The 72,089-nt window shown below is 45.0% G+C and overlaps 1 pseudogene; it reads left to right on the top strand.

Moving 5' to 3' along the window:
• Window positions 1–16,517: 16,517 nt before the first annotated feature.
• Window positions 16,518–46,666, top strand: LOC115318856 (annotated as a pseudogene).
• The last annotated feature ends 25,423 nt before the right edge of the window (window positions 46,667–72,089 follow it).

Genomic DNA, 72,089 nt, shown 5'->3' on the forward strand with positions numbered 1-72,089 from the left:
TCAAGCTCATTATTATATGCAGTCCCTCTTAAAACAAATCCCGTCAGTATGAATCATATATCATAATGCCACATGAAAGAACTCTGTGAGATATGTTATGAATATTAAAGAGTGGGAATGTTTTCTTTTACCTCCTTCGCCCCACCAAACGTTTGCCCATCCGTCCGTCCGTCCGCCCATGCACTGCCCGCTAAACTTAGCGGCGAAATAGAAGTCACAAAATCTGTACATGAATTCAGTTTCTCAGCTGAATTTTGAGGGAAAATATATATCACCTGTTCGGATGTTACGAGACATACAGACCAATTAAACTTCTCTCTTAACTTTTTCAGAAAACTGACGCCACGTGAACTATGTCCCAATCCGATTTCCTCGCTAAATTTGGCGGGAAAATTTATGTCAGTTCACCTGACGCCACGTGATCTTATATTTATTTGTTTTCATCTCTGAATTTGGTGGGAAAATTGATGCCACGTGACCCGAAGTCACGTGAACCCTACGGAAATTGAGATCAGACTTGGTTGGAAAATTGACGTCAAGAGCGACGACGTCAACTGATCTCTCTCTCTCTTTCTTTTTCTCTCTGTATTTCTCTATATATTGTAAGGCTCTGGATGGATAGATGGGTTTAATACAAATTAAGTTGGTGCGTCCACGGTGACCGTTCGATGCAGATCCGAGAGAGCTCAGCGCGCGCACTGCCGTCTGAGCCCCGCTTCCTCTTTCTTCCTGATAGTATAAGTCCCTCGGAAAAAAGGCTGGTCCACCGGCCACAGATGTTATGAGACTTGACGGTAGTGGGGTTTGAGTCTCGCGATGTGGATGATATCGGTTGATTTAGAGTGGTGGTGGTGCAGTGGATGCACAGGTGTGACATCGTAGTTCGTAGAGGACAGCTTACGAGAGATTCGAAATGGTCCCTTCAAGCGTTTGTCAAGTTTTCGCACCTTCCAGTCTGACGAGAAGGTGTCCAGACAAGAACCTTGTCGCGAAGATTGTAGGAGACGGGAGGGTAGTGCTCGCCGTGACGAATGATCTGTTCTTGTTCAGATTGCAGGGTGCGAATGCGTGAGAGCTGTCGAACTTCTTCAGCATGGGAAAGGATACCTTGGAGGTATGTGTCAAGAGAAGTGTCATCAATGTACGGTAACAGCGTGTCAATGGTGGACATCGGTTCCCGCGCATATAAAGGACAGTAGGGCGAAAATCCTGCAGTAGCCTACCAGCTGGTGTTATAGGCATATGTTACGTATGGCAGAATAGTTTCCCAATTATCCAGGTCATCTGTAAGATTAATCGAAATCATGTTGAATGGAACGTGATAGAATCGTTCTGGCACTCCATTTGTTTGTGGATGGTATGCAGTGGTTATATGATGAATCGTGCTTGCGAGGCGGCAGACTTCTTGAAGAAGGGTCGCCATGAAGTGTGTTCCTCGGTTTGTGATAATGGATTGAGGAGCGCCGTGTCTTAGAAGAATTTTGTAGAGAAAGAAATCTGCTGCATAAAGGGTTGTGGCTGCCGGGAGCGCCCTTGTTTCGGCGTATCCTGTTAGGTAGTCAACTGCTAAAATTAACCACCGATTTGAAAGGAACTCCACATGATTCATGGAGAAACAAGGCATTTTAACATTTTCAATTTAATCTTTGAGCGTTAGATGAGTAGAGGAATTTTTTTTTAGGATTAGTCATGTTGTTTCAGATTCAATAAATTATCTTTAGCGCAAGATTTAGAATATATCTCCTAGAACATGGTAATATTTTCCTTTCCACAATTCAAATCAATTAATGGCGGACATTGCTTGAACAACTAGTGATTTACATTATCTACCCCACAAACAAAAACTCAGCCACGTTGTACGCTCTCAATGTTGTGTCCTAGGAGCCTACTACAAGCTAAAATGTATGTTGTTCACTTTTCTGTAAAGCATCGAGCATGCCAATCAGTAAGAAGAATACAAGAGTTCTAAACAATGACGATGCTCAGAAAACAAATATGCTAATCGCTTAATGTTCATTGGAAATATGGCATTGCTCGTGTACAGAGGACATTCTCCAAATATAATCATGCTTTAGCTTTGCCATTAGCTGAGAAACTTTATGGGTAGCCGTGATTGACTATGTTCGCATTCTGTCGAACAGTGAGCTCACAATGGTTCTGAATATAAGCTACCAGTGGGTTCAATTGGTTTGGGACCAAAGTTGAACTGCACCAGGCGTCCAGCCCACGTTTTTCCCTTTTGTGATTGTATTCTAGCTGTATAATTGTAAGCAGAAAACTCCTCAGCGGTACATATGCGGTTTTCTTCCTCATCTGACACCGAAAATGTATTTGTCAATTTCAGTGTGATCTTATTAGAAACGCACCATGTGCACAATTGTGATTATATTTTACACTTTTCATTGATGTATTTGAGGATCTGTGTCCGGTTTCAATGTTTTTTTTGAAAATATTGTCAATAGAATTCGGTGTCTTCTGACAGAGGGAGCATGAATTACAAAATTGACTAGCTCCTACAAGTATCAATGCTCTCCTTTTGTTTTGCTTGTGTTATTTTTTTATCCATGGTGTAAAGTAGTGACCTACCGTTTTTTGAACAGCTGGCCTAACAGTACGACCAATCTTGAAGACTGGCACACCTTCTCTGGATCTTGGCAACGCCATAATATATTGGTCTACTAGCACATTCAAGTGGTTTGAGATTTTAACTTAAATTTTATTTTAAAGGAGCGAGAACTGGCATTTCGTCCACACATTTGTTTACTCTACTTGTAAAATAACACTCGCAAGTTTCTACCCTGAGGGATCTGATGGTGTTTTTTTTAAGTTTTCTATACCCCATGGACATTATTTTGAGTATGCCGGCCTCCAAAATGACACGCCGTCCAACATTTCAGAAGAGACCCTTGTTTTGAAAAGCCGCTCCAGATGTTTGGAGGCAAGCATGGTTGCGAGCCATTTTACTTTTTCAACTAGAAAGCAAAGACAAGTATGGCCCACCAAAAGGGCGAAATATTTATACAAAAGAGACGTAAATTAACTCGTCTTTTTATTTTGTCGTTTAAAGTGTTAAAATTAGTACCCAAGGAGACGAACGGTTCTTCATTTTAAATTTCCACTTCATCCTAACAGGTGTCAAACTTGATCCTCAAATTGACGAACGCTAGTCTCCAATTTAAAAAGTTACCTTCCAATATGAACTCTATGTGTACCAACATAGGGTAAAGTTAGCGCCTAATTGGTAGAACGACGGCATTAAAGAAAACGGAATTGATCCCATAACGAAGTAAATTTTGTCCCTGAGGCTCTGCGGTTGGGAGCAAAAAGGATTATTTTTAGACATCAAAAATCAACCTAAACGGGTTCGATTCAAAGGAACGAAAAATGAAGCGTCTGAAATAAACTTTTTCGTTCTTGAAGACCGCTGTGTGACATCGCTTTGATCCCGCAAACGACGAAGTACTGCTCCTTTTTTGAAGACTGTAGCGCAAAAGTAGCATCTGCTAATATACTCGAATGATATACCAGAAGTTTAGCTTCGAACAGCATGAACGAACTGATCATACAGTGCATTAGTATTGGGTACCACAGCTATGACGAATGATAATAAAATAATATTTTTTTTGCAAACCGGATATTCACATGCTTGATCACTTTCAGGGTAACTTGCGAGACTTGCGTAGGTACCATTTCTTTAAAAAATGAGGTATGCGGATTATGCTATAATACATTACTTTAAATCACTTCAGCTGATAGAACAAAGACAAGCCATACCTAAACTCAAAGACTTTTAGCAAAGACCTGTCACTAAGAATAAAAATACCCGGAGAAAACCTAAAGCCACAAAGAATTATGGCAAGAAACAATTTGATCAACAAGTTTTTTTTTCTTAAATGAAATTGAAGCCGAAGTAAACTTTCAATGTTCGCTTTAAATGTTCAAGAGAAATGATAACGTACACATAAAAGCAAGTGTCATCGTTTATGTAGGACGATGAAAATAATAGGGAGTCATTTTAGACGTAACTAGCATTATTTTCAATCGTGTTTAATCTCGTACAACTATTTCTAGACCCTTGCATAACCCCGAATCATTTGCGGATATCCCCTTTAAACCGGCGGATCCAGATACAAAATTATCAGATTTTCTGGATAGCGGATCGCAAGGGGATGTCAGGTGCTGCGGATCCGAATCCGATGCGGATATCTGCGGGTCCGTATCCGCTTCTTCCGAGGCTGCCCATAAACGTGTGGGCCAGTAGAGTGTAGTAAAGAAGAGTGTTATACTATGAAGTGCATCATCGAGTGTACTTTGGGGGCCAACTACTCTCTTAGATAAAAGATGCCAATCGGGGAGAAATCTGTCCTGTACGTCAAAAGGAATTGATTCTCAATAAGGATCGCTTTAGAAAGTTCTACGTCGCCAAGAATACCGTCACTATAAGATGTGAAATACGCCGAACTATAAATTGTCCCGGGAATCGTGTACTTGTTTAGCATGGAAAGAGCGAAAAACGTTCTTTGGGCAAAGAAAACCTAAAAGGTACAAGCCTGCAAGTTGCATCTTCGACTTAAGTATATATTGAGGATTCTGATTGCGATCATCTGGACTGGTAGAATTTGCGCCAGCACAAGTTTAAGGACCCCATTCTTTTTGCACAAATGTGGGCATACCAACCCAGCATAAAGTGGACCAATGGAAAGAGACTTCTCATTAACGGGTATTGATATGAGAGGCGGACCAGTCTGAAGGCATCCGAGTTGACGCTATTTCGTTTGTTCTACAGAACTACCTCGACAAGTGAAACCTTGCATGCGTGTGTCTGTGTTTTCTTGTTTCTCAACAGTTGGCACTGTTTGGTTTATTCTTATATGCTTCCGAACATGCAGTTGAGGGTCTGTGTTTAGAACTCTAGCCGATAGGAGGTGTTGCCAATATCGAAGATGGCCGCGCGCAGGTTCACGGGCTTGTGTAACATTCTTGTTTATTCTTGCTCGAACGTATACCTTCTATTGTTTATCCTTGCTTTTGTTGTTCTAGAAAGAGCGTGTTTATTCTCGCCCCAAGAGCGCTACGCTTGAACCTTTACCGCCGAATCTTCGAGATAGTGACTCACTCTAGAGAAGAGGCCACCCGCAACCTTGTCGAGTCAGTGTCGAACCAGCGCTCGATCCTGTGGTTTGGCCAACATCGACGCCCGCGACGCTCTCCTCCTTTCTCCTCTCTCCTGTTTCCTTTTTCTTGTATTAAGTTACAAAATGCTATGTGATGCTACGTACACTCGGCACGGAATGAAACGCGAACAGTGGGTGCATGGTTTTAGCTAGATGCTGCACCACCGGAACCAGGTGGGGGCTGCAAGAAGATGGCTCCTCCTTCGATGTGTTAGACTCTTGCTCAGTGCATCCAAACCTTCGGTGTTGCGTCTCTAGGTGACTCAGCGTGGGTCGAAAACCATGCGCTCCTCGTTCGCGTTTCATTCCGTGCCGACTGTACATGGCATCACTTAAGTTTCCAAATCATCCATTACGGCAAATATCCAAATTGACTAGCAAAACTATTGCATACGATATGCGCAGCGCCGGAACCTTGAGAGTACCACGCCCAGCACTATTTATGGTCTTCAGATGATTCAGCTCACACTTCCAACAGTATTGAATTTTTTCAAACAAAAAGGAGTCTGCATTGAAAACGTTAACAAGAATAGGTTGCGTGAAATATTATCCTCCTAGAAACATATTTTTCGCTGTGGTGCATAAATGTTCTTTTTTTTTTGTTTGTTTTAAATGATGTAATTGTATCCCGCTGACCGATGTGCCTGTAGGGGGCAGGAGCTTCGTCATGCTGCATTTCTGCAGCTTAATTTTTGTTTGCCTCCATCGTCCATTTTGTGTTATGGGAGTAAATAAAATGAATTGAATTGAATTAAACTTGGGCACAAGTTCGCCCCATTAAATGTTTAATTTACTTCAGTTTTCGTCGCCTCATCACTTGTTATTCGCGACATTTTGGTGGAGGTGCGGGGTAATAGCGTCCTATGCCCCTGGACCGCACCCCTCCGAAAACATGCCGGCCAAGTGACGTACTCAACCCCGGGTGGCTACCCTTCGCAGAAGACCAGACCAAGGCCCGGTCAAGTCGCCGTAATTAAGGCTTACCGCCGGAACTCGGACCCCTGCCGCAGAAATCAAGGAAGAAGACCGCGACGATGACCGCTCCGCCCGTCGTTCTCCTGCCCGTCGCCCCCGATCGCCGACACCTTTCCATGGCGAAATCTATGAAGACGTCGAGGACTGGATTTTTCACTATGAGCGCGTGGCCCGCCACAACGGATGGAACGCCAAGCAACGCCTCCAGAACTTCTAATTCTCGCTGGATGGCACAGCGAGGCACTGGTTCGAAAACCACGAGGCTTTGCTCACTTCGTGGGATATCTGCGCCACCGAGTTGATGCGAACGTTCTCGAACCAACACCGGCGACAGAATGCGAAAGACCTGCTCCAAACACGGACACAAGCCCCCGACGAGAGCGTGACAAGCTACGTTGAAGAAGTGCTACGACTCTGTACCCGCGCCGACCCGCAAGCCACCGAGAAGAAGTTGCGCTTCCTCATGAGGGGCGTCAAGAGCGAAATCTTCGGTGGCCGTGTCCGGAGCCCCCCGACGACGGTAGACGGCTTCGTGGCCGAGGCGACCAACATCGAGCAAGCGCTATCGGGCTGTGCACTATCAGTGTCTCGCCTGTGTCAACGGTTCCGGCTGCCTCGCCACCTCGCTCCAATGTCGATGGTGTCGGCATCGAACACCTGCGGCAGATCATCTGCGATGTCGTCCGGGATGTGCTCAGGAAGGTACTGCCGGCTCACAACCGCCCGGCTTCGCTCTCGATTGCCGAGGTGGTTCGAGAGGAAGTACAGCGAGCTTCCTAGCCGGACACTTCCATCATCGTTCCAGCTCCCGAAGAACCGACGTTAAGCTACGCCGCAATAGTCCGCCGAGCACCATCAGCACCGCGTCCGTACATGGCGCCTCCCCGACGTGTGCCTCCAGAGCCGCAGCATTCCCGACGCCAGGAAGATCGGGCGCACGTTCGTCCAGAACAAGTTGTGCCAAGGAAGACCGACGTGTAGAGGACGGCTGATCGACGCCCGTTGTGGTACCCCTCCGGGGAAGCCGACCATATCTACCGACGATGCCCCTACCGCCCTCTGGGCCCACGGGAGTTCGCGCCCAACGACCTTCGACCACGTCTTGGAGAGCGACCTCAGGACATCGAGGACTACCTCCGCCGCTCTTCATCTCCTGAGTCGTCTCCCCGCCGAGTATTCCGTTCACCACCTCCCCGACGTTTGCCATCGCCCTTACGCCGGTCTCGCCGAGACAGCCTGTCACCCATTGCGTCCCGTCGGGAAAACTAGGCGCGGCAATGCCGGGAGGTGGTGTTGCCAAAGACGAACGATGCCGAGATCCTCCAATATCGCCGGAGCTCTCCCACTCTAACGCCGCAACGCCCCGAAACGACGTTTCTTTAACAGTGTTGAATAACCTCAACGTTATCATCGACGACCACGACGCGACGGTACTCGTCGACACCGGAGCAGATTACTCCGTTTTGAGTGAGCGACTCTGACGTCGCCTTCGAAAAGTTACGACGTCGTGGGATGGACCACCAATACGAGCCGCCGGAGGACACCTCATCACGCCTGTCGGCAGGTGCACTGCTCGCGTTGAGATCCACGGTGAAACCTGCCCTGTCAAGTTCGTCGATCTGCAAGACTGTTCGAGAGACGTCCTTCTCGGAATGGACTTTTTGTGTGAATTTGGCGCCATCATCGACCTTGGGGAGAACAAGCTGACGCTTCGGAAACCTGTTCCCTCGGCGGAAGTTCCCGAAGCGACGTTAGCTGCAGTGCGAGTTCTTACCAGCCACGTAAACCTGCCGCCGCTGTCCAGTGTTTTTGTCCCCGTCGGGACCGACGAAGCCACCTGTGGGATAGCACTGTTGGAAGGAAGCGTTCAACTTCTCCTTGGACGAGGGATTGGCATTGCAAGAGACGTAACCGAGCTCCAGGACGGGCGTACCGTAGCGCTTGTAACCAACTTCCGGCAAGAGTTGCAGCACCTTACAAAGGGTACAGCTGTGGGCTACGTCAAGGAAATTCACGACTCGGCCGCGATCACCGTGATCTAAAAGACGCCTCTTCGACGCAGCACAAGGGAACCACGCCCTCAGAGCGCGACATCGACCCATCCCTCCCAGCCCCACAATGACGACAGCTAACTGACGTTCTCGCTGAGTTCAGTGAGTGCTTCTCTACATCGTCAAGGATACGCCAAAAAGCGGTTGCGAAGCATCGAATTGTTACTGACGATGACGTGCCCCCAATTCATCAGTCGCCGTACGGAGTTTCGTGAAGGAGAGGGAAGACCGTCCAGAAACAAGTTCAAGAAATGCTTGACGAGGATATTATCCAGCCTTCAAGCAGTCCGTGGACCTCTCCAGTCGTGCTGGTGAAGAAGAAGGACGGAACCCTTAGGTTTTGCGTGGACTACAGGCGGCTGAACGCTGTTACAAAGAACGATGTCTATCCGCTTCCCCGCATAGATGACACCCTCGACCGTTTACGCCACACCCGATACTTTTCGTCGATGAACTTGAAGAATGGCTACTGGCAGATTAAGGTCGACGAACGGGACCGCGAGAAGACTGCCTTTATCACGCCCGATGGACTTTATGACTTCAAGGTGATGCCCTTTGGACTCTGTACGGCGCCGGCGACTTTCCAACGTGGCATGGATACCGTACTAACGGGACTGAAGTGGCAGAGCTGCCTCGTTTACCTGGATGACGTCGTCGTTTTTTCGCACGACTTCGACGAGCACTTAAAACGGCTTAGGGACGTGCTCCAAGTCATCAAGACCGCAGCGCTCACACTCAAGTCAACGAAGTGCCGCTTCGCCTACGGCGAACTTAGATTCCTTGGTCATGTCGTTAGTAGCGAAGGAGTACGCCCTGACCCCGCGAAGCCATCTGCCGTAGCCGACTTCTCTTGACCATCGGACAAGAAGGCCATCCGCAGATTCCTGGGGCTCTGTGCGTACTACAGGCGCTTCGTTCAAGATTGCGCAAAAATTTTGGCGCCCCTCACACATCTTACGAAAGACGCCGTGAAGTTTCACTGGGCAAAAGAACAAGAACGGGCCGCGCGCAGGGTCACGGACTTGTATAAGATTCTTGTTTATTCTTGCTGTGGACACACCTTCTATCGTTTATCCCTGCGTTTGTTGTTCTAGAAAGTGCGTGTTCATTCTCACCCCGAGCGCGCTACGCTCGAACCTTTTCCGCCGAATCTTCGAGATAGTGACTCACTCTAGATGAGAGGCCACCCGCAACTTTGTCGAGTCAGTCTCGCCCCAGCGCTCGATCATGCGGTTTCGCCGACATCGACGCCCGCAACGCTCTCCTGCTTTCTCCTGTTTCCTTTTTCTTTTAATATTTTTGGCACAAGTTCGCCCCATTAAACGTTTAGTTTCTTCAGTTTTTATTGCCTCATCACTTGGTGTTCGTGACATTTTGGTGATATGTTTCCAGGGGTGTTATCGCACCTTATTATGCATAAAGAACAAGTTTACTGCTGCGAGTGAGCGCCTTTCCTCTCGCACTTTGTTACTGTTTGACCAAAATTAAATGACACAATGTTACTAGTCTGTGCTTCCACAGTTTTCATGTTTATAAAATATGTATCTGCTCAAAACAAATTTTACATTGTAAAAAAGTGTCCTTCCTTTTGGGCGCATACACTAGACAGAGTGTCAGTGTCACGGACTGCCAAGACGATCTAATAACTGCGATCATATTCCGAGCGACGCGGAGTCTCTGAAAAGATTATCGTCTATTTTATAAATACTACAAAACAGAATATGATAAAATTACTTTCTACGTATTCTTACATAAAGAGTGTGGTTTAAAGGTAGGAAGACGGCTTATACGATACACTATAAATGTATTTTTGTTTTTTGTATGTTTATTTATGATAGATTTTAATATGTAATAGGAATGAGCGGATTTAGGATTGGATGCGGTTCCGAATTTCGTGGATACGGTTTGGATAAGGATACAAAGTCTACAGATGCGGATATGATGCGCATGATCAAACTGTTATCCGCGCAGGGCTATAAGCATTTCGATATATTTTATTTTCAGCATGCGCACTTGCAGATGTTTTGTTTTGCACTGTACAGTAATGGGAGGTATAGGGCTGGTGAAGTTGAAAAGACAGCTTTTCTATATCTCCTTGTTTTTATTTTCGGAGGAAATGAACTATTAAAAGTATTGATAGGTTAGTTACTTAATCATATTCCGCGTAAAACTCGATGTAGTTCTTTGTGTAAGTGCTTGTACTTTGCGATTTTTATGTTGAATTTTGTTCAAACAGATGTGGCTAAGGGGTTTCCTTGGCTGAACACATATTTAAAGGCAGAGGATACTTAGCTTTGTTACTTTCATTAGGTTCATGGTGATTTACCAAAAAAAGATATACGCAGATAAACTTTTCACGCGCAAATAATAATGTGGAATAAAGGCAATACCAGGCGAACCCGGAATTTAGAAAAAATGAAATTAGTCTTTTGTAGGAATCGCTATGTCCTTAAGTTGAACATTTGTTTCAACTTAAGGAACAAAGTTTGCTTGAGCATGTAGAGTTTTTGAAGCCCCAAGAAGTTAAGGTATGACAAAGCTTATTCTTTTTTCGCCAGAGGTTTGGTATCTTGATCTTACTTCTGCCAAAAAAGTGCAAAATCTAGCCTTGACTGCTAGTGGTTTCTCTGTCATATAGCATCTTTCGGCCTAAATTTCCAAACTGCCAGATTCAGGCTTCACTGCTGGTTCTTCGGTTTATACGTGGAATTTTCGACCGAGCAAGGTCATTTTGGCAATTTCTTGGTTAGCCCAAAATAGTCAAATAAACACCAAAGCAAAGTAACCTGGTAATAAAAAACGCCTTGGAGCATAGCAGTATAAGAACAAGATATGCTCCTAGGATTTCCAATCTTGTTTTATGTTAGGTGTGTCTCTTGAGTGCTACCCTGTGAGTGGTTTTTGATATGATAGCCGTTTTTGTTTTCAGAATTCGTTGCTTTATTTGTCGCAGACAAATAAAGCAAAGTGATGGCGTTCCAATTATCTACCATCTGAATTTCAACAGCCTCTAATCTCATGAGTGTCAATGAGTGTCTGATCTCAAAACACTATTGTTTGCTGGTGGAGACGAACAAAATGCGGCTGGAGACATAGTAGGGTTACCTCTTGTACGCTGCTTAAAGAAGAAAGTAAAAAGGCAAAATTGGGAAGGCTCGCCACGTGTTCTTTAGTCATTTTGATTGTGGCTGCGAGTTTTCAGCTGTATTATTGTGCACTTTTGTACAATACGACAGCTGACACGTCCCGTAATGTCACAGACGTTCACGCAATGGCGCAAACCTGTCTGTTTATTCAGTTTTTCCTGAGACTGGCGTCCACGTCAACCACCGGGGTAAACTTCTTCGTCGTCCCACGTTCGCATGTCACCGCCGTTCACGCAATGAAGCAAACCAATTTGTTTATTCAGTTGCTCCTGGGACTGGCGTCCACGCCAACCATCGGGGAAACCTTGTTCGTCGTCAGCAGGTACGAGAACGAGACCAGTTTTCCGAAGAATGACTCGGCAACCGTGCCGACACCATCGCCTCTCCTGGAAATGGGAGAAACCGGCTAGTTGACCTGGCAACCTGGAACGCGCCGCGAGTGGTGTCTATAAAGGCGCCGTCCGTCGACGAGGCACTTGGGGCCCGTCACCGCAGTTCAAGCAGTGACGCAAATCCGTCTGTTTATTCAGTTGCTCCTGGGACTGGCGTGCACGTCAACCACCGGGACAAGCTTGTTCGTCGTGCGCAGCTACGAGAAGGGGGCCAGTATTTCGAAGAATGAGTGGCACTCATGGCGACACCGTCGCCTCTGTTGGAACTGGACGCACCCGCCTGCTTAACCTGGCAACCTGGAACGCGGCTTGATCTGTGTCTACAAAAGCGCCGTTCGTCGTCGAGTCAGTTGCGGCACGTCACCCCTGTTCACGCAATGACGCAAACCCGTCTGTCTATCCAGGTTCGTTACTTCACCAATGTTCAGTATATTTGCAGTACTTAGCGACCTCGGTTTGTAACGGTGTGGTGCACCAACGACGAAGTGTGCTCTTGCTTGAGGTGGCTGTGTTACCGTGCTTTCAAGTTTTACTATGTTGCGTACATCTCACAACAACTTTTGGAAGTGTCGGGTGACGTTGAATCGAGCCCTGGCCCCCTCACCTACAACCAACAGATAACCAACATTCTAGCCATTGTTAAAAAAGATTGAGGCATCGCAGAGTAGCATTCATGTAGCATGAAAGTGAAAAAAAGATCACGAATGCATCAGTGGGCAACTCTCCGCAAAAATTAACCGCCGTTGAGACAGAGTTGACTGCCTCACACGTCGATTTAGTCTCATCTCAATAAACAGAATGTCTATTCAGTTGGCTAACGTCTGTAAACAATGTGAAAACCAGCAAAATAGACTTCGACAGTCTAACCTGTTGTTCTCTGGCGGTTCTGATTCCCTTTCCGGAAGCTGGAGTAAGCCCAACAAATTAGAACTTCTCGTGAATCCGACTAATTTTGAAAGATGGCATCGACTTGGGAGATTTTAAGATGGCAGGAACAGTCCAATCTTTGTGAAATTCTCTTATCATAAGGACCAGGAAAGCGCAATGGCCTGCAGAGTTAAGTTCGAATGTATCGTTTTTTTATCCGAGAGAACTTCTTCGTTTCGGTAAGGCTGGCGCGAAGCAGACTCTTTGAGTATGGGAAAGCCCTAAACGCTCCCTTCAGAATAGGCTTTGATAAATTGTTTGTTGCTAACAAACGCTACTGTTTTTTTTTTGTTTTTTTTTAACGAAGAATCTCAATCTGTCGACGAGCTTTATGCCCTCATACAAGATTCGTGGGCAAAAAAACGGGTCTTTCATTTTTTGTCAATTCGAAGATCGCTACAAAGACAAGATCCAACCAGTCGTGTTCAACAAAATACGAAGCGTCATCGCGAAACACGACGAACTTCATGGTTTCATAGAAGACAGCTCATTGAATCGCTTTATTTTAACGGAACTTGCTTAATTCTGGTTCGGATGATACCGACATTTTTGCCTGTTATGCTTATTGGGATATTATTCGTCATGACAGAGATGCGCGAAGGGGGTGGTGTACTCATCGCCATAAATAACAACATTCCCTGCATTGATGTCTAACTCGTAGATAGTAGCATTCAAAATTTCCATAGTATGTGTTTCTACCCCTTCGAACAAGATTTTTCTTGTATGCTTGCACAGACCACCTGACTGTGATGAACCGTTTCCTGGAAACCTGTCCTCCATTTTGGTTTACTTCAAAACTCGCTTTCCCAAAGCTGATTTATTACGATTTGGTGATTTCCATTTCCTCCAGAGTTAGCGGGCAGGTATTTGATTTGAAGGGCCTTGCACATCTGCAGCTTTTCTCGATGTGTTTCACGCTTAACCTGATGTAGGTTGTTAACGAGTCCACAGGCCTGTTCAACGTCCTTGATGTCATTTTAACTCCACCATATGACCTCGTAAAGGCAGTCCTACTCTATGAAGATTTGAGGGACCGCAGAATGCTGCACGTTATTTTTTTCATATCCTGCTGTTCTGAAGGTTCCTGTTTTCAAAACTATTCAGGACTACAATAAAGCCAACTGTGAAGCAAAAAGTAACGAATTAGCAACTTATTACACATTCTAATCCGAGTTTTTGCTAAGAACTATCAAAGAATATTAAAAAAAGTTGTTAGCTGGGCGCAAAAATATCTTCCCACTATACGAAATCGCACTAACTCATCTAACCCATCGCATAGTAAAACATCATAGACTTTACACAAAAAGAAAAAAAAACGACTCTTCATGAAAGTTAAGCGAACTAAGCTATCCTGCGCTTGGGACTCTTACCGCACGGCTCTCAGGAACTACACGAAAATCCTCAGTGCATCAAAAACAACTTTTTTCTCAAGATTTATCGACAATCTTGCACAATAATCCGACAAGATTTTGGAAGCTTATGTTACCAAAAGGCAGTCCCAGGACCATATGTTTGAACAACCGCAACGAAGAACCAGTCAAAGGGAGTGACTGTCCCGAAGTGTTAAATGACTACTTTGCTTCAATATTTACAAATGAACTTGCATTAAATATTCCAACCCTAGCTATGACTGTTATAATCTTATGTCACCGGTAACTGTTAACACAACCGGAATAATTAAACTCGTTGACAAACTTAAACTTTCGTCCTGAGCAGGCCCTGAAAACATTAATGCAAAAAACCTCAAAAATACAACTGCCATTTCTAGCATCAATTTTTTTATTTTCATCTTCCACCAGTCACTCTCCGAAAACTGCCTACCCTTGACTGGAAGACCGGTAAGACTCTCCAAATCGTCAAATAGGCACTTCACTCTTTAGACTACCGTCCTATCTATTTAACCTGCATATCGTCGAAACTTCTGGAGCATATCTTGTATTAACATATCGTGACTCATTTGTCCTCCAACAATTTTCTCTTCAGACATCAGCATGGCTTCCGGAGGGGTTCCTCTTACGAGACTCAGCAATGCGAATTCGTTCATCATTTACACACTAACCTTGAAAGTCATATAAAAACTGACGCCATCTTCTGGGCTTCTCAAAAGCCCTCGATGGTGTCCCTCATCTGTGTCTTCTTTCCCAGCTTTCATCACTGCAATTAGAAAACTTAGTACTTAGTTTGATTAGTCTTTTTCTCGCACCTCACTTTCAATACACAGTCATCAACGATCACGAATCAGGACTAACAAGACTAACAGTTAAGTTTTGGCTTTCTGCTTTTTTTAATCATAATTAACGACTTTTCATGCACCATACCCTAAAAATGTCCCCTTTTCCAGATGATTGTGTAACATATATAACAAGATTTTATCACTAACAGACAACTACCAACTTCAAAAACATGCAGAAAAATTGGCCACCTGTCAGAAAATGGTTGATGTCGCTCAATAAATCCAAGTGCAAATGAATTCACTTAACCAGAAACCAGTCCCTGTTAGCATATCAGTATACTATAAACAACAAAGTTATTGAACCCGTTTTTCGGTACAAATATCTTGGCGCTAGATTTACTGATAACCTGCATTTGAAAACCCATGTTGAAACCATTTTTGCAGAAGCATCCAAGACTTTTAGGCTGATCGGACAGAACTTGCAAAAGGCCCATCCTCACGTTCGTCAAAAGCTTATAAAACGTACATTTGACCTAAACTAGAGTACGCAGCAACAATTTAGAACCTCCATCTACCATAGCTTGTAGATAACTTAGAAGCAGTGCAAAATCGGGCGACTCGTTTCATCTTATCATCATACTATCGATTCACCGGTGTTTCTATGTTAAAAATAAAGTCGGACTAACCCTTTACACTTCCGAAGGAATCTCTCTCGACTCTGCCTCCTCCATAAAATATATTATCACTGCGTACACAGACCTCAAGGACGTATTGCTATTCGCCCCAGAAAGAATATAATCTCGCATCAATGACTCCTGTGCTATCCAACAAATTTTCTTTATGACCAGTGCTTTTAATGAATTCCTTCTTCTCGCCTATCCGAAGGGAGCCGGTTGCAACCATTTGTATTTACCATCAACGACTCTACTGCGTTCCTAAATGCCCTTGAAACACATCTTTTGTGAGTGCTAATTTGCTGTTTTATGCTTTGCATAACAATTTCGACAGTTGTTTTCTTTGTATTATTCTCAATTCGTGTATTTAATTGTCGTTTTATGGGATTAAACTGCCCCTTCTTATGTAATGCCCTCACTAGGCCTTTAAGGTCAAATAAATGAATGAATGACCAAATATAGCTGTAAGGTTTTATGCGAACTCCTGACACGCTCATGGTAAGAATACTTAAGTTATAAAGAAAAAAGCAGTATATAAAAAAGGTAATAGAATAACACTCCGTCAACATCCCTCGCTATCGCGAGTACCTTGGCCATTTTTACTGGTCATCATACTTACAACGTGTTCACTCACTGGCGGAACAATTAACTTGGTTGACTAGCTGAACTGATTACAGGCTTGTGATGAAAGACCTTGACGTTATGTGGAAATGACAGGTGTTTAAAATTTGCGAAAGATTGCCGCAAAAACTATACCAGCACAAAATGTATTGGGAAAGCTGCAACTGTGTGTAGCATTACATATAACTAGTGTTCCGGTGATCGGTCGCGCTCCAGTGCCTACGACGGCTTGACGGTGTTTGAAAAAAAACGGATACTTTCCAGTCTAGGAAGAGAGTTATTAATTACGCTTAATCCACTGTTTTGGCAGCGCGGTGGCAACTGAATTAAAAAGAAAGAAACATAATTTGAAATTTAAATTTTTTTGCGCCTAATATTTGGTCCATGCAGGCTCAGGAACAAGTTGCACCCAACACCAACGCAGACATGGCGCAAAATGTATGCAGATTTCTCTGGTAAGCATATTGCTATTTTTTTCTCTGAATGCTTTTAATTGGTGTCATGATTTAAATATCGGATATCAATGTTAATAAAACGCTTAAACGTTTAATATAACAGACAACGCCTGAGCAGTTCATTCTTAATTTGAACATAAAAATAAATAACGAGTACTTCTTTTGTACACAGATATTCCTGGCCATCTAAGATGGTTACAATTGCGCTTATTTCAAACTCAACGTCCAAACAATTAAAATATAATACTTTGACAAAAAAAACATTTTTAAATATTGGCTTTTAAAAAGCATTATACCGGTATCTCTAAAAAATTATGATGCGGTCACCGACAAAATAGTGCCTCTTTTAAGTTTTCTTTTTAGAATGTGTGGTCCGTGCCTTATAAAGCACGTGCTCTTTTTCATGTGTTACTGGCATATCCAAGTATACGTCTTGTAAACTCTAGCCGGAAGTATGAACCCAGGTAGCACACCAGAGGGTTGCGCAGCGACGCTCCTAACTTGGGCCTAATACGGTTGTCTCTTAGGCATTAGCACCAGAGTACTTTTCCTTCATCTTTCGTTAGCTTTCGTCTGACTCACCGCATAAATCACAAAGTTTCAGACTTAAGCCATTCCTGTTAGTATAAACTGAGAACCATAACTGAAGCCTAAATCTGGTACTTGTTCGCGAGTGTATGCCCAAAGTTGCCAGATGCAAACAAAACAAGCAGATATGAGGCCTGACTTTTGGTACTTGTTTGAAACTTTCTGCCCTAATATGCAAGATGACAGTCCCAATAAAGCGGATTAGTTCATAATACTTACGAAGCTAAGCATAATTCATAGACCTTTGGTAATTCGGCCTTATGTTGATGTAGAAAAACAAAGCTAAACTGTGAGCAAATACAATATATTTTTTCCTGCTGTTCAAAACATTGCGTGCAAGGGGAAAACTATCGGCGTCAAGTCCTTATTTTAAACTATATATATATAGATACGGAAGAAAACGCACTTGAGACGGTTGTTGGAGTTTTTAAAACATATTGGTAAAGTTGGTCGATGTTTCGGCCTGACCCAGACCTTTTTCGAGATTTGAAAAAGGTCTGGCTCAGGCCGAAACGTCGACCAACTTTACCAATAATATGTTTTAAAAACTCCAACAACCGTCTCAAGTGCGTTTTCTTCCGTATATACTTTTCGTCATTCTGCGCTTCGTTTTTCCCCTCTCTCTCTCTCTTTTTCTCTCTCTCTCTCTCTCTCTTTATATATACATATATATATATACTCAACAAAATATTAGCCCTTAAAGGAGTTAGCCGAGGAGGTTGCCAAAAAAGTGAGATTGATGAAACGTTTCGCGCTTGGTAGGCTCTTCGTCAGTCAAGTGAGAACACTTGACTGTTCTCAGTGAAGTGTTCGGGTGTTCATTTTTAATTAGAACAGATTTATTTTTAAAAAAATCCGTAAAAGATGGACTAATACGGTTCGCGCAAATGCGTTATACCGCCGGGGGGACATATTATATGGGGCTAATCATAACGATCAGGTGTCTAATTAATTAAAATTCGTTAATTAACTTTTTAATTAATGAAAATAGAGATATTGTTCCAATTAGAAACTTGCACAGCGTCACCGAAAACCACTAAATCAGTCATTTTCAGAAAGACCTTGAGCGCGTTAGAAGCGTAGTAGTGCACTAAAGTTACGGCTCGTTGAGCAAGTACAAGGCTGGGGCTAGATAAGAGACGGAAAAATCGCGCGGGCGCCTTAGCGCAACCGCTAGCTTTGTACCTGCTCCATGAGTGGTAAGTTTAGTGCACTACTACGCTTCTCACGCGCTCAAAGTATTTCTGAAAATGACTGATTTAGTGCTTTTCGATGACGCTGAGCAAGTTTCTAATTGGAACCATATCTGTATTTTCATTAATTAAAAATTATTCATCGAATTTTAGTTAATTACCCAACTGATCGTTACGATTAGCCCCCTATAATATGTACCCCTGGCTGTATAACTCACCTCTACAAAAAGCATTAGTGTAAATTTCACGGCTTTTTTTAAAAAAAAATCTGTTTGAATTAGAAATGAACACCCGGTATATATATACACACACATATATTATATATATATATATATATATATATATATATATATATATATATTGTGGTATTCTCGCTCACCGCTTGTCCGGAGGAAGGGGCCAAGTCATGATGGAGACATGTTTATTCTTCGAGCTTGGTGTTCGGTGGCTTGCGCCGCCATGGCTAAACTGTCCTGTCTCCCCGTCACGCGCCTCGCGCCTCATGCTTTGGCCCCGCGCTCGTTTCTCGCGCGCCGTCCGCATCGTCGCCGAAGTTCTATGTCCAAAATCCCCACAATATATGTATATATATATATATATATATATATTGTTTCAAGGTCCACACGCAAAAAGCAGAGCGCAAAATCCTTGTACGAACCTGATCTCACCCCACCGCCATGTGCTTCCGCGCAAATATATCCGATTGACGTAATCACTTTTCATGGCAAAGAAATGTCGGCTGAATGCGCGGGTAATTCAAACGCAGGGTCTGAAGTGAGTAACCCCTGACGTCAATTTCGAAATACCATATATTAAAGTTAACGTCATGACGCTCGTCGAATCCGGGCGTGCCGGTGCATGACCGACGCTGAAAACGGAAAACGGACGTCTCCTGAACACTTGCCGGTTTCCACGAGGCTTGGTGCAAATTCGAGCCATTCATTATGATTTATACTCTCCGGGTTGGGCAAAGCGAAGCAAGGGTGAACCGTGCATAGCGAGGTTTGTTGAGAAGCTTAGCTTGAGATGCCCATATACCACTGCTCATTATATCACCAATACTCATTTTATCACCAATACTCATTATCGAGTCGGCGTCGTCGGCGGTGTGACAAATCTACTATAGCAATTTTTTATTCCTCTGCCTTCCAATTCACTACTCAATACACTCTCGGAAGTGCATAAACCTAGATATAGCTCTTTCGCACATCCTAACTGCATACATTTTAATTATTGCGACGTGTGTCTTAGCTTCTTCGTCTCCCCTCTCAATATAGCTTACCGCCGACATAACCTGCAGGAAGGGTGTATCATGGTGTATACACGAAACATCCGCACTGAGGCAGCTGGTTTAATTATACATGGCGTTTTTTTGAAGTTTTTTTTTAGGATTTCTTAATTTATTAAAAAAACGCGAAATATATAAATGCGATATGCGCATGTGAGTTAAAAAGCGAGGGGCACGTGATATACAAAATATTATATACAATAATTCGTCTAGTGAGCGAAATAAGTAAATTACCTTTTTAATTAGTGAATACATTCACAAGGGCTTAATAATAAACTTCCTTAGACTTATCAAAATCCACTAAAGGCACGTTCACACTCTTGCAACCGAGTACAACCCAAAGAGACGGGACTTGCTAAACCTCTTAAAATTTCTTAGGACAGGGGAAAACACACTGGCACCCTGGCGCCATCTATGCGGTTGCCCTGGAACTGCATTCACAAGAGCGAACGTTTTGAGGGATTTCCGAGGTCAAATGGCCAACATACCTATAAGAAAGGCTCGGTTATTACGTTGACTAAAGTTTTTCGAGCCAAGAAAGAAAGGATAATGCGCGAGAAAAATAGAAAATATGCCAAACCTCCAAGTTTACACTGTAACCCAATAGATGGCGCCAGTGTGTCCTCTCGTTGTAAGAGGTTTTAAGGAACCCAGTTCTAAGAGGTCGCAAGAGTGCGAACGTGCCTTTAGTTACCCGATTTTAGGATGATTTGCAGCGCGTTGGAAGCATGGTTAAGCGTTAATTTACAACTTGTGCTGCGGGAATAATGGTTCTTTCACACTTGCGAATTTACGGGGCGTATGCGCGTTGGCGACTAGCATATTTTGGAGCCGGGTGGCGAATCCGCTCGTTGCTGCCGAAACATTTGGATCGGTCGAATACCCATTTTTCACGCTAAGCGAGGCGTTCCTTCAGACGCGAGCCAATCTGCGTTTGCCGGAAGTTGCGTTGCACTGTGAGTTCTTCCGGCCCTTACTGGTTTATAATTTTGTTTTTGTAGCAATGGCGTCGCTCACTGCTGGAAAAAATTGTCACCTGCCAGGACAAGGAGAGCGTGCACGCTTCGTTTTTTCTCGGCATGGTCGAATCACAACTATCAACGGCACCGCCGCGTTTTCGGTTTGCGCGGCTTCTCCTGCCAGACAGCGAAGAGTGCGCACGGGAAATGAATGGTCCTGAACTTTGAAGTGTTCGGCGTGACCGCGCAGACGACATGGCTGTATCAGTTTACGTTTCGATCCTCGTCGCTTCTTCGAGATAAAATCTACTCAAGTAACGAAGCATATTTATCTTACGACAATAGGTGATCCTTGTTGCGTTTATTTATTGTTTTAGTTTTATACAAAAGATAACAGTACGCTTTTTGCCGAGTGACTGCGTGCCATACGCCGTACTTCGAACCATCCAAACCATGACCGGCTGAAAGAAAACATATTATTCAAATACCACAGCCCTCTTCTACACAAGAAAAAGCACTGGAACAACGAAAGAACGAAAGGAAACCAGCGAATCCCCTAACCGAAATCAGCTATTCATACGGAATGAGTTGACTTGAAACAGGGGGTCGTGCGTTCATTCGCGGTGCGGGGCGAAGCGTCGCCGACGACCGCGGACTGCCGCATCGGTTTGCGCTGCATGTCCTGCTACATACCACGTAGGAATCACCTAACCTTCCTTGTCTCGTTTTCTTAATAGTAGAACTTTAACATCGCGCGGCTCTTCCCGTGTGGCGAAATGATCGCGGCGTACACGATCCAGTGTCAAGAACGTTAAGCCTACCCGTGCCAGGAGTACTCCGTGTGACTCCAAGTGCTTGCCGAGAGCAGCAGACGACGAGAAATCTCGCACCATCTCGTCGCAGCGGCGATGTTCGGAGAGCAAGCGAGAAATCCGCCGTCGGTGTGCGAAATAGATGTCGACACATCGGTGACGCTGCTGCCGAGTCCGCTTTGGTGGCAACGATTTAATTGGAAGTATAAACGTACGAAAAATCTGCCGCTGTGATAACGCGGCCGCGCGGCTTTTCCATCTCTTTTCATACGAGTTTTCTCACCACCAGCCTTCTGTCTGTTTCACGATTGGGAACTTTACCGCACTGCATTGCGCTTCACCGCGACTCAATATCTTTCAATCTACTGCATTAATTGTTTTTGATGACCCTCTACAAGTTTCTAATTAAAACCATCTATTTATTTAACGGTTCATTAACAAACCATATATTTATAGACAGTTCATTGAGAAATTTAAGTTAAATATTTTATTTAAAGTGACCATTATTTCTTTACATTATGTACCACTGGCCATATCACTAAGCTGCACACACCTAACTGATGTCTCTTTCAAGACATTAAATATAAATTTAAATTACAGAAGGAATGACCCATATATACCAACACAAAGCTCTAAAGTCACTTCGCTGCCGTGGAGCTGCATTTGGCGCGGCGCATTGGCAAACCTATCACAAATGGTGTTTTTGCGCTTCCGAAGTACTGACGCCTGGTATGGGCAAATAGGGACATGTAGGCGCACTGTGTTGACATACGTATATGGTGCCTCATTTTCAGACAAACTCATGCATGCAACTAATGACATTTTCTAGGAGCTCTGTTTCATGAGTTTTTACATGACAACAGTTTAGAAGGATACTGCTCTTTAAATTCAGAAATCGCCGGTTGCACTGTATGGCGCCAGTCATATTAATGCTAAGTGAGCTCAAGTATCATTGAATACCTAGGTGCAATAATTAGTTCGTTCGCAAATTATAAGTTGAGAACTGCGTAGTGGCTCACCTAGCAACGAAATGAAACATAAACTGCAGTCATCCTTCCGGATCACCCTAAGTACAATCAAAATGAATTTTCTGTAGGGGACACCCCACGTCTAGAGGTTCTTAAAGTCCTTAACTAATGTATATGGTTAATGGAAATTAGAAAGAAGAGAAGGCTATTCTGACCAACCATGCGTAGCATAGAGCAAGCGCTGGATATATACTTGTCAGTTCATGAAAATGAAAGGAGTGCAAGCCTTTGCTGACATCTGGCAAGCATCTGTACTGGCAAATAAGTTCGTTTCTAAGGGCGCACAATAAAGGACAGCTCTGTTATCCGGCTTGTTAATTCATGCAAAGTTTTCGCTTTTGATTAACATTCTCGCGGCTGTTATACGTGCGCACAATTACACATCGTGGGAGTCGTAAGCTGGTGTTTGCGAACTAATATTTTACAAGTTTCATGAATGTGTGGCGCTGAAGGAAAATAATGTAATGAGGACACGTATAAGGGATGTGTTCGCAAAAAAAAAAAAAAGAAAAGACAGCTCGGATCATTATTTACTTTCCAACTAAATAACTGATGTTATGGCAGCATTTACTGCCGTAGCCAAAGATGTTCGCGCATCAGTAGGAACACGGTACTGGGGGCCTTCTTTGAGTAGACCGAAAAATTAATCCGCTTTAAAAATGCCACTCTGAGCTGTAACCGTTCGATGTATGTTCTCTGGAGTACATCATCAGGTCATACGCAAACTTGGTACACTGTTCACTGAAGCAGTGTATCAAATACGGAATTGGGCACTCACAACTTGTCAATTAGAGGGGAAGCCGCTGCACTGACATGGTCATTTTGGCGGAAGAACGATGAGCGGACTCCTCCATTCAGATGCTGGTATACAAGAGAGCTCGTTCATGCAGTCTCGTCAGCACGAAGAGATGCTCTCTGCTGCCAGTCCACCGGTGTGCAGCATTGTTGATGTTTATGTAGAGCTCCCAGGCTTTATAATCATTCACTTATAAGACAACGTCGAGTACCGAACGGCCGTGGTGCACTCAAAAAAAAAGTTGTATTCTTACACACTTTGTGCCCTATAGGACACCTCAAGACTTCATATTGACGTACAGTGAACGGACGTCGATCTGAGGGTACAAACTTTCACAAGAGGCTAGTGATACAACTTATTAAATTAGTCAATGTACATTTTACCGACTACAAAAAAAATATAATGATCGGTGATATTCGGCTTTACTGCAAAACCTGTGTTTTCTTTCTGTGGTCTTTGATACGTACCTAAGCTCTTTAATAAGTGATATCGCACCGTTATCATGCCCTTGAAAAAATATGGGGCCGCCTGTTCGACAATAATGCGCTGCACGTCGAACATTAGTTTTGGGGTGCATTATATGGGACAAAAGATTGTAAGGTGATACCCATTTTTTAGAGTGTGAAGGTATGCAGTTGTGGCCGGCGTAATGCTGCCACAATTCCAGCCGTTTTATACAAAATACCCTATGCACTAAGCTGTGCGTTTTACGAGACCACATTGTGCTGCCGCACTGAACAGCTGCAGCGCTCAACTGATGTCATCGTCGTTTTCGTCTTCCGTCTGCGCTACACAGGCTTCCCCTTCCTACAAGTCCATCATTGGCTGCCACAACCAACTACTGACTCGCTGTGGACAAGGGGCACATCTAATTACCTGACACAATTTAACCTCGTTCGTTTGCTTGCCTGGAAAGCGTGTCCTACCCAGGAACATTTTAATTGGTTGGGGACGCTGCTTCCTTCCTAACAAGAAACAGTGTATGCGAGGCACTCACATCAAATATACAAGATGTAGCCCCAAAAATTATTACTATTTAAGGCGCTCCTCCTGCTCGTAGACTGCATCTCTCGGAAATTTTCTTGTAAAAGAATATGAAAGGAATTTACTTCAATCCTTGAATGCCACAAATAAAAAAAGTGCCAGCGACGATGTTACTAACAAGAGCCACAGATACCAAGGAAAGATTAAGGAATATTCCGTAGATAACCCTCTTGATTTCACACGCTTAACAATTCCTGCTGCTTTGCTCACAAGTACAGTAATAAATTTATCGCTTCATTTACATCATTAGCTTGGCATGTGTTGTTTACGTACGAGCTTGATCAAACAAAACACATATGCAAAAATTATTATGGCTGGTGACTACTTTCAGGCCGATCAAGTATGTATCAAATTTTTAGGAAACACAACATGTTTCAAACCTAGTCGAGAGATCGCTCGGGCAATGCCGCATAGCTTACAGTTCACATAGCTCATATTGTCGCTAGCCACCAACGGCCCGTAGTATGCAATAAGGAACTGTATAAAAACCCGTACCTGCTTTGTGCACCGCGTCAATTCGTCGCCCTTTTATTTGTGTATCACGAGGTTGTTATAAGCGCTTTTTTCACTGTTATAATCTCGGTGGAAGGTCCCATGACGATCCCATTATTTGCCGTCGAGGCCTGTTCAAGCCACGCGGTACTCGGGCACTAATTTGAATACATCTTTATGCATCCTGACACCCAATAACTATATGTTTCTCATCTGAGGTAAATTGTAGTTAAAGGGGCGGTGCAACGAAATTCAATTGGAATGTTTTTCACTTTACACGAGCTTACTGGCACTAGTGGGACACAAGGATACTCGCACGCAACGCCACTGACCAAGAAACTCCTTTGTTGCGCTGTAATTTCGAGGACAAAACCGAGCATTTACATTCAATCTCTCCTTCGCAAAACCTGATGACGTAGCTGGGTGGTAGCAGTACCGCCCAGTGACGATATTTGAATGCGGCTCATAGATTGGAGCCGAGCATTGCGTGGGCACTCGATTTGGGCTCGTGATAATCTATAGCTCGAGAAGCATTCGGGTAGTGTCCTGTGTCCAATCGCTGCAATGAGGACAACAGCCGAGCCATAACAATGTCCGGAATGCAGCGCGTGTCCTGTGCCTTGCCAACCCCAGCGCATGGCTATGATCAACATTGACGACATATAATTGGGTCCATATCACGTGGCCGCTTGTTCTGGCTGCGAGTTGAGAGGGTGAACTCTGCTCGTTTTCCTTTATTTTTTTCTGCGACTTCGATTGCGTGTGGTGAAAAACGAACGGGCATTTCACAGGTCATTAACGTCAGGGATCCGTTCTAAGCGGTATTTGCGCAAAATACAAAAATCGTTGCATGGCCCCTTTAAGGCATCTACGCTCTTTCATGTTGAAGTAGACTTCTAAGATCCTGTGGCGTAAAAAGGGGCCGGAAGTGATTGACGCAGTCGATCGGAACGAAAACAAACGGGCGCATGAGCCATCACTGAAAAGGGCCAAAGTTCCAGAAGTGTACATGACGTGTACCATATTACTTTCTAAACCCTGCGCATAAGTATCTTTAACTATTTGCAAACGCTTTGTGTACGAAAATTCAAGATACTTTTTTTCTTGACAGCGAACTTGTTTACAGCTAGGGTTCCGTAAATATTTCTTGTACGCCAACGAAAACTTAATTTTCCCCTCTAAAATTAGCGGGAACAATTTTCCGGTAAATTTAGCGGGGTAACTTCCCCGTTAAACTTGGCGGCAAAATGTTTCCGCTGAATTGATCGTGGAGAATGGCGTCACGTGACCTCAACCCCAAATCAACTTCCCCACTATATTTAGCGGGGAAAATGACGTCCCGACTCCGTGTGACGTGACGTCAATGTTCCCGCTAATTTAGCGGAACAGTTTCCCGCTAAATGTAGCGGGGAAATCGAGGTTCATGACCATATCACCAATTCAGTTTCCCCGCTAAATTTAGCGCGACAAATGATGTCACTTCTTCGTTCCACGTCACCCATCAACAAATTCAGCGGCAGGAGGAGAGGAGCAGGAAAGGAGGAGGAGGGAAGCGCACCGCGCTCTCTTTGTTATCGTTTTAAGTACTTGCATGCCTAGTTTCCTTTCCTTCCGCCGGGTGGAATTCCCGTCACGCCTGTCTAGTTTCCTCCGGCTCCTCAAACCGGTGACTGTCATCGACATGTCTGTGCGTGCCTTCCGTTACGGGGACCACCGGTTAATACAATAAATGTGCTCGTACCTTTTTTCAGAATTCGGTGTCACGTCCGGGTTGTGGGATAAACAGCTTCGCTGGTCATTCACCTTCACAGGGTGGAATAGCTCATCATAGTTTTTAAGTGTTATAGTTGTCTTACGATTAAAAATATTGCACGCTAATCTCACTTTGAGGGGGCCCTATTGAAAATCGCTCTGATGGGACTTCAGGATTTTTTTAAAGGGTGTGAAAAGAACTTCAGGAACCTCTGAGATGTTTGAAGGGGGCACCGATATTTCCTGGTGGGTTCGCTGGCCCCGTCAGAGGCTCTCCTGAAATGTCTGAAGTGCCCTTTACAATGCCTTGAAATGTCGGAAAAGCCTGTCAAGAACTTTTCGGTTGGGATCGGGAAAGCCTTCAAGAATCTTGAGATGTCTGTAGGCAATGGCTTAGGTAGAGAAAACACATTTCGCAGAATTAGAACATAGCTGCTTATTGTATGCTAAGGGAAAAAAAAGTATTTTGAGAATGCCGATCGTATATGTGTACGGTCAGCTTTTATTACTGCTCTTCTATCAAATACGAGTGGGCTCCTGGACCCGTCTGTGACTGCCCGGGTGTTTGGTCGCCGAGGAGGCCACTGAAGGCGACCGCACCATGTGGAGAATAAAGGAGCGCGGGACGAGTGGTCCCTGGTGTTGCCGAGCCGAAACACCTTCATCTAGAGTCCTGGTTTATCCAAATAACGAGCAAGAACGTGAACCGGTCCAAGGGCACTGTCCCGAGCGCGTACGTGTCTGGACTTCACGCCCTCTGGGGTACGCCTTAGCAAGGCCAAACGCCCGGGCAACGTTCCACACCGCGCCCCCCTTCCCCGCGCCCTCTGGGTTAAGCCTTAGCAAGGCCAACCGCCTAGACAACCTTCCCCACCGCGTCCCCACCTACAGTCACCCGTGACCAAGGGACCGAGCGGGTCCCGAAACGTCGGGTTTATGTGTTTTTAATAAATCTGTGGTTAGAGTCCGCAAAAACTATGACATTTCATTCTGTCTCACTAAACATTATGATACATTCCAGTTGTCGTAGTTTCCCATTCCAAAATTGCATGATATAAGAGAACATTGAATAAGTACAGGGTGTCACAAAAGAAAATTTACACGCTCTTTTTTACCGCAAAAATAAACTAGACATCGCCTAACGCTCATTCTCCGCCCAAAGGTAGAGCTAGAGGTCACAACCAGATGCCAAAGTTTCAGCCCGGTCCGATAACTTAATCAAAAGTTATAAGCGATTTCCTGAAAATTTCAATGGGAAAATGGCGGCCGACAGAGCTTTCAAACACATGGGGCTCTATGGCACCAGAAACCGAAAACGGGCAAAAATGGGCTCCATTTTCCCATTGAAATTTTCAGAAAATCACTTATACCTTTTGATTAAGTTATCGGATTGGGCTGAAACTTTGGCATATGGTTGTGACCTCGAGCTCTACCTTTGGGCGGAGGATGAGCGTTCGGCGATGTCTAGTTTATTTTTGCGGTAAAAAAGACCGTGTAAATTTTCTTTTGTGACACCCTGTATATCACCTGAAAAAGCATATCGCTATTAGGTTTCTTCGATTCATGCAGTCAAAAGCACTTCATAGTTGAATTTTAAATAAAAAATGGGTGTATTCCAATTCTTCTCTTTGTCGAAGCAGGCACTACAAGTGTTTGTTCCTATTTATTTTATGTTATTGATACATTGAATATTGATTTATGAATTTTTATGTTTGTTCACTGGCCTAAATAAAATTCTCTAAATATAATTAGCATTCCAATAAACAATCCGGTATACGAAAGGAACATGACAGTTGAATGGAGCGTTGAATTTGAATCAACCAAGAATTTAAAAGAAATTACACATATAAAAAAACTTGTCGAGCAAAGCCAATTACCGGCAAATACACTCACAGAGCCTGGTGGCCTAACTGCACTGCGCTCCAACCCAACAAATCGAAAATTGTCTAATAACGACTAGTGATCGTGTTTGCGGTATTCGACTTTTCATATGCTGTGACGACTTTACCGACAGCACAGATCTCCCGCCGAAAAGACAGGAATATTTTAACAGGAAAAAAGAAATATAAATAATTTCGAACACAAAAATACCCATCAGATTTTCTCTCACGGTCTATTAGAATAAGTAGAACTCGCACACAGCGCTGTACACCCCCTTTCGTGCCGATCGCGTTAGATTACACGCTGGACTGCTCGGAGATTCCTAGCCCAGAGGTTACATGGTCCAAACTCATCAGATCTTGACAAAACGTAGATTGCGTACCAAGAAGAACTGTCTCCGATGGCCCAAGAGGTCCTCTCTTCATCACTCACATGGAAAAGAAGGCGATCCGTTGTGTCTTTGTTCCGTCGAAGCTAGTGGTAACCTGTATGCCCACAACAAAGAAAGATCACCGATGTGTAGGGGCTGTCGAAAGTATATTCATGGTCTTAACGATCCACTTATTGAAGATCGCACTTGGCATTTATTCGAAATGCGGTGCTAGTGATGGGAGCTCTAGAACCAGTTTTGCCGGTTCCAGTACGGGTAGTGTGGATGGATGAGATGCCGGGCCGCTTCGCCCAATAGAAACAATCCGCTAAGCAATATAACGCAATCAAACACACTCAAAAACTGACGCCACAGCTTCCTGAGATGTGCATGTTGATCTTGCCATTATTTTGCCTTGGTGAAACAAGCTGATTCTAAAGAAAAGTCCATAAATAGCGAAGCGCATCTCACCGTTTTCGGTTCGCGGTTGCGCTACCCTCCCAAACGTCTGCCTACCTTGTCACGTGGCCTTGGTTCACGCGGTCCTGCCTTCTCTGCGTGTGTGTCTGTGTGCGATATTTTTCGGGGACTGAACTTAGTCACCCCTACGCTGAGTGTGCAGTGGAAGCTAAGGTGTTAAGTGAACAGATCGTATCTCTAACTTTAATCACGTGCTCCTGCTTCCTTCGGTAACCACGAGCAGAGGGAAGGGCAGGTGATGAAAAGGAGGTGATTTACTGGTCTAGTTTGCGCCCCGGCCCTGACAGTTTAGAAATGAACGGAGTCCTCCTCGCTCTAGGACGCCAAGGGCTTGCTCAAGAAGAAGAGGTTTGGAGGGATGCTGCATGGGGAAAGCACCCCTCTCTCGCCCTTTCCGAGGAGAAATAGGGTTCTTCCGCCACGAGTTCGGCCGAGCGGCCTTCGTAAGCAACCCATTCAGGGGCCGTCAGTCCGACCCTTTCTTGTACACATTCCTCTCTCCAATTCCTCCCCCTGTGTTTTCTCGTATTTGCTATCAGGGTGTCCAAAACCCAATTTCGTAGACATTGCATAGAGATGTTAAATCTAGAGCGAGCAAACAAAAAGGGACGAACAGACACAAAGCTCTGAACTCAGTTTCAAGCCTGATGTCAAAAATTAAAAAAAGATCAGATTATAAATTAAGTGTCCCCCGACGAAAAAAAAACAACACAGAATGAAAGAAATGACGTTATAAATTAAAAAATAAAAAAAAACTGTTGGCCGCATTGTCGTTCCCTTTGGAGCACCATTGAAGCTAACTTCCTTGCGCATCGAAATAAACAAGAATAGGAGTGCACGCGCACAAAAAATCATGCGCACAAATATGTATAATCCGCCACATCACTAGCTTAAAATGGGAAACGGAACGAATGCTCCCGGAACAAAAGGTTTCGAAACTAACGGTTCCAACGTGAAGGTAGGAAAAATGGTTCCACAAAAATATCGCTCCAGTAAAATCCCCAGAACGAAGCTCGTGCCAATTGTTTCACGAGGATTTTCTAGAGTCCGATAACGAAATAACAGGGGTAAAGGGGGGGAGGGGGGGGGGGGCGGGGACGCTTTCTTATTTCGTTTGAGAGAGAAGCGACAACACAGGCATTCACGATTGACCGTCTGATTCGGCTTCAGTTAACAAATGATGCGTGAAAGTGCCACATTTTCTCCCGCTCACCCATTTATTTATTTATTTATTAAACCTCGAACGCCCCAAATCAGCGGTATTACATAAGAGTAGTACGAAACATCAAAACATTTCTTCGATGAATGCCTTGAAATGGGCAGGGTTGGAGTGGAGCACGGCGTCGGTGGGCAGATCGTCCCAATCCTTTGCTGCTGGCAAAAATTGAAAAAAAAGATGCACAGTGCAGAGGGCATCGGGCGATAGACAGCTTCCTGATGACTGGTGCGGTAACAGAGCTGCCAAGTGATGAGTGATAAAACTTGTAAAAAAAGGCAGAGCCTAGAAATTTTTCGCCGTGATTCGAGGTTAAGAAGATTAGCTTGGAATTTAAGTACGGTGACACGGCTATAATAAGAGTGTTTTGAGTAGATGAATCTTGCAGCACGAATTTGCACAGTTTCGAGCGTTTTAGTAAGATTAGATTGATGTGGGTCCCAAACAGCAGATGCATATTCTAGTTTGGGTCGGACCAGTGAGAGGAAAGATAGCAGCTCTACTGATGGAGGGGCTAAACGTAGGTTGCGAGGTAGAACGCTAAGGACGCGCTTTGCGTCATTAGCTATGTTCGTTATGTGAAATGACCAAGTTAAATCGTTTGAAAAGGTAATGCCTAGGTATTTATATGAAGGTACAGGAGATATGAGTGAACCACGAACGACGTAGTTAGGAGATGAGTAAAATTGCCTACGATGAAAAGAAACAAGGGATCTTTTGTTAGCATTCAAAGACATAAGCCATCTAGCACACCAGGCCTCGATATGGTGAAGATCAGACTGCATGGCGTGAACGTCAGTGCTGTCATTTATAGAACGATAAACAACGCAGCCGTCTGTGAATAAGCGTATGTTAGATGAGATATAAGAAGGTAGGTCATTTATGTAAATTTAAAAGAAAACATGTAGGGGACCGAGAACAGTACCCTGGGGCCCTCCAGAAGCAACCGGGGATCGGGGCGAAAAGTGGCTATTAGCATGAACGAATTGTTTTCGGTTTGACAAGAAGTCATGAATCGAGGTAAAGACTTGAGGGTCGAGGTTTAAACGCGAAAGTTTTAATAAGAGACGTTGGTGTGGAGCTTTATTGAAAGTTTTTTCCGAAATCTAGAAAGAGGGTAATCACAGGTAAGTTACGATCAGCACTTGAACTTGGATCGTTAGTAAAAAGAACAAGCAGCGTTTCCCAAGAAAATTCTTTTAGGAAACCATGTTGTCTCGGATGGAAAAAAAATTAACAAATACAAAAAAATTTATAACATGCGAGTAAATTCTATGCTCCATTAATTTTGATGAAACACTTGTGATAGAAATGGGACGATAACTGCTGCTTGAGTTTGGTGGAACTTTATTGAAAGTTTTTTTTCGAAATCTAGAAAGAGGGTAATCACAGGTAAGTTACGATCAGCACTTGAACTTAGATCGTTAATAAAAAGAACAAGCAGCGTTTCGCTACAAAATTTTTTTAGAAAACCACGTTGTCTCGGATGAAACAAAAATTAACAAATACAAAAAAATTTATAACATGCGAGTAAATTCTATGCTCCATTAATTTTGATGAAACCCTTGTGATAGAAATGGGACGATAACTGCTGCTTGAGGTTGGTGGACCTTTTTTGGTATGGGAACGATCTTGCCCACCTTCCATTCCAGTGGTACGACTCCAGATGAGAGAGATTGCCTAAAAATTGTGTGATAAAAGGACCTTTGTGGCACTTTTTGTGTTTTTGAGTATCTTTGAATTGATGCCGTCAACACCTGTGGATGATGTTAGTACAAAGCTTCGATTCCTTTTAGGACTACATTAGAATTAAGACTATGAGCGGCATAGCCGGGTGATCTGAACAAGGAAATTCAGGGAGATCGCCGGCTAGTTTTTGCGTTAAAACAGACTAGAAGGAGGAGTTCAATGTTCGGGGAATGTCATGTTTGGAAATGGGCGAGTTGTTTCTGATCATACAATGATATGGGCCTTTTATGGGCGGGGTTCATCATTTTCAGAATTTCTAGGGATTGCTATGCAACATCGCGGGCAAAGTAGAAGAAAAAAACGTGCGTTTGGCTTGAGCAACAAGAGTGTCAAACGTTTTTTCGGTAGCATTGTATTTATCTCATGCCCGCGTGCTGCTAAACAGTTTAGCTGATCTAAACTGTCGCTTTTTTGTCGCTGATACGTTTCAGCACGCTATGGAACCACAGAGTTAGAAACCAGCTGTAGAAAGCGTCTAGTTGTTCGTTCATGCTTTTGTAGTCAACTTCACCATGCAGTGTTAACGTTTCCTTCGCTTTTTTTGGGGTCCGGAAGTTGACAATGAAATGTGGCGTGTATCGTTACGTGATCATTGAAACCGGGTAAATATGTAATTGACGACATGTTTTCTGGGTGCGAAGCAAGCAAAACGTAAAGGATATTAGAAGAATGATCATTTTGCGTGGTTGGAGAAGGAAGAAGTTGCGATAAACCAAATGTGAGGCACGTGTTAACGCAAGTCGCTTTCTGTGTTGTGTTTTCATGTAGTAAGTTCCATTTCGGCCCAGGTTATCGCAGGAAAGTTAAAGTCACCGAGCAGAAGAATGGGAGCGTGCTGATATGACGTAGTTATCCATGAAAGGGCTTCAGAAAATTCAGCAATAAAAAAGGAATCGGCATCTGGTGGGCGGTAACAAGCACCAATAATAACGAGTGCGTAGGAAGCATTACAGTATATAAACATGATTTCTGAAGGGGAGGGGGTCGTTATAGCAACGCATTGCAGGTTGCGATGAGCAGCCACCGAAACGCCTCCGCCGCGGTTGTTCGCACGATCGTGACGAAAGATACCGAAGTTAGGAAAAGAAGATAACAATTCTGTATCACAAATAGATGAATTTAACCACTTTTCGGTAAGCACGACAATATTACGTTCAGTGGTATCACTGAGACTGCAAGTGATTCTCGTTTGAGCAGAATACTTCTCATGCTCGCATAAATCAGAGATAAGCAGCTGTTGTTTGAACTCGCAGAAAAGTTTGTTGATAGCTATGAGGAACGTGGAATAACATTTTATGTAGTGTGATCGAGTACGTAAGTGGTGTGTTAATTATAAGTTTATCATGACGGAGCCTGGAGAGACTTTTTTGTTTTTTCCCAAAATCAAGCAAATGCTTTCGAGCAGTGCGTGTATTTGGCGAGTAGTCTTCGGAGATACTGAGCTGGTACCTTTAAGCTGCTTAGCAAATGAAAGAACTTGCTCTCTGATTTCGCAATGTGCAAATTTTATATTATTATGCCTATTCTTGTTAGGCTAGAAGGTTCCAATCCTGTGGGCTCGCTCTGTATCTGTTGGTTGGATAGGCGCGTTGAGCACCGGCGCTGCAATGCTCAATTATTAGTCTTTCTGACTGGGCCCATGTTTCACGTTGATTATCTGTGTGTCCGAAAAAAATAAGATTTGTTCGACGAGCCCTGTTTTCAGAGTCGTCAAATCTGGCTGTCAAGTGAGCAATTTTTGTGGCGCTGTCCTTGGCGAGAGTCTGAACGCTTTCGACTTGTGACTTAATTGTAAATATAGACGAGCAGTCCTCTTCTATATTCATAAGCCTTTTTTGTCAATGTCATTAAACGTTCTATTATGTTCAGGTAATTGTGAACGGATTGATTCCACTTCCTCTAAGAGTGGCGTTTGCCCAGACTTGATGTCTTTTAGGGCCGAAATTATGTCACTAAAGTTTTCAGTGGTATTCATATCTGCAGAGCGAGTGTGGGGACCAGGGTTCAGTTAAACATCCCCAGATAAAAGTATTCGTTTTAGTATTATGCATGCACAGTCATGAACGGTAAGTAGTTTACTGTATTCTTTCAGACCGTGTCATTATATATAACTGTTAATAATCGTCCCACTCGAAAGATATAGTAAATATTGATGAGTCTTATACTTTTAGTTGTAGAATCTCTCCGCCAGTACAGCCAGAGCATGGAAACCATCGAGGACTTTCTTCGAGGTGCGAGCCGAACCATTCGGTTCTGACCTCTGCAGACGTAACTCAGACGTAATATTTATGTAAGTTTATGTATGTGGCATCAATAAAATGTTCCAGTTCTAAACAACTTCCTGTGAAATATATTTCAATCTAGCTGGTGTAGTTACTGATTTGTTTAGAGACAAGATCCACTGGTGCACAGGCAGCAAATTCAGTTCAAAAGGCAGCGATCTCCGCTCTTAATGTGGCCCGGCACCAAAAGAAGCGCGGAAATGAATGTAATTGAAGTCCCATAGCAACAGTGATACGAGTCAAAGTGTTCATTTTCTCTATCTAAACAAGGCATTGAAAACATAACTAGCAAGATGCTCGTTCTATCGTAATAGCAGTGACCCGTTCAGTATACGATCACTAAATGTTACAGTAAAATGACACTGACTCTTTTATTGCTAGAAAATATTCTGGCAATTTAAACTAAGAGAGTTATAGAAAACTTATCAACTTGCTCTTAGGTAACCGGTCTCAAATTATGAGACCATATTCATCATGCCACCAGCAAACAAGTACGTAGAGAGCATAAAAAAATAAAGGCAATTGAGTGTGTTATATTTTCGTAGTGATCTTAGAACGGGACCATTTTTTTATGATTTGAACTTGGGACCATTAGCTTCGGGATCATTTGTTCGGGGACCATTTATTAAGGAAACATTTGTTCCGGAACTATTAGTTCCGGGACCATTTGTTCCTAAACCCGTCTAAAATACCAACGATTTGGGGGCGATTGTTCGGGTGTAGCATGATCGCCCCACCTGTAGAATCCCTGTGCGCGGTTAAACCAGCATTGTCTTATGTTTTATCTTGTAATACAAGTTGAGACGTGTGGAATATGATAGAGGCCAAATACGTACTAATTATGGAGAACAAATATTGAAGCAGTAATTAACACAACTTATAAATATGCATCCACAAATTATTGATATAACAACAAAATCAATATATTCAAATACATTTAAAAAATGAATAAAGGATTATATTTTCCAGCATGTATAAAGTCTTCTGAAAACATTCTGCCATACATTTTATTGCGTTAGAAATGTATATATTTCTTGTTATTTCTGCTATGTTCTTGTGGCTCATTTGAATATATGCTGTGCGTTCGTTGTAAGAGCTGCTCCGCTCTGAAAGCTGTATGGGGTACGGGACCTGAGTCCGCTGTTTTAATACACCTTTTTGTCCCTGCCACACCAAATAAAATGGCAAATAAATAAAAATACAATAATACGAATAAAATATGTTGAGGGTGTAAAAATGACGGAATGATTACGTTACACAAACTCGCGTGCACACGTACTGTCTCTTAATTAAGAGCAGAATGCTCTGCCGTCATAGTGAGGACCCCTTCACTTGAACTGGGAAATCGCGTCATGGGCTTCTGAAACTGGCGTTTTGAAGGCGGGGCAAAAGGGCGGAATATTAGTCGTGTGGCATATGACACGGCGCGTTTCACATCAGGTGCATTCGCGCACCAACCGATCGTACATACTTCATCAGCTTTCTGTAAAGCGGTGTCCTTCGGGGAACTTGGAATGTTCCTGTAATGGTAGTTTGTGTGAGCCAATGATGGATAAAACACAGATTTTGGGCAAGTATTAAGCCAAAACAAAAGAACATTTTTGAAGCGTTCAAAATCAAGGTGAAGGAGGATAACTTCTGAATTACTGCGTCGTAACTCGTCGTAACAGACAAGAAATGCAGATTCATTTGTGGTGAGGTATATTAAAGTGTATATATATGCTCGGTGTTTTCTAAATGAAGTTCTCTCTCCGGTAGCGCTCCCTGTATTCATTCTTATTTTTTGTGCTCGTTTTTGTATGTGCTTTTCAGTAAAAGTGCTTTTCACCTGGCGTCACTTCCTGTTAGACTCGAAATATTGTCGTGTACTATTAGTGTCTTGGCGCCATCTTGGAGGCATTTGGCGTCTTATCCTGGCAGCAGTAGGGCCGTAGAGTAATAGAGCCATCTTTGTATAACCATGTTTCAGAATATTTTCTTATCCTAGTCAATCGCCAAGACGCTCTTTATCTAACGCGAAGTACGGTCCACAAAAACTTAGTTGGGGAACGAAGCTTCTCTGTTGAGATTATAATCTAGAGCGAAAGTTCTTATGCCTTCGGCATAGGAGCCATTTGGCGGTCCAGATGATCTCACATTGCTCGCGACGCCTTAATATGCATTACAGAAGCAGCAAAACACCACCTGTAAGGTCTCCGACTTGTTAAATGCTTTATTACTTTGAAGAAAAAACGCATGAATCGCGATTTGACGCAATTAAATGAAGTTGACAAGCACTCGAGCAACTTCAAATTGTCGCGGTAAAAAGAATACGCCTAAAGCAGCCTATTCTAAGATATTTCAATATTATGCCAATGGCCTAATATTGGAGTCAATAGCGGTTAATATTGAAAAATATCAGAATAGTTTGGCCCATATTGCCGCTTCTTTTCTGAAACACATTATTCTTTCTGTTCAACAAGATTATTACTTGAGAGTGTCTCTAGAAGGTTACACAGAAATTAAAAACTGTAAGCCTAGATTTTGTAGAAACTTACCCGCAGAAAACCGCAGCCTACAACTTCCGTCGTGAAAGTTATGTCCAAAAAAAAAATTCGCACAAATTATGGGTTTCAACTTTTGAGTTGAAACCCATAATTTGTTCCTGAATTCTTTTTTCCTGATTTTAATTTATTCATTCATTCTAATTCTTGAATTTTTAGATTTTCCCAGAAACGGTAGTCAATATTAGTAACAGTCACTCGCCTCGAAATTTCAAAAGCAAAACGAGGCGTTGCGTATTAGGTCCTCAACAATAACACATCTCCCATCTTGATCCTTTTCATCCTTCCTTCCATTTCCTTTTCATTTTTTGTATGATTTATAGCACATATGTCATCCCACTTCATGTTGAGATCTCTCCCTCTCTCTCTCTCTCTATATATATATATATATATATATGTATATATGTATGTGTGTGTTTTCTTATTTAAGCCAATATCACAAGTGCACCATTCGTTTCATGGCTGTAATTATAGCTATTGTTGCTCTGCTGCTGTAGCGCTGTAACGGGGACTGGAACCTTGTCAGGCGGCTTTGGTCACCTTGTGCTCCAGTCTCCCTGACTCCTGGTCTAAATAAAGAAAAAAAAAACATTGACGATTATATGCCACTGTGTTCTTGCAATCTCGATAAGCCAATAGTACTAACAGGCCAACACTGGCCATGATAAGCTCACGTTCACCCAACATTGGCAAGCCAATGGTAGAAACAAGCCAACAGTGTCCATTTTATGCCAGTCCCCATGAAATATTAGAGTGCCGATGCTACTGACAGGCCAACGTTTACTATTGTAGGGTGCAACGCACCCACAGATCCATTCTTCTCATGAAAATAAAAGAGATGGCTCGAGGCGCAGCACGCGCACGCGCCTCGGGGAGCGCGTGCAAGAAAAGGCTCGTGCCGCCATCAACACTCCGTGACAACATCATCCATCTTGCACACGAGACACACCAAGGAATATCACGAACAACAAGCCTCATACGTGAACACTATTGGCGGCCCCGCATGAACCAGGAGATCAAAACAAAGGTGGAAAAATGTACGGTGTGTCATTCGACTGATAACCTGTAAAGGCCGCACCCGCTCCGTTGCAGCCCATAAAGTTCCCCGACCAGCCTTGGGAAAAACTTGCTGTCGATAACGTAGGCCCTATCGACAGGGCGCCACAGAGTCAACGGTTTTTCATTGTCTTGATAGATTATCATTCGAAGTGGCCTGAGGTGCAGTCCGCCGCAGCAGTAACGTCTTCAATTGTCATTTCCTTTTTGAGAAATGTGTTTGCTCGTGAAGGACTTCCCTGTGAGCTTGTTACAGACAACGGGGTACAGTTTATGTCCAAAGAATTTCAAGACTTCCTTCGTGAAAATGGCATAAAACGTTTGAAAACGTCCTTGTATCATCCACAGTGTAACGGTCAGGTGGAGAGATTTAACCGTGTTCTCAAGACGTGCCTTCAGGCAGCTATAGTTCAAGGCCGTCCTCTTATAGACGCTGCTCGAGACCATCTCGAAGCGTACCGCCGTACGGTACATCCTGCGACGGGGTTTGCCCCTTCACTTTTATTGCATGGCCGGATCCACCGGTCTAAACTAAACCTCCCAGGGATGCCTGCCTGGACAACGGCGAACCCCAAAGAGCAGCGGCCAGATCCCCGGCTTCCATCTCATCGGTTACAGTCCGACTTCCGCCGTACTATGACAGAAGCCCGAGGGTCTGGTTCCTGCAGGCTGAGTCCCAGTTTCATCTCAGCGGTGTGACGAGCCAGGAGAGCAAGTATCATCATGTCGTCTCGGCGCTGTCGCTGGCAGCAGCCGACGAAGTATACGACATCCTTGCGCAACCGTCGGCCACAGCTTCCTACGACCAGATGAAGGCGGCTCTCCTGCAGAGAACCGAGGCATCAGATCGCTCCCGCCTTCAAGAACATCTTTCGGCGGACGAACTCGGCGATCGACGTCCGTCTCAGCTGCTAAGGCGGATGACTCAGCTCTTTGGAGATCGCGCCAACACGATCGGTGACGCTCTGCTGCGGGAGCTATTTATTCAGCGCCTCCCAACCAACGTCCAGATGGTGTTGGCCACCGCTACGGCTCTCGACCTGACAGGCCTCGCAGCCCTGGCAGACGCCGTTATTGAAGTTGCCACTCCACCCGTCGCCAGCGTTACATCGGCGGCAGAAGACGGAAGTGAAGCTATGCCTGCCCCGCCAGGCACTCCATCGTTTGACGGCAACCTCGAGCGGCTTTGCCAGTGGTTGGAAGAGAGTGTTACCGCGGCAACTCACCGGCGAGATCGTCCATGCACTCAACAACAACGTGGACGTTCAACATCTCGTTGCAGAAATGCTGACCGTTCCCGCTCCGCAAGTTCAGCGGACGTCTGCGTATACCATCGTCGCTTTGGCTCCGACGCCCGGCACTGCCTTCGTCCCTGCTCCTGGAGCAAACCGATAGAGGCAACGAGTAGTCAGAACCTACCAGGAAGTCGCCTATTTTACATCGCCGACAGGACTACGGGAACCCGTTATCTCGTCGATACCGGGGCCCAGGTAAGCGCTGTTCCTGCAAAACGCGCGGATCGATCACAGACGCCCATCTACTACCTTCGGGCTGTGAACAACTCGTCGATCCCCGTCTACAAGGAACGGTCCATCACCATAAATCTTGGCCTCAGACGAGTCTACCGATGAGTATTCCTGGTCGCAGACGTAGGCAACGCGATCATCGGCGCTGACTTCCTACAACACCACAGCCTCCTTGTAGACGTCAAGGAGAGACGTCTGCTCGACTCCACAACGCGACTCTCCGTGCAAGGCGTCTGAACAACTGACACCGCAGGATTCGCGTCAGTCTGCTCTAACATCGACGGGCCATTCCGACCCCCTCTCCAGGATTTTCCAAGCCTCATGCGAGCTCCTGACTGGACCAGACCGGTTTCGCACGATGTCCACCATCACATGAAACAACGGGCGCACCGGTTCACTTCCGACCCCGTCGTCTGGCTCCAGAGAAACTCCGCATCGCTCGCGAAGAATTTGAGCACATGCTCGAGCTTGGAATTATCCGACCTTCGTCAAGCAGCTGGGCGTCTCCCCTACACATGGTGTCCAAGAAGAACGGAGATTGGAGACCGTGTGGCCACTATCGCGCACTGAACAAGAGCACATTGCCCGATAGATACCCCCTCCCAAACATTCAGGACTTTACTGTCAACCTCCAAGGCGCGACCATTTTTTCGAAGGTTGACCTTACCCGCGCGTACCACCAGATCCCCGTCGCTGACGAAGACATCCCAAAGACAGCTATTACAACTCCGTTTGGTCTGTTTGAGTTTCTCCGCATGCCCTTTGGCCTCAGTAATGCGGCTCAAACATTCGAGAGATTCATCGACGCTGTCACGCGCGGGCTTCCCTTCGTATTTGCCTACGTTGACGACTTGTTGGTCGCTAGCTCGACAAAGGAGGAGCACACCAACCACCTCCGTCTTCTTTTTCCAAAGACGCTCAGACCACGGCATCATCATCAACGCCGCAAAAAGTGAGTTTGGGAGATCACAACTCGAGTTTCTGGGACATCGACTGGACCGACACAGCATCAGACCTTTGCCGTCGAAAGTGCAAGTGATCAGGGATTTTCCAAGACCTAGCTCGATCACAAAGCTTCGCCAGTTCCTCGGCCTGGTAAATTTTTACCGCCGGTTCATTCCGAACTGCGCGAGGCTACTCTAGCCTCTTGATTTTCTACTAGCAAAGACTGCACGTGCCACTACCAACCTGCCTTGGAGTGAAGACGCGGAGCAAGCCTTCTGCGAAGTAAAGACTGTACTTGCAGACGCTGTACTTCTGCGACATCCACAACACGATGCCAGAACCTCGATCATGACAGATGCTTCAGCTACGGCTGTTGGGGCGGTCCTACAACAACAGGTGGACGGTGAATGGCAGCCCCTAGCTTTCTTTTCCAAGAAGTTAAAGCCCGCCCAGACCCGCTACAGCGTCTTTGGAAGAGAACTGCTCGCAGCGTACTTGGCCGTCCGGCACTTTCGACACTTTGTCGAAGGTCGCCCCTTCGTCACCTGGACGGACCATAAACCACTCACCTACGCCATCCGCAACTCAAGCTCTGTCTATACCCCTCGAGAGATCCGCCAGCTGGCCTTCTTGTCGGAGTTTACGACGGACATCCGGCATATCAAAGGGAAATCAAACGTCCCCGCTGATGTACCGAGCCGAATTGACGCCGTACCTTCGCCTGCTCCGCAACTTTACATCACGTTGCTGGCTCGTCATCAGGCATCCGACCAGGAGCTACAGCAGCTCCGCACATCAAACAACTCTCTCCAGCTAGAGGATGTTGAGTTCCCAGGAGGCATCACCATCGTCTGCGACACGTCCACAGGAACGAATCGCCCATTCGTTCCGATGGCGCTACGAAGGCCGCTCTTTGATGCCATTCGTTCGTTGTCGCATCCCGGCGTGAAGGCAACACAGAAGCTAGTGGCCAATCGCTACGTTTGGCCTCGGCTGAAGTCCGACGTGCGTGACTGGGTGCGGACCTGCTTGGCATGTCAACGAGCCAAGGTTCACCGTCATTCCGTGCCTTCATCCACGAGCTTCCTGCCACCAGATGCCCGTTTCGACAAGGTCCACATCGACCTGGTCGGGCCCCTTCCGACATCTCAAGGGCAGCGATACATCCTGACCTGTATCGACCGCTTCACAAGGTGGCCGGAAGCTACACCACTGCCCTTCATGACTGCAGCCACCGTCGCCGAGGCATTCGTCTCGTCCTGGGTGGCGCGCTTCGGATGCCCCTCTGAAATCGTCACCGACAGAGGGCGTCAATTCGAATCCAACTTGTTCACCCAGTTGTCCCGAATCCTAGGCATGACGAGATCTCGGACAACTGCATACCATCCGCAGTCTAACGGCCTGGTGGAACGTTTCCACCGACACCTCAAGTCCGCGCTCATGGCCCACGCGAACTCCAAGGAATAAGTACAACAGCTTCCACTCGTCTTACTCGGAGTTCGAACGGCGTTGAAGCAGGACCTAGCCTGTGCAACCTCTGAACTCGTATATGGGACGACCCTCCGATTACCATCGGATTTTTTTGAGGTCGACCCGTCTCCAAACACGAGGCCAGAAGACTACGCCACAAAGCTGAAGGAGGTTTTTGCAGACCTACGACCAGTTCCAACGCGCGCGGTATCTGCCAAGACTCCTTACGTCTCCCAGGACTTGTACAGTGTAACGCATGTGTTCGTGCCCCAAACAGCCAGACGGAGACCGCTCCAACCACACAATATGGGACCGTTCCCGGTTCTGGAAAAGAAGCCAAGTGACTTAGTTGTACAGATCAATGGACAACGAGACACCGTCGCTCTCGAGCGTCTAAAGCCAGCCCATCTCGAGCACGCACCCGTGAACCTCATCACATGTGAGACGCGCGAGGGAAGTCCGAAGTCTCGCAGGAAGTCTGCTCAAGTCCATTGGACAAACTCATGGTCAGAGCTAGCGCCCTAATTGTGTGTTGTCGTTGTTCTTTTCGTTTTCTTTATTCGCTCGTGGGGGTCCTCGCTAAGGGGGGGCATATCTGTAGGGTGCAACGCACCCACAGATCCATTCTTCTCATGAAAATAAAAGAGATGGCTCGAGGCGCAGCACGCGCACGCGCCTCGGGGAGCGCGTGCAAGAGAATGCTCTGAAGCCGCAATCACAGGCAGACACGTCGTTCGCTTGTATCGTTCTATGTCCTCACTTAAATAACGTGGCAGGGCCTCGCGGCCCCCCACACTATGTTAGCCTAGTGTTCATTCAATGTTAGCAAGCCAAGTACACTCGAAGGCCAACGTTGACCACTTTATGCCAATATTTATCTATCATTCGCAAGCCAAAGCTATAGTCAGGCGAAGATGGCCAATTTTATGCCAATGTGCAGTCAAAAGTCACAAGGCAGTACAATTGACAGGCCAATATTGCACATTTTATTGCAGTGTTTTTCCAATATTTGTAAGACAATATAACCAACAGCCCAAGGGCTTAGGCCAATGCGCATCCAATATTGGTTTCTCAGTTGATAAGCTGGGCCATCACTAAAGGTTCTATATAATGGCATAGACAACTTTCGCAACTGTTTGGCCGAAGTATATCATCATTATACCTTTGTTTTTCCAATGCTCTTATAATATTAACCCAACATCATTTGCTGCGTGGGATGTGGTTTGTTAAATAGCAAGTATTGCGGCTGTGAGTGAAGCCTGATACTTGAAAAAACAAAACAAAAAAACGGTGTCTAGTTTGCCCTAGTCTTCGTTCCCAGATACTTGGTTCGAATTGTGGCCTTTGCGAGCTCTCTTCCGACCACTAAAAGCACGCGAAAAAGCCCAATAACGCAACTTATCTCGTCACCTGCGTCTCCTTCTACAAAATAAATTTGGTCTGCTATGGCTAGCGTCGCTATGGGAGGGACACCGTATTGTAACTCAACATGCGTTTATTGGCTGGATTTCATGCGAAAATTTAACGCTTTACAGTGACAAAAAAGGGCCGTTTGAGACGCCCAGATATTATAAAAAGCGCAGAGCCAATGGAATGCAGCGCATATTACACAGAGCTTAGAGAAAGCATATTTATTGATAACAATTCATACACATTATATAACTAGGAACATTTATTCCCTACCAGCAGGATGTCCCACGAGGGCACTGAAAAGGATTTGCTCCCCGTACTACGCGATCTGCAGTCATACGTCTTTGCTAGGCGCCACATAATGTATATGGAAATGAGCCCCAAAATCTGGACTGAGTAGGACTTGTCGACGGTCGCCCGCGGTAGTACGCGGCTGTCGGCGGCCAAAGGAGGATTTGGTCACCATAATTTGTCTACCATACTTAGTCCGTGGGCCACCATCGTAGCGAATCATACTTTTTGCTCAGTCGACTGTCGGTGGCAAGTTGTATTTAGTCAGCAGGCGACCGACGTCGGCGAGTTATACTTAGTCCAGTATAGATAAACCGCGGACGACTGTCGGCAGCGAGTCACACTTAGTACAGTCCACTTTGTCTGCGGAAAAGGGTTGGCATCAAGTTAAACTTATTCAAGTACACTTAGTCAGCCCGTGACCGCCGGTAGAAAGAAATGCTTAGTCCAGCATACTTTTTCTGCAGACGACGACTGACGGTGTGTCACACAGTGATAATTAGTCTGAAGGTCGTCGCTGGCGGTGAGTCATAGCTAATCATACATAACTAGTCCGAAGAAACCGTCGGCAGGCGCAGCAGGCTCCGAAATAAATAAATTTAGTTCTTCTCGTAGATTTACAAATTCGCATGATAGTTAATAACCAGGGTTACTAGATTACCCCAGTTTTAGAACTTCCACAGATGGGGGGGGGGGGGTACCAAACTCCCTCACACACTTCAATCAATCTCCCCTCGTTTGAGGCTCCATCTAGGTTTTTGTTCATAAACTGTGTTCCATTCAGGTGGACCTTGTTGTTTAAAACATAGCTATTCTAATGAATACACGGCAGTTACCATAGCAGCCCCGTCGGTGTGTCGAAAGACAGCCTCATTAACACTGGAGGTTGAACCACAATCGCGAAGTAGTTGCGAACGCGGTTGCTTAAAGACTGAGTGCAGTTTCACGCGCATTTGATGGTGAAAACGAGCGGATGCTCTTCGCGGTTTCCATTAGAACGCCCGTGTGAATGCAGCAGATGGGAAGCGAGCAGCAGGTACTGCTCATATACGCAGCATCTATGAGCAGATCCGTAACTGAGCTAATTTAGTAACGCTTATCATAACGTAACAAGAGATAGCGCTTCGGGAGCAAAATATCACAGCTTGAGGCGACATTCAGTAAAAAGCGTAAGCGGCACTATAGACCTCTTCCCCTCGCGATTAGTTTAGTTGCCACAAGTTTTCACTCGAAATAAAAGAGCGCTAAAATAAAGGCTCTACACGCACCCTCAAAGGACCAAACCCCGTGAAAATCTTCTTAATAAATCTTGCTCGGAAAAACAATCTACACATGAACGCATTTAAGTCTGTCTTTATTATGCACATTAATCTTGAGAACACTAGCGTGTTGCACGCGCGGTTCATCCAGAACCACCCTACCAGTAAACAAGCATCCATAATCATAACGTGCGCGCAATGCATGCGTCTTAGGCTATATAGAAATAATGAAGGCAAGTTTTTTTATGGAGAAACGCGCAAACGCAATGTGCAAAGTTTGCAATGGCAGACGTCACCATCGAAATGTCGTCTGCTGAAGTAAACGCGTCGGCACTAGCCAGAGTATTGCATTCCTTTGTGGACGTGGACGTTGAGAGTGAACGGCGAACCACTGGCCCACACTTGACGCTTTTCAGGAGGCTTCGTGCGCACCCGGGCCTGATACGTATTATAAATAAAACAATTCCACGAGTAAAGCGAGTGGTGTCCGAATGCAGCGCGGTTTGTATGGAAACCTCGATCGTAGCCCAAGAGAGCGGTGCCGCATTGTTTGCGGACGACGTTCGGAAGATAGCGCGGCTGAAGCTGGCATTAGACGCTTAGTTCTTGTGCACGACTATTGATAATCGGGAATCATAGCGGACGAACTTTATTTTTCAAAAGGAGACGGTGGTGGCAACAGGTCGGAGGCGTACATGGGAGTTTTCGCCGTGCTTTTTAATGAGAGGAACGTGAACAGAAAGTTCGAAATAAAACATAAAGCAGAAGGCTGATTTTGTTTTGCTGCTTATAATATTGCCACGAACCTTACACACACACAAAAAAATCATTTTGGGATATCTGACGGCTGGTTTGTTTCCCCATGCAACACAAAGCTAAAGTACCAAACGGTCAAAGAGAATTAAATTCATTGATCACGCGGCTGCAGTGTGTTTTTAATATTTATAACTGTTTCATTTACCTTTGTAGGTGTCGTTGGGAAGAACATGATGAAATGTGATAAGGTTTGGGGGTATTGCATTGCTCTGGAAAATTTGGGGCTCAATATTTTTGAGTATGCTTATAGATTTGTAAAATGCTCACTTATAATAGCGTGATTCGAATGTGCAGTTGTAATCGCATTATCTAAATTATCTACATTAGTCTTATGCTGAGTTTGTTGGGACGCTCTATGCAGGTGTGGCACGGTTGCGATGGTGATCACCATTATCACCCTGATCCTGTCCAACGTCATCGTAAATATTCTCGCCCATAAACGAAGTTCTCAAGACTGTTTCCAAGTTTCCTTGGTCACTGGACAAGTAATGGGTCTTCCAGTAAATTTCCAACGCGCCGGACATACTTACCACACCACGGCTTTTCTGGGTATTCCCTTTGCTGACAACACGGGAGGAACAAGACGTTTCAAAAAGCCCAATATTTACCACGGCTGGGAAGGTGTGTTTAACGCAACGTACACGCGAAAACCCTGCTGTCAACGTATCATGAAAGGACAAGAAAAATATGTTTCAGCTCTGGCCAACAATACCGAGGATTGCCTTCACTTGAACATCTGGGTTCCGACAGATTGCATGCAGAGAATCCAAAAAATACCAGTCATGTTTTGGGTATATGGAGGTGGCTTTGTATTTGGAGGAAACAATATTGACGTCTACGATGGCCGCTATATTGCGGGGTTCGGAAATTTAATCGTTGTAGTACCCAACTACCGTGTTGGTTCGTTCGGGTTTCTCAATGCTCAGACAGTGGATGTGCCTGGAAACATGGGAATGCACGATGTGATTGCGGCGTATCGCTGGGTACGGGATCATATTGGCAGCTTTGGAGGAGACAGAGAAAACATTATCCTCGCTGGACAAAGTGCGGGGTCTATAATCTCTGGACTCCTTATGATCAGTCCCACATTTCCGTCAACATTATTTTCTAAAGCGTACCTCATGAGTGGCTCAGTGTTCACTTTGCTGCCTGAAAATTCAAATGACTCAGCAGCCGAAAACTTTCAAAAGATCGCCAAAGAAGCCAACTGTTGGATGGCAACGACAGCGGAATCGTTGTATTGTCTACGAGCGAGGACAAGTGCGGAAATCATAGCTGCAGAACAGAGCACAAAACAAATGTTCTCACCAAGCCACTACGACGAAATCCTACCCAGTGACATAAATACTCTCTTTAAAAATGTAAATGCTTCAAACAAAACGATTTTACTTTCAACAACTCGTTTAGACGGAAGCGACTTTTTTGAATCCCTATTCAAGGACGTAGTTGACCAGGGGCAGAAAGTGATACCCTCCACTCTTAAAAGCAAATATCCCTCATTTTTTAAGAATGTGAGTCCGAACATGATCGATTGGATGCTTGCATCTTTTGGAGGTTTCTACAACATATCTCAAGATGAAGATATTGGCTGGAGAGAGATTTTTACAGATGTCTTGTTTCGGTGTCCGATGGAGTCCATGGGAAAGGAGTTCGACAACAAGGGCGCCACTGTATTCTTCCAAGAGTTTTGGCCCAAGCCTTCTTTCCGTAATTCAAGTGTAGAGCACGCTTCCCATGCTGACGACGTATTCATGTTATTCGGATATCCATTCCTCTACCCGTCTCTCGCCACGGACATTGAACGACAAACTTCTCTTCGAATGATTGAGACATTGGCTGCCCTCTCCAGAAATGGGTAAGTGTTTCGATGTTTCGTTGAATGAATTATTCGCTTAATCGAGAGGTGCTATCATCTGAATGAGATCGTTTGGAGCAGATTACATCCTTTTAATTGAAAAAGTTGTTGCAAACCATTTAGAGCAATCAAAGGTTGTATAAGGAATTACATTGTTGGCATGTGCTTTATAATAAAAAGCGAAAGAAACACCATTTTCCTTAGTGAAGAGCGATTAATTAAACGGTGATGTTGTTCTTGCTAACTGTGTCGCGCAGTGTCGCTGCAAAATCTAATTGGCAGGTTATTTATTTGGATTTCAATAACTAACTTGTTAATATTCCCAAAATGAAGTAACTCACGATTAACCATAGTTTTCATTCATAGTAGTGTTAAATTAATGTCAACAAATTAGGGTTGCTGTCGACTTGACGATTCCGGAGCTCCACTTTGTACTAGGATTGTCGTTTCGGAACCACACTTGTTGTCCTGGACGAAAAGGATTAGTTTCTGGTTGACTGCAAGGTGTAGGTAATGAAAGCAAGGCGGCGTCCAGACGTGAACATATGTTAAAGCCGTGTAAGTGCTGAGATGGGGAACGATCGTCTTTGCCGGGAGTGCGACGATTCTCATGCAGCGATCGCGCTAGCCGATTTACCATGTTGCCCTTGCTCAACCATTGCAGCCCTTCGTTCACCGCTAGGACAGCTCGACCGGCGAGACCGTTTGACTGGGGGAAATAGGGAGGTGACCAGAGCTGTCGAATATTGTTCCGCTCGCAGAATCTTTGGAACTCAGCTCTGACGAACAGGGGACAATTATCCGAAATAATAGTACATGGTATTCCGAACTGGCTGAACACGGACTGTAACGCGGACGTGTTGGCTTCACCTTACGTGCAAATAAGTGGAATCGCTTCGATCCACTGGCTGTGGGAGTCTACGACAACCAACGACATGAATCTGTCTACTGGGCCTGCGAAGTCCACGTGTACTCTGGGCCATTTCTAGTTTGTCTCTGGCCAAGGAACAGGATCTCTTGCCGGTGGCATCAGAGCAACTTCGGCACATTTTGGGCAAATACGACAGAAATAATAAGTCGCTTAGAACAAAGGGGCGATGGACACTTCTTTCAATTGTCTCTTTGTTTTAAGTGTGATACTTTTCTGTCTTCGTTGTCGAACAACCAACTCGCTCCCAATATATACTCATATTTCGGGTCATTGGCAGACGATATGCTTCAAATCTTATTCAATTCCGGAATACTATATAATGTACCTAGCTAATGCCTTCATGGCGTATGCGGCGCGGTGGCTTTCATGCAGAAGAGCAAGTACAGTCTTCCGAATTTCCTGTAATATCACAACTCGCGACCCCCCCCCCCCCCCCAAAAAAAAAAAAAAAAAAGAAACTTGTGCGAGGCAGTTAGTTCGCTTCACCTTTCCAGGTATGGTCTCAGTGTTACATCCCCTCAATGATTCTTCGAAGGGCAGGAGCCACTCTGAATTTATATTGGGACTTGCCTTACGTCGCTGTCCTCAGTTGTCAGCTGCTGCAGGTCCGCCGTCGAAAAAAATGTTCATAGAGCTGCTCCATCAAAAGGATGTACTCTGGCAGCTCCTCGGTTGACGAGTCCTCTACTGCTTTGCAACGCAGCCGACTGAAGGCGTCCGCATTCAGGATCTCGGTACCTTTTCAACACACGAAACTGTAAGATAAGGCTGGTAGTAGCAACGACCATCGTTTATACGAGCGATGGCCATCGATGGAATTTTCCGATCTGGACGAAAAAGGCCAATCCACTACTTGTGGTGGGGGACCAACGTGAAATGGAGCATCAGCAAAAACTGTCGAAACTTGGTCACCCCGAAATGACAGCCAGCGCCTCCCTTTTGAGGTGAGCGTAATTCCGCTCGATCACGGATAAGTTGCGTGAACGAAAGCCAATTCGTCGATATTCGCTCCCGACTTTTGCTGGCTATACCGCCCCAATGTCATATGGCGATGCGTCTCACTCTACCCTAAGAGGCTTGCTGAGATCAGAGTGAGCAATAGCATTCACGTTTTTCAAAGCTGTTTTCCTACTTTTGAAAGCCTTGTTGGCGGCGCTAGACCAGTTCGCCTTCATGCTTTTCACCAAGAATGGAAAAAGCGGAGCTAACAAGGTCGACATGTTCGGCAGGAACTTGCAGTAATACGTCATGAGACCGAGATAGGACCATAGTTCCGAAACATTTTTCTGGTCTAGGAGCTCGCATGACTATTCCAGATTCTCCTAATTCCGATAAAGACCTGATGAATCTATTTTGTGTCTCAGGTTGTTGACTTCTTCCTGACGGAACTTAAATTTGTCTTCATTGAGCTTGACCCGGTGCTTCCGCAGCCTCTGTAGCACTTGCCGCAGCGTTGAATCGCCTTGCTGCTCGGCCACCATTACGTTGTCTAGAATGATATGAACCACCTAAAAATATTTTAAAATGGACGCAATCTTGCCTTGGAAAATGGCCGGTGCGGATGCAATTCCGAACGGTAATCTATTTTACCAAAACAAACCGTTGAGCGGGTCAATCACTCTCAATTTTCTCGCGTCTTCGACAAGGCAAAACTGGGGATACAGGTTTTAAAATCCAACGTGCTGTAGACCTCAACGTCGCCCAAAAGGCGCAAATATGTCCTCAATAACAGGTAACGGGTAATGTTCGGTATATTATGCAGAATTTTCAGTAAGCTAAAAATCCCCGCGTATTCTTATATCACCAGTTTTTTTAACCACCGGGACTATCAGGGCAACCCGAAAAGAGTGGGGAACCGCAGACCACACGCCCTCGGCCACTAATCGATCAAACTTGCTGGATACTTTAGCGAACTTGGGTTGAACGTCTGGGCGTGCAATCAGACTCACCGGTGAGCGGTGCACTGTCCCAAGTCCGGGCTCGAACAAATGAACGAATTTTTGGAGCAGCTGCGATAGGTTCCAATCGTTCGTTGGTGCTGCAGTACCTGCAGCTGAAGCATGGGTACTAACGGCTGAAAGACTGAAGACAGGAACTTCGGGAACGTTTATGTCTCTAATCAGGTCGCGCCACACAAAGAAGGGCCCGATCAGCCAAGCACAATAAGACTGCCCTCTGTCATCTTGTCTTGGTATTTGAAGCGCATGTTCTACTCTCGCAACAGTGACGATGTTCCAAGAAAACACGAAAACCGAACCGATGCCTTCTGAAGCTTCGGCCACGAGTTTCGTTACTAGTGATAGACGTATTGTGGTACTGAGCTCACGCGAAGCCCTGTGTCTACCAACACCTTGAGTGGCACCCCGGCATAAGCAAACTTTCGTATTACCGGTTTTCCTAAAACTAAACCAACCAAATTGTCTGACCTGGCGTGGGAACATTGGAGCATAAACAAGCACCCTTCCTTGTCTGATAAGTAATTGCGCCCTTCAATAACATTCACCCCAGTTTCATGGTCTTTCTGAAGGTCGCGCTCCTGTTTCTTGTGAGTCATCCGGTCTCGACAACATCGAGCAATTTTCCTAATCCGTCCACAGTGATGACATTAGGCTTTCTTGTACTTGAAAGATTTCGCGTCGTCCGACGAGTTCCCGCAGCGTGAGAAGACGAGTCTTGTTCTTGCGGCAGCTTTGAGCAAATGGCTCTCGGCGATGTTGGCCTTGCGTCACCACGTTGACATCCGACTACGGCGTTGGCTTCATGGCCGCGATGTTTACAGTAGGGGCTTCCGCAGCAAGCGCCATGTCTTCGGCCTCCAGTAGAGTTAAGTCTCGTTTAGTGAGCAACAGTTTCCTGACGTCTGCTTTTGTAATTCCGAAGACAATAAGCTCATGGGGTCGACGTTCGCGATTGTCGCCGAAGTTGCGGATCTCTGCTAAGCGGCAAAGCGTAACGCAATATTCATGTACGGACTCATCTGACTTCTGGTCCCCTTTGAAAAATGTGTAGCTCCCGGCAATTTCGTTCAGTTTTTCTGCGTAGTAAGTACCTAACCACTTCACGACTTCAACATACGTGAGCTGATTGACCACTGCCGATGGACTTCAGGCTTCCAAAACTTCAACTGTCTCCGTACTCATGGCCGACCCTAGCAACGCTCGCTTTTTTACCGCGTCGGTCACCGCAATTCCCTCGAAGAACCCTTCCATGTGAGTCAAATAGGATGTCCACTTATGGGCGCTTTCGTTGAACAGAGGAAACGCGAAGGCCATGGTGCGTGTGGTACGGGGTGGGTTGACCGGTTTCAGAATTTTGATTCGGTCTCGTCGTCGCCATTGAAGTAAACGCTGAAGAAAAAACCCATGGGCAGCGTGTCTGGTTTGCCAAGAGACTGAACGATAATTCGACACGGCCGATTGCTTTTATCGGCTCGGGCGATCTTGACTAATCGGCTGTGGAAAGTTTATAAAGAAAACAAACCTACTTCCGTCAGCCGCTGAGCCGCAATGCAGCCGCAGGGTGTGCAGCGTTACTCGCTCCCTGACAGGGTTCTTAGCGTGTCACTCGCTATAGCTTCGTCATCTCGTCTGCTTACGGCTTACATTATTCCAGAGAATATTGCGGAAAGAAAAGGATTACGTAAAACACATCTGTCAGTAGAATGTGCCGACGAAAAACATTATTTGAAAAAGTTATTATGATATATTAGGTGATTCGTTTTATTACAGACACTTTGCACTCGTAAGCCGGCGTCCGGGGTGTTCTTTAACGTCGATGTGACGAGAAAAGGAATGTATGTCGATTGCCTTTTTTTTATAATTCCATCTCACTCTAAAATATATAGATATATATACATGTATATATATATATATATATATATATATATATATATATATGCATTCAATAACACATTTTGTCGCATGATATATATTTCAATATGGCTCTCACAATGATGTAAACGTGCTGGCAACCGCAATGGGGAGCGAATTCAGGATTATAGTACTCGGCATTCTAGCACTTATATTTTTTTTTGTGCGTAATGCGGAAAGGTGTGTTCAGTGGTGCTTAAATTTAGGCAAGTTTCATTAGGTTCACCGGGTTACCAACTTAGTTGTGTTATAAGTAATTTGGCTATCTCATCTTCCATTAGGGGCGATATAAAAACGCTACTGCGTCATTAAGGTACTTTTTTTCCTTATGAACTAACAGAAATTGCAAATTGTTATTATTATTATTTACAGAACGTTACCTGCTTTGGAGGATGGCAGCGTATGGCCCGAGTACTCAAAAGAAGGAGGATATCAAGTGATAGAACACCGGCATTCTGGCTACAACAACGCGGAACCGAATCGAAACTGCTTTTTGGCACAAACGCTTTTAACCCTGATCAAAATGTCCCGAACTTAACAGCGCTTTTCTCAAATAAAAACGTAGGGACAAATAAAAAGAAAATAGTCGTCTTATTTTTCAGTCGCGCCATTTCGTTTTTTACGAACTAAACAGTGACATCGTGAGTAGAGATAAGCTCTCAATGTTCTGCTGACCAATGTCGTTTGTAGCGCGACAATATCTAAAGCTAGGTGCAAAAACTAACGTGTTTGCTTCATTGTTATTACCCTCTTGTCGGCATGAGAAGAAAAAAATAAATATGGCGTGTGGAGCATTAACCGGCTAGATGTCAAAATATGTTTTAGAAGTGTAGGATTTAGTCCAAGGTACAAATTCTTGTAAACGATTTTTGTGAGCTTTTATTTGGCAAATTTCGGAATGCCGCAAACACTATTAAAACATTAAGGTAAACAATATTAGCTTTTGCTTTAGGTTTTAGGAACGGGCAGGTGACCACAATAATATTTTTTTTTATTAAGAAGCATACGTTGTAAATATTGTTTGTTCCGCCAAAACTATTTCTAAGACAATTAGTTCTCAGACAATGCCATTGAAAACCGACATTCTCGATATCCGCAGAAAAAATGAAAAACGACGGGCTCCATCCCTAATACTACATATTAAATTATTATATAGAGGTTCAATAGTGGGTCTTTATGCGCGTCGGAACGTTATATAGGTTAAAGCTGTTATATTATGTTGTAAACAATCAATATTGAGGTTATTTGCATTGTATCCTAAAATACAAAAAAAAATGAGCGCTTTTTTGTGATTGCTTTAGGTAGCGGAAGCGCCCTCTAGATGGAAGAGTTGTGTTCATTCAGATGTTCCCGAACCGAGAATTATGATAACATCGTTTTTTTTTTTAATTTTATCCTCTTCTAACGTTTACATACTCAGAATAAGCAGCTAAAAACACTCATTGTGCTGAATTGTTATGCACCCTATATTGCCACTATTGACAAGTAATGAGGAGAGGAGCGGTTGAAGGCAACTAAACGTTTAATGGGGCGAATGTCTGCCCAAAATAAAATAGAAGAAGGCTAGCGTTTAGTAGGGTACTTTGTTGGGTTATTTGATTCATCTTAGTCAAACATATAAAGGAGCGCAAAAAAGACTAGGACAAGAAGTATACGGGGCAGCCGCTATCCTCTATACTTCTTGTCTTTGTCGTTTTCGCGCTATTTTATATGTTGAATTAAGGCTAACGTCGCAGGCGTCTATGGAGGCGTAATAGCAGGACTGTGCGCTAGGGCAAGACTGACTGCGGCTTGCTGCTTGGAGGCGCTTATGCAGTACCATCGAGATCAAATGAAGTGCGAACAGCCGCGAACTCTGAGCCCATTACCGGCGCTGCTTCCAAGCTTGGGATGTGCATGGCAAGCTCCAAACGAGTCGGAGTAGGACGCACAACCTGGCAGGCGCCCTACTCCGATGTGTTTGAACATCGCTCACCAAAACCGAAACTTAGAAGCTGCGGCGGTAGGTGGCTCGAAGTTCCATCACAGTTCGCGTTTCATACGACACCGATGGTACACATGTGGGCTTCTGGAACAATCAGCATAGACATCCGGCGCGTAGAACCCTCAGACCTCCGAACGCAGCAGGATTCTATGCAAATGCTCTTCAGTGTACAGAGTTGCTTTCGAGACTGAGTGTGTTCCGACTTCAATAGATGATGGCCACAGCAACCCCTAATGATGCTTAATAGATTCGTTTCTTATCACTAATCCAGAATGTGTAGTGTCTATCTGCCCTATGGAAAATATGTGACCTCGCTCATATTCATAATCAAACGTAAAAAAGCTAACCACTCCCTAAGCAAATATTCGTGTTTTCGCGTGGTAATAGCAATGGGATGAGTTCAGCAATAGTTACCTTCAAAAGATTTTCGATGCTATCTCACGAGGGGTGAACCGCAAGTGAAAAGTGGATCTTTATTAGAAATATGTTCATGGAATTACTCCATAATTTTGTGCCCAAGACTGCTATTCCATCTGACTTTACACATCCTTGGTTACAAATAGTCTAAAACCTGTGTCGAATAAAAAGAAGACGCTATTCTTAAATAAAAAAAAAACAACGGACGACTTCGCTGCTTAATCAGCATATCGCAGCCATTCAAATGTTGAGTAAATCGCAAAGTAAAAAAAAAAAACGCATTTAGCATATTTTGTTACCCCACCCAACATTCTTTCCACTGCACAAAAAAAGTTTTGGAAAATAGTAAATCCAAACGAAACTAAGAATAGTCGTTTGCCTGTAAACGGCCAAGAGGAAGCACTTAGCGATGGCCAGACCACCAGTTTGTTAAATTCGGTTTCCTGAAGCATCTTTAAGGTGAAAAATACTGCCGAATTACTCTCTAATTAGTAAATATGCATGCCGCCAATCTTATTCATCCCGGAAGAAATTCATCAGGTAATTCAAAACGTGTCTCCTTATACACTCTAAAAAAGAAAAAAAAAAAAAAAAAAGGCGGAGAAGTGGAGGAAAAAACGATGTTCCTTCCTGACGCCAACGGAAGGGAGGAAATTTCCCTTGTTCGTTCCTTTCACCGATCCGTATGCAGCGTCGCCTGGTGGCGCTTTAAAAAGGGACGAGAATTCCTCCTCATGTTTGTGGCGGCAGCGGCGGTTCTACCGCCGCTGCCGTCGCGAACGTGTTTAATCGCAGTGACGGCAACCTGAGGGCTTGGTTGCCGTCGCGTAGAGCGATCCCACTACTGCCCATGCGCGGTGCTATCGGAGGGAAAACGGAGCAGCGGAGGCTAGCGGAGGTACACTAGTTTAACAAAAAAGCGAGGCGCGAAGCGCGGCATGTGACTCGCGACTATCACGCCGTTTGTACCCGTTTCAAGATCGCGCTTGTTCATGGTGGATGAAACCTTGCAGCTGCGATAAGCACAGGTGGCGATATATCATTGGCTCAGCTAGTACGACCAATTTCATCGCGTTACTTGCTACAAGACAAGTCGACATAGTAATATATTCTTAATCAGCTCGCCTGCCTGCATGCTTTAACTTTAATGACAACTAGAGCGCGCAAAAATAAATCGCTGTAGTTTTCTTTTAGTGATTACGTAGCTGCCAAGATCGGTGCTCTATACGAGTCGACTCGTCTCTGCGTTCCTACTTCCGTCACCTCTGCGAGAAACGTATACTCTTAAAATAAATCGTACGCACCATCTAGCCAACGATGATCCGTTCGGCGTTCATTTCAGTTCTGTGTGAAACAGAACAGCATATCCAGTCAAGAAGAACGAGCACGGCGTCACGACGAGCGGCTGTCCCCGACACACGTTGTCCGTCACCATCGAGACTTCCGGGAAGACGCGTCTTTTTTTTTTTTAAATAAAACATAGCGTTGCACAAGAAATGACACTGAAATTAAGATTCGGCTTAGGAACGAAGCAACTTGTCCGCAAAGCAAGGTCAACTAGGCGTTCGGGAAGAGCCCACTTGGGAGAAAGTGTCGCACAGACATCCCATTCTGGTTGCGAGGCGAAGTGGGCGAGGGAGGGCGGTCCTCGGGCTTGAAGGAAGGGATGATTCGCCGCAGCAGACGGTTCCTCTGCTTTTTTTAGTTTGAGCTGCGTTGCATCTCCTGCTACATATAAAAAACGCACAAAAAAAATCGCGTCTTTTTTTTTTTTTAGTGATCACGCGTTTTTTTTTTTTTTTTTTTGTGTCGCAAAACGAGCGCGGCTCTACTGGTGTTAAAAGCAGTAGTACTGTCGGTTTGAAAAATCCATTAAATACTTGTGCAACATTTCACCCAAAGTGAATATAAATTACACTGTCATTAAACGCTGCAATCAACAATAGCCAGTGTTTTGCATTTCAACGCTACAATGCCAAGATGATTCATTAAATTTATCAAAAGATAATTATTACAATTTAGTTAATTAGATTAATCATCAACATTTGCTTTTCTCAATGTGTTGAATTAAAAGATGGCGGCTATTCCAAGAGACATTTCAAATAATGTATTAAGTACAAGTAATATTTACTCCCCTCTCCGTGTATATGCGACAAATGATGGCAGTCACCGGCCAAGTCGTGTTCAAAAATAAGACTGCCATATATAGAGATAATGCGAATTTCGCGGACGTAGAGACGGGCGGAGGTCTGGTGTCAGCTGTGCTGTTGCTGTTGCGTAGGGGTGTGTTGCGCTTGTGTTCCGTGTATTCTCCGTGTCCAGTGGTGTATGTGTATCTATCATATAGCGCTCAAACATCGCGGGAACTTGGAAAAACACATGGTTTCTTCCGATTTTTTATGCCGTTTTCAGCGCCATCTGTTGGAAGCTATATGAATTACACGAGGAGAAAAAAGTTTCCATCATTAAGAAAAAAAAAAGGAGAAACTTTTCCTCCTGTTCTAAAGGACGAACTTTTTCTCCACAAGCAAAAATAGGTGGCAACTTTCCTCCCTTCTTTGGGGAGAAAATTTTCTCCCCGCTTTGTAGGAGTAAATTTTCCCCTCGATGGAGCAATATAGGGGACAGGGGAGTTCCTCCTTTAATGGAGGAAGTACTACTCCGTTTTTTCTTAGAGCGTAGCTCCACTGGAAACGATTGTATATCGGTCAAACTACTAAACTGATAGAGCGCTCAGCATCAAGAAAGGTCTGCTGATGTACCAGCTGACTAGCGATTTTTTTTTAGTTCAACCAATTTTCAAGTCGGGCGAAAAATGAAATCCGTCTAACTACAGACCGTTCTCACTCACCAGTGTACTGTGTAAGCTCATGAGACACATTATTTATTCTAACTTAATCTCATAATTGAAACAATGAAACTTTTCGTTTCCCCAACCAGTATGGTTCTAGAAAGCGGCACTCATGTACTAGTCAACAGTTTGAGCTTGACACCGATCTTTACATCAATAGTCATTCCTCACTACAAACAGACGTTAAATCAGCAGACTTTGACAAAGCATTCGATACCGCCCTCCAGCCAACTACTACTCCTAAACGTTCTCTTCTCTTCTCCTGATTAACCATGTAATAATAAAATGAAGAGCTTCGTTTCTAACAGGTAGACAACAGTCAGTCTCTTAATGGTTATTCATATAACTTAGTCCCAAAACCTTAGTCAGTATCTTAGTTTCTTACTCAGTCACAGTACGGAAGTGTTCTCGGTCCCCTTCTCTTTCTCATTTATACTCACGATCTTCAATCTTGGATTACCTCTAATATCCGCCTACTCGCAAATGACTGCATTATTTATAGCAAAATCTTAGACCCGACAGACCCTTACGTACTCAAAAATGAACTTGTCGCTACAATTTTCTGGCGCTCAGAATGGCATTTGACCGTTCAACCCGACAAATGCTTATAAATGACCGTTACTAAGAATTCGAACAAATCCTACAGCAAACGTGCATTACTCATATATCAACGTGAATGTGTTTCACTGTGCAAATACTTGGCAGCTTAGTTATCAACTCATTAAAGTCTCTAGGTATCTTAATGTGCACGATACCCATTCAATAATACAGGTCACCCAAAAAGAGTACATGCAATTATCACATGGCATAGACGTCAAAATTACATTTATTTAGTTTTATTTTATTTCATTGATTATACTCTCAGGGCACGAAGGCATTACAGATTAAAGTGGAATTCTACATCAATACAAATTGAACATTGAAAACAAAATGCCAAGAAAACACAGGGTACACCCGTGAGCGATAAGAAGGTGAACAGCCCTCTTCTTGTTTTTGACGCTCCTGCAAGTTTTTGGTACAAGCTCTCTTCCCAAAGAGGGCTAAACGCAAAGTTTAGACCCCGAGCCACGTACCATTTGAAATGTTGAGAGTTAATATATCTTTAAAGAGCCGTAAAACAGGCAAGAAACCAGTTAAGGTGTTCACCTTCATATTGCCGCCGGGTGTATAGAATCGCCATAAAATATTATTCAGAACATTATTGATGGTCGTTTTAAAATCAGCAGCGTCATTAAGTGAGACAGCGAATGCGGGAAGGCGATTCCAGTCGACGGAGGTCAGGGGTAGGAAGGAGGCATAAAAGGTGGAGGTGATGCAGTAGTTGATTCCTACTTTTAGTGGATGATTGGTACGCGCCGCAATGCATGATGGTTCTAAAAATAATGAGGGTCGAAGTGTTGCGTTAGAGTGATAAATTTTGTGAAATAAGCAGAGGCGAGATATTTCTCTACGAAAGGAGAAGTTGGGCAAAAATAGAGACGCTTTCATGAAAATGACGCTCGCTGTAGAGGTAATTGTTGGAAAGAATAAAACGTGCGGAGCGATTTTTAATGGATTCAATAAAGGATGCCAGTGTGGCGCCATGGTTCTAGATAGAACTTGCATATTCAAGTTTGGTGCGCACTAAAGTTTTATATAGGAGAGGTTCAAGTTAAGCAGAGCGAGGGGAAAAATTCCTTCTGGGACAGACTAATAAGCGATTTGCGTTGTTAGTGATATATTCGACATGGATGTTACAGGAGAGATCGTTAGTTATATGAACACCGGTATATTTATAAGTTGACACAGGAAGCAAGATGAAGTTATTATTGCAGTATATAGGAGGGACAACCGTTATTTTGACGGGACATTCTCATGGATGAACCTTTATAGCTGTTAATTTCCATAAGCCAAATACCGCACCAGGGGGTGACGTTATTAATATCAGTGTGAAGAGCAGACTTGTCAGTCGGTAATGATTTTCTTATAAATTATACGGTCATCAACGAATAGGCTTAGAAACGGGGATGCATTCGTAGGAAGATCATTAAAATATAAAAGAAATAAAAGTGGACCTTGTACGGGAACCTGTGGGACACCAGAGTTGACATATGAAGTTGGGGAATTATTTCTGGCTTCAAGTAGTGATGGACTTCGAAAAGCCTGAAGAGAATTCTTTTCGGGGATGTATTCCTGACGTCGAGGTGCATAAATGCTCATTTCATTTCGCGCAAATCATCTGGCGCCGAATTGAAGAGCTCGGGACGCACACGCGATTCATTGATAACTCCAGCTACCACATAAACCTGAAGAAATTCATCGCACTGTGCTTCTGCAAAGTTTTCGTCGTCTGCGACAGATATCGCATGCTCGCAAGACAGCTGCTGGACTTGTTTGGAAGTGCGGAACAGCACCATGACTTCCTAGACTGCTTTGAGAATACCTGGGTCGTCGACCCCCCAAGGGCCCAAGGTTTCCTATATCCATGTGGAATAGCAAGCGCGTGAGAGAGGTGAGCCTTCGCTAAACCAACACTAGCATTGAAAGCTGGCACCGGGTATTTCAAAATTCTATCGGTGCGTTCAATTCTACAGCATTCAAGTTATTGGATGCGCTTATCTCCGAACAAGTCCGTGTGAATGCGATAGACATCCAGCTGGACATGGGTCTTGAGCCACCGCTATACACGAAGATGGAGTGCGAGCAATCCAACAAGCGTCTATGCCGGATCCTGGATGACTATAACAGAGACGCAGAAACCTTTTGAAATGCGCGGTAGTGCTATGTACTCAGCGATTCTTGAGTGTATTAGCCAGAATGCTGTGCTCTGAAGACTGTATTAGCCAGAATGCTGTGCTCTGAAGACTGTATTAGCCAGAATTCAGTGCGCCGAAGAGCGTATTAGCCCAAATTATGGCCTCTGGAGGTGTGCTAAAGTTTTGTTTTTTTGGGTGGCTTCTTCTAAAATACTTTTTTTTAATTTCCATATTTCTGGAGAATGTTGTCTTGGAACGATAGCTTTCGGGCGGTTTTCAAGTGACATATATCCTCAGTATTGAGGTTTGTTGCGGTATACAGCTTTCATGATAAGTAAATCTGACCATTAAAGCTGCACTGCGAATAGGGATCGAAGTAGGTGAATGAATGAGAGGGGGCAATAAAAATAGGGACGGAAGGCTCCAAATGGAATGGGCCGACATTCGCTGAAGCCATGTACCGAGTTGGCTGTGGCACTCCTATACAAACCCCAAAATGACGTTAATTTACGTGCTGCAGCCGGTTCAATGCGACCTATTTTACATTGACACGACAATTCGATGGAGCACTAAGAATAGTCTTCTTGTTCGAGCTCAGCAACTTGTGGGCGCCCCAGATTATTCGGGTATGAAATGCTTGCGTCTTTGATGCCACTGGAATAGAACGTCTTTGGATGAAATATCTTTGGAGGAAATGACTTTGGTAAGAAGTGACCGGGATGAGCATTGCTGGGATGACGTATCCGGGGATAAAGTCTGGAGTAGCCCCTGGAGTAGGGTCCAAATGCGCTGTTACCTGCGTGCCAATAAAAAAAAAAAAAAATAGGGAATACTGTGTCAGATTGGCCGGTCTCTTTGGCGAAAAGTAAATCCGGTTGCTCTTCCGTTTTTACTATACAAAGTTTGTACTGGTGTAGGCCTTTAGCGACCATGAGTAAAAGTCTGAAATAATAAATAAAACGTGCTCTCCTGCCGTAATACACGCAGTAGTCGAGGGTATACTGCCGGCTGACTCAACTGCTATTCAATTAACGGAAAAAAGATATGCTAGTTGATCATTTAGCGAAGTAGAACAACAGAGATCTATAGGCTGATTTTGGAGCAGCCAAAACTATTCTAAGAACGCGAACCACTTGACAACGGCAGCCACGAGCGAGAGTTCGATGTTCCGTACTGCCCGCCGATACAGCCCAAAGATGGAGAGCGGCAACCTCCCGGTTTGTCCTCTGCTAACGGAGTGGGGCGCGTGCTGCCCTCTCTCTTGTTTTACCCCGCCGAACCCGCTGAACTTCCCGGATATGTGGATGGGAGCTGCGGTTGAACAAAATGGTGCCGCTCAGGGAGCGCTAAATGGAACGGTCTATATAACGCGTCATCAAAGACAACCTTGCTGTAAATAAATAAAATTAAATGAACTTTTATTTGACGTTTCTGAGGGCTTGCTTCTTGTTTTGTTTTGACTCGTGCGGTTTCTTCCTTGGTACCCCAGGGGAACTCTAGCACCGCCACAGCGTGATCGTGTTCGGCGCATTCAAGGAGAAGGTGGCCGGTTTCGGCCATCTCTCTACAAGGCTGACAGTCGCGGTCAGCTTTGCACCACATGTACCTCCTGCGCACCGGGCTGATCTCACTGTGGGTCCTGAGGCGGTGGATGACGCCTACTGTCTGGCAGTTTTTCGGCGCATCTTTGTTCGTCGGGCTACAGACGTATCTAGCGAGAGAAAAAACGCTAAAAACGGCGCCGCGACGGCGCCAGGGACGACACCGTGACTTGCTTAGTCTTTTCAACACTGGCGGTTGTTGGTTCCGCGTTTGTGGTTTTCGCTAAAAGTGCTTACTGACTGTGTGTCAGTAAGCAGCAGATGCATGTCCGTGTGGTGCACATACTTGGTTTTATTAGTTGAACTACCATATATCAGAAATTTACAAACCAGCTTTGTAAATACCTTGAAAGTTTTTTGTTTTTTTTTGTGACGGAGAGCTTGGTGTCTGATGACTTTCGTCTACAACTGCTTCCGCCCAGGTTTGAGCAAGCGTTGATTCTTAAAGGGGCGATGGAACAATTTTGTACTTTGCGCAAATACCGCTTAGGACGGATCCCTGACATTAATGACCTATGAAACACGCGTTCGTTTTTCACCGCACGCAGAAGGAGTCCCGGAACAAAATTAAAGAAAAACGAGCAGCGTTAATCCCGTCAACTCGCAGCCAGAACAAGCGGCCACGTGATCTGGAATCGATTATATGCCGCCGATGTTGATCATAGCCGCGCACCTGGGTTGGCCAAACACAGGACACGCGCTGAGTTCCAGACATTGTTTGGCTCGGCTACTGTCTTCGTTGCAGCGATTGGACACGGGCCACTACCCAAATGCTTCTCGAGCTAGTAATTATCAAGAGCCTAAATCGAGTGATCATGCAATGCTCGGGTCCAATCTATGAAATCCATTCAAATATCGCCATTTGGGTGTACTTCAATCCCCAGTTCACGTCATCAAATTTTGCATGTTCCACGTAGCTCCGTCACCAAGTTTTGCGAAGTGGAGACTGAAAGAACATGTCCACTTTTACCCTTTGAATTCCACCGCAACGAAGACGCTCCTTGGTCAGTGGCGTTGCGTTTGAGCATTCTTAGGGACAGCCAGTGCGAGTAAGATGTAAAGGGAAAAACGTTCTCACCAAATATTGTTGCACAGCCCCTTCAACGTCTTTATGAGTTACATCATTCATGGAAAACTCAGTGTCTAAAATAAATTCTTAAAATAAAATTTATTTTAAGGAGCCGCCACGAGACTGGCCGCTCCTCCCTCAGTCAGTCTCCTTTCTCCGAAAGAGCGCGCGCCCGACGCATCCTGAGTCCAGACCGAAACTGATAAGAGCGCAGGAAACAGCGCGCAAAACAGATGAAGGCAAAGAGGAACACGGTCACGAGCGCTGCGCTCGTTACGTGCGCTTCTTCTTCGTAGTCGTCTGGTGTTCGCGCTGTTTCCTACAATGAATTTTCACCAACGCGCCCAACTATCCATTCTTCCATGGTAGCTGGAAAGGTTGCACCTTCTATGAGATACGGCGGTAACCAGACTAGCAGTGTGCCTGCCGCTGTCGCTTATAGATGGCGGTAGCTGTGCAGGTAGGTTTGTGTCGACATACCGGACACTATTTTGAGGAACCTACCCAGGTAGCACACTTACTTGGTTTAGATGGGGCCAGGATTGGCACCTAGTTGTGATAGCTCTGCCACGACTGCCCAGCCATTTACTTCTCTATGCCAGCCTGGCGTTTCACAGTTTTTCCTTGCTCCAGAAAGCCACAGAACTGCCAGGGAGCGTCTTTCCTGGTTGACCAATCGCTTACCTTGATCATTGATGGCCACGGTAAACAGGACGCTGCCAGTATTTGATGTACCCTGGTTGTCTATTGATTTTCTCGGCCAGCGATAGCCAAGGTAGCAATGCCTCTGCCAAGCTTTGAGGTTCCATGGTGGTTCGCAGAAATTCCCTGATCCCCTCAATACAAGCAACAGGCAGTACTCGGGCATGTTGCCAGATCGAAGATAGGGTGAGTCAAGGAATGGCAGGGATGTGCCGATATGCAATGTTCCGTGGCTCAAGCTCGTATTTTATTTGACCCAGAATGCCCGCTGAAAGCCACTGTTACTCAATAGTTCATTTACTTTTTTATCTTTTTTTTAATTCGTATGAGCGTTCTCTTAACATATTTTTGGTGCAAAAATAAAGCTGTGACGTGGCACTGAACCTGACGTCTTCTTGTGAGACGTCATGCACATAGTCACGTCACAACTTTATTTTTGAGTCGCAAAATATAATGGAAAAGCATAGCCAAGCTCAATTTGTATACTTCAGGGATTGGCTACCCGAGTGCTCTAGGGGAAAGTGAATGTATAGGAATTGTTTGAAGAGAAAGGCCGATGTTTATAAACATTTAAACGAATAGCGAGTCCGCAGGTAAACAATTCACTTATTTGTTCAAATTAGATGCACAGCTGAAGATACAGGTGGTGCTTTGTTGTAATAAATACCACATTCAAACAAGAAAATAGAAAATTATATGAAAGCTTTTGTCACTTGCTGAAACATTGGTGGAAGCATGGTCGTTGCTTTCACTTGACACACTTGGTGAATGAAGACCCGCCGCAGTTGCAGGTGCGCTCTCCGAGCCAAGTGTGTTGCGGTCAGCCGGAGATTGATAGACGTGCTGCGCTGCGAAGTTCTACAGAACAAACGCGTGACTAAAAATTGAAAATGAAAGGGATGAGTTTACATTGAGATGAGGAGAAACACAACGGCATCAGGGAAGCACGGCACGTGTGTCAGTGATCCTTCCATTGCACTGGACAAAAAGGAAATTGAACTGCTGAGACAATACATAACATAACGAGGCGGACACCAGCACCAGCTTCAAGGTCCCCTCTCACACCACAAAAACCGAGCGTTTATCAGAAAACTGGAAAAGCACCACAAAAATCGAAAGTCCACACATCTTCATGAAGACATTTATCATTATTTCATAGCGTTCGCTCCATTTCAAACTCACGCATTGGGAAACTCAAGCATTGAAAAGGAGGAAAAAGAAAAGAATTAACAGTTGTTAGTCTGCGCCCATTTGTGTTCGTTGTGATTCTCCTCATCTCAATCTAAACTCACCCTTTTTCATTTTCAATTTTTAGTCACGCGTTTGTTCTATAGAACTTCGCAGCGCAGCACGTCTATCAATGTACAACCAACTAGCCCAAACCCAAGTCCAATCTTTATTAGTCAGCCGGAGCTTCGTGCCGCAATACGGGTCTCCGCGGCACGTCCGAAGGCCAGTTGCCTCTGTCGTCAAGATATCATGCTGCTGCAATTAAGAATGTTCAGCATTTTATTATAAGAGAATAAGGGAGAGAGAACATGTCCTGTATCTTAATTACGTTTAAAAATTTAACAAACAGCTGTTTTTTTAGAAAGCAGCTTGCTGGGCGTTAGAGTCTATTCAGATGCTGAATCATGTGCCACAAACTTGGCCGCTAGCATAACGTTTATTCATATACTCTGCGGATAACAAAAAAAAAATCAAAAGAAATTCGCGAATTAGATGATAACCGCATTTGCTTTTGTCGGCCATCTTGTTTGTAGTTACTCGACATTTAAAAGCAGTCTGACGGCACATGGATAGACCCTATCGCATTGGTGGCAGTTTGAAGAGTGGGAACAACACAGTAAATTTTGACGCCACCAGGCAGAGAAGCGGAGGCTGCCCACTTGTCAGGATCTACAGGTCCATGGCTATATCATACAGGCTGCGTCATGAAACGCCGGCTAAATCGTTGCTCAAAAAAACTACACGTTGCACATAAAAAGCTAATTCTGTTTAATATGAAAATTCATAAAGTTTGACGTTAAAAAAATTATGGTGTCAAAAATTTTGAATAATAAAATTTCTGTAATTACTAAATTTAAAAGTATGGTCAGGTCAGGGTAGAGACCTTGCTAAACTGCGTCAGATAATGTAAAACAGATAGTTCGACTTTTTTTTCCAAAATATTGTTTAATATATTTCTTAAATTCAGTTAGCCTAATAAAAGCTTATAAACTCATTCACGCAAGAAGAACGTTTCGGCCGACGTCGACGGTCGCGTGAGCAAACGAAGGTGCACGCACAAGGGCAAACTTAGTATATTCTAGATGTTTCATTCATCAACAATTTTAGTATAAATGATCCTTGTACGGCCGTCCTCCTTTGCTCAACGCGATCGTCGACGCCGGCCGAGACGCGCGACTATATACCTCGGACGGCAAGCTGATGAGTGCTTGTGCACAGCCGAGCAGGCGTCAAACGCGAAGAGTCCGCGCTTGTAGGCGTTATGGCAAGGCCACTCTAAGGTGAAACGAACTAAACCTGTTTTCCGGTTTCCACCGTCGACGCCAGCCGGTATCCGAATAATATGAAAAGAGGCGATTCTAAACGTGCTTCTTAGAATACAAAAATATCGTGTAGAAATACCTGCATCGTCCAGGACAGGGTCAGACTTGTCCTCTGTTGGCGAGAACAAAAGTTACTAGTTAAGAACTCTTTCAGCAATTGACTCTAATCCGTTATTAGCCAATGAGCTACATAATTACCCAGTCGGTTATGCTGAAGAGAACTCTGCCCCCAGTAACGGCACCAGCCAAGTTGGCTCAGTAGTGGTGGTCGTGCGGGTTGTGCCGCCAGATCAGCGGGCCGTGTGAAGCCATCGCATACACATGTTTCCTCATGGTTACACCGCTCGCGTCGAATTCCTTCGCTATCGTTCAACGCGAGCATCCTGAAGAACTAACTCACTGTCCCGCGGCTTCGGCGCACTCTCTAACATTCGCTTACATCACCATGATAAAAAACAAATGTCAACCGCAGATGCTTTGATTAGATTCGTACTTCGTACGTTCGAAATTCATCGTTCTTGCACACCGAGAAATGATCGTTGATTGGCTATGCTCATGCGTGCCCGCTAGCTGCGCCCGCGGGGAACGCTGGGGGGCCTCAACTGCCGCCATCTAGCGGAGAGCAGTGTTTTTTTTTTTCGCTATTATGCGCATGGCCGGCCTGTTTTGGCCGGCCCTGCAGAAACAGGCCGCCGAAAATTACAGGGCCGCCTACGGAGCCACCTATATAGACCATTCCAATTGGCGCTCTTTAGGCGGCACCATTTTGTTCGACCGCAGCGCCCTCTCCACACATCCGGGAAGTTCAGCGGGTTCGGCGGGGCAAAACGGGAGAGAGGGCACGCGCCTGACTCCACTAGCAGACGACAAACCGGGAGGTTGCCGTTCTCCATCTTCGGACTGTATCGGCGGGCTCTACCGAACATCGAACTCTCGCTCGTGGCTGCCGTTGTGAAGTGGTTCGCGTTCTTAGAATAGTTATGGCTACTCCAGAATCAGGCTATAGCTCTCTGTTGTTCTATTTTGCTAAATGGTCAACTATACTTCGTTTCAGCTTCCGTCCGAGCGCAGCCAAAGGCTGAGGGACGGTCCGCAACTTCGAGAAGAGCATTCTTACGCACCACAAAGTAGTTCACAAAAGTAATTTCTTTTAAAATAACTGCTTTGTGCGTAAAAACTGCACAATGTTCCAGATGTGTGCTGCTGAGAATGATTTGCAACTAAAAGAATCAAATCTTTGAAGTTTATATTTCTATTAATATATGTAAATGCATGTGGTTTGGTGAAAACATGTATATCCGCTGGCAACACCGCTGCAGCGCTCGGTTTTTCTGCGTGATTTCGTTCCCGTAATCGCCGAATCATGTGCTTCACTGCTTTCCTCACCGAGTCGCTTCAAAACGCCCTTTCGCAAAGGCACTTTTGGGCGTCAGGCGCGAGAAGTCGTGATGAATGTCTTCTTTCAAATTCGGCAGGAGACTCCGGCCGCGTCGTACCGATGCGTTGTAAACAAGCAAAACGTCCGGGCCACTGCAATCCAGATACGCGGCAAAATCAGGGCACCTCTTTACCTGCCGATCACATTAAACGCCGAGAAGCTGGTGGAAAGGACTGCTCCTCGAGCCCTGGTATATCCAAACAATACAAGGAAACATCAACGGCCGGGTCATCGGGGACCTTCCGACATGTACTTACAACTCGAAACTATGCCGAACAGGTGGAAAGCTCAAACACAGATGCCAGCGGCCAGCCTGCGTACTGACATCCCCTGTGACTAAGTTTCAGAACGTGAAAGGACACTTTTTAAACCTGTAGCAGACGATATCGCTGATACATCCGTAGCAGACGAAATACTCGGCGAGCGCGGGCGGTGCGGCCGATCGGCGACGCGGCGGAGTGATACAAAAGTGCAGGCGAGATCGCGTGACCTATTGCCGGCATGTGATTGGCTCCGGCCGCACGTAGCTTTGGCTGCGCTCGGACGGAAGCTGAAACGAAGTATAGCATATCTTTTTTTCGTTACCTAAACAGCAGTTGAGTCAGCCGGCAGTACTGCACTCAACTACTGCGTGTATTGCGGCAGGAGAGCACGTTTTATTTATTATTTCAGACTTTTACTCATGGTCGCTAAAGGCCTACACTAGTACAAACTTTGTATAGTAAAAAAGGAACAGCAACCGATTTTACTTTTCGCCAAAGAGACCGGCCAATCTGACACAGTTTTCTCTATTTTATTTTATTGGCACGCAGGTAACAGCGCAATTGGACCCTGTGAGTCTTTTTATTTAGCATAATATTACACGACAACTGGCATACCAAAATCTGCGCATCTGCGCTTGAAGGTTCCAAAATGACGCGATTTTAAACAGAGTTTGCACGCCAGCCGGACGCTAGCTACAGCCTACTCGGCGGAGCGGACGACATACGGGTGAGAGGGGGAGTGCATTTTTTTTTTCTCTTTTACCCTCTCTGCTATGACCCTAATGGAACGGTCTATTAGCCCCGAGAGCGAACACAAGTGTCGCTTCGGTCGCCGCGCCCTGATTGGGCGAGGTAGACCGTGACGTCAGGGGAGGGACTCCGATTCGCGATCTCTCATCCGGCTCGCTTCCCTGCCGCGGTTTCCTGGTTTGGCCGTTGTGTGCCGCAACCACTTCGAGGAGCCAGACCTCGTTTACCCGGTGTACAAGACGCTGGGTTAGGCCGATACCGACATGTCTTTGTACATTTTATAAGCGTGAGTGTCGCTTTTACCTTTAGAAACGGGTAACAAATCCCGAAAGCTATCGGCGGAGCTATCGGCGATGAACCTCCCTGTCGGTCTACATGGCACAAGGCAATCGCGAGGGGTCGGTGAACCGGCGGCGTTAGTGTTTCAGATGCTCGAGTTCCGTCCCTTTGCGTACATCTCAATGACATCTATATCAAGGGCCTTTGGGCGGTCGGCAAATTAGCTCGCGACCCCGACTCTGCACGTGCGACTCTGCATGTGATGGTTCGCAGATGCTTTAAAGGCCCGGGTCTGAAGGCCTTTGAAGTGCTCGTGGAACAGGGTTGTTTCACATAAATATAGATCTTCGTGAATTAATTATATAGTTCGTACAAGTATGCAGATGTTTCATTTATTAGACGATGTACAATGACTGGAAATTGGCTTGTATGGTAGCAGGAAAAACGGCCCAATGGCCCCCAGTTGCCTGTATGAGATGTATTGAGCTGCCAAGCATATGCACAGCAATACTACCGTGAGTTGGAATTTTTATACTTTTTGCTGACATTCTTTTTTTTTTATTCCAGCCTTGTGTATTCGGAAAATGCACCACTTAGTTTGAATTGTCATTTTCAAGTGTAAGAGACGATGCTACAGGTCCCCAAAAGCTTCATCAGCCTCCAAACTCCCTACAGCTGGACTTTGACAACGGAGGAAAACAGGAGGAACAGCAAGCATTCGAGCGGCTGTCCAGAGGTAGATGCTGCATTAGTTGCAGAAAATGTAGAACCTGTGGCGGGTGACAGTTTGCGTGAAAAAAACTTCTGGTATCTTAGCTTCAGGACAATTTGATTTAAAAAAAAAAAATTAAGTTTTAGAGCACAGGGGACTAATAACGGGTTAGGCGCCTTCGCTTACGTTTGTTGTACAATACTTAATGGATGACATAAGCAAGTCCGCAGACACCACAGCAGAGGTCAAATGCTAGCGATGTATATAAATCAATGTTCCTTCTTCTATTACTTTGCCCCTATACTTGGGCGGTCTCACTTGTGATTCTCTTTTTATAGCCCAGATTATATTAAACAGGTTGCTCGAGAAGCATGCAGCTTTCCTACTTCGGCGTTTTTAGTTTAAAAACAAAGATACAAAAAAAGCAAAAAAAAACCGAAATAGCTGCCTGCCAATTTATTTACGCCATCAGCAGCATTGATTGTGTGAGATGTAAATCTATAGTGATGCACATGCAATTGTGGCCATATTTCTACATTTTCATACACCAGCTGCGATTCATGCGCTGCCTGCCCTGTCAACCATGACTGAAATGTTGGTTGAAGTTCCGCCCGCAGCTACAGGCCGTGCCTCGATAAAGCCACATGTGAAAATTTACACTTCCTGCGAAAGACGTGCAGAAAAAACGATTAAATAGAAACGAGCGCGCCGACATCCAACGTCGTCACAGCCTCCACAGGGCGAACGGTGCGAGTCGGGGCAAAATTCTGTCCTTGCCGTGACGTCACCCCGGTTCGCCGTAAGAGGGCGCCACGCAAACTTCTCGGGGCTAATAGCCATTCGCACCATCAAAGAGGAGAAGGGCTAACTGCAGCCGTGACGTTGTACACGGCTATGTTGACGGGGCCGGATCATTTCGCGGCTAGGTCCTGACAACGCTGAACGTCACGGCTATGGCCGTAACGTTTAACGGCCCTAGATTAAAAGTGTAGTGGAGGCTTCGGCCGGCTGCGAGGTATCAGGGTTCTAGTTCCTTCACGATGGAAGGTTCGTCTAGCTGCAGTCTGTGTAGAAGCTTGATCACGGCCTTGGATGTCTCGGTCTTGAAGCGCGATGGGTCTAGCAAGGACTGGAGGATCACCCAAGTACTAGCGGTCCCAAGCGTTCCCCGCAACCCGTTGCATGGTTGGTTACAATTGCTTTCCGCCAAGGTCACTGCGTAGTCTTCCAGCTTTTGGCTGAGCTCTGTGATGCAGAATCGGAGCTTGCGGTTGAATCTCTGCGTCTTCCACCGCTTAGTAAGGCCCCGCCGGGCAACCCAGGGATGAAGGAGATGGAAGTCTATCGCAGGGGTGTCGATGGTAGTGCGGACTCCGTTGGTTGCTCGATCCGCTGGGTCCACTCATGGATGGAGATAATATCTCCGCTCTCGCGCTTCCCCGCTGCTGTCTGAACTGGTCCCAGTTTCTGAGTCGAGCGGGTCGAAGCTTGTGGGTTTAACGGTTTCCGTCGCAGACCTGGGTCTCCAGGATGTAGTGTTCACTTCCCACCGTTTCGTCCGGGTTGGACCAGCTACACGAGGTCTGCTCACGAACTAACCTTAGGTCTGGGCACCGGTCGCGACTAACGCTGTTGCCCAATTTTTGCGGGGTGTTCTGGTCCTGTCATGATGGTAAGGTGATTGTTGGCGATGGCTTGTGCTAACCTGCAACACATGGGGTTCTCCTTCACATATCCCCAGGCCTGCCGGGCCGCATGGAGGTCGCCCATGATCACCAGGAAATTTGTTCGGGGCTGAACCTCTTGGATCACATTGTCGAATAGGGCTCTGAAGTGATAGACCTTCTGACTTGGGGTGCTATGGATGTTGAGCACGACTCCTGGGCGCCCTTTTCTTCGGCGGGATTTCTAGTAATGTGAAGGGTATATGTCTGTGCTACTCGAAAGAATGGTTTATGACGACGATGTGTTTTTGCGACGAGCGTTGCCGCTGTGTGCAGTGTAGCCTCCGGGCCGCTATCCGTTTGCAAGAACATAGTATACCCTGAGAGGCACGAAGGGCAGTTTGGTTTCTGTAGTGGGATGATATTCTGTGCGAAGTGTCTTGTGCCGATGCAATGCAAGAGGGCGAAGCGCTTGAGCATGTACCCTCTAGAATTTATTTGCCAGATAGTTGTGTGTTTCTCGGAAGGGGTGTAGTTGATGATGGGTGTGCTCCCTTTTTTGGCCTATATTCTTTTGCCATAT

The sequence above is a fragment of the Ixodes scapularis genome, unplaced genomic scaffold, assembly GCF_016920785.2.
Source record: "Ixodes scapularis isolate PalLabHiFi unplaced genomic scaffold, ASM1692078v2 PGA_scaffold0__279_contigs__length_252992795, whole genome shotgun sequence".
Taxonomy (NCBI): Eukaryota; Metazoa; Arthropoda; class Arachnida; order Ixodida; family Ixodidae; genus Ixodes; species Ixodes scapularis.